This window comes from Rosa rugosa, chromosome 3 (assembly GCF_958449725.1).
Source record: "Rosa rugosa chromosome 3, drRosRugo1.1, whole genome shotgun sequence".
Taxonomy (NCBI): domain Eukaryota; kingdom Viridiplantae; phylum Streptophyta; class Magnoliopsida; order Rosales; family Rosaceae; genus Rosa; species Rosa rugosa.
Genome location: NC_084822.1, coordinates 29,569,690 through 29,640,805, shown reverse-complemented (window position 1 = coordinate 29,640,805; position 71,116 = coordinate 29,569,690). Strand labels below are relative to the sequence as shown.

At 38.7% G+C, this 71,116-nt stretch overlaps 4 protein-coding genes and 2 long non-coding RNA genes across 43 annotated transcripts; 4 read left to right on the top strand and 2 right to left on the bottom strand.

Annotated features, from left to right (window-relative positions):
• The first annotated feature begins 4,385 nt into the window (after positions 1 to 4,385).
• LOC133736385 (tubby-like F-box protein 8) lies at positions 4,386 to 8,537 on the top strand. Of its 7 annotated transcripts, none has more exons than XM_062163846.1 (6): positions 4,386 to 4,654; positions 5,007 to 5,108; positions 5,646 to 6,072; positions 6,291 to 6,378; positions 6,942 to 7,074; positions 7,630 to 8,537. In XM_062163846.1, the coding sequence occupies exons 3-6, from the start codon at positions 5,725 to 5,727 to the stop codon at positions 8,348 to 8,350; spliced, it is 1,290 nt and encodes a 429-aa protein (XP_062019830.1). In that variant the 5' UTR covers positions 4,386 to 4,654; positions 5,007 to 5,108; positions 5,646 to 5,724; the 3' UTR covers positions 8,351 to 8,537. The 7 variants fall into 7 exon arrangements, with proteins under 7 accessions (XP_062019830.1, XP_062019833.1, XP_062019829.1 ...); XM_062163849.1 differs by having other exon boundaries at positions 5,004 to 5,108; XM_062163845.1 differs by having other exon boundaries at positions 4,991 to 5,108.
• A 10,028-nt stretch (positions 8,538 to 18,565) lies between these two features.
• Positions 18,566 to 19,593, bottom strand: LOC133740175 (uncharacterized). Of its 2 annotated transcripts, XR_009861055.1 has the most exons (3): positions 19,379 to 19,557; positions 19,039 to 19,072; positions 18,566 to 18,791 (listed from the first exon to the last, which is right to left on the bottom strand). It is a non-coding gene; the product is annotated as an uncharacterized LOC133740175 (long non-coding RNA). The 2 variants fall into 2 exon arrangements; XR_009861056.1 differs by having other exon boundaries at positions 18,566 to 19,072; positions 19,379 to 19,593.
• A 3,848-nt stretch (positions 19,594 to 23,441) lies between these two features.
• LOC133741230 (uncharacterized) lies at positions 23,442 to 41,854 on the top strand. 31 transcript variants are annotated; one of them, XR_009861726.1, is made up of 22 exons: positions 23,442 to 23,666; positions 23,775 to 23,840; positions 24,286 to 24,351; positions 24,444 to 24,519; positions 25,171 to 25,248; positions 27,111 to 27,202; positions 30,589 to 30,662; positions 31,576 to 31,663; positions 31,755 to 31,912; positions 32,159 to 32,201; positions 33,859 to 33,924; positions 36,108 to 36,185; positions 36,676 to 36,810; positions 37,837 to 37,961; positions 38,132 to 38,226; positions 38,383 to 38,446; positions 39,089 to 39,217; positions 39,841 to 39,923; positions 40,545 to 40,594; positions 40,729 to 40,814; positions 40,906 to 40,990; positions 41,486 to 41,854. XR_009861726.1 is itself a non-coding variant. In XM_062169163.1 (13 exons), exons 1-13 carry the CDS (start codon positions 23,568 to 23,570, stop codon positions 36,769 to 36,771), a joined length of 1,086 nt encoding a protein of 361 aa, XP_062025147.1. In that variant the 5' UTR covers positions 23,442 to 23,567; the 3' UTR covers positions 36,772 to 36,903. The 31 variants fall into 31 exon arrangements, 2 of the variants coding, with proteins under 2 accessions (XP_062025147.1, XP_062025148.1); XR_009861706.1 differs by having other exon boundaries at positions 27,105 to 27,202; positions 38,132 to 38,184; XR_009861701.1 differs by having other exon boundaries at positions 27,105 to 27,202; positions 38,132 to 38,205.
• An 8,554-nt stretch (positions 41,855 to 50,408) lies between these two features.
• On the top strand, positions 50,409 to 51,998 carry LOC133736376 (protein BYPASS1-LIKE-like). The gene has a single exon (XM_062163833.1). The coding sequence runs from the start codon at positions 50,516 to 50,518 to the stop codon at positions 51,698 to 51,700; it is 1,185 nt and encodes a 394-aa protein (XP_062019817.1). The 5' UTR covers positions 50,409 to 50,515; the 3' UTR covers positions 51,701 to 51,998.
• Positions 51,999 to 57,825: 5,827 nt separating this feature from the next.
• LOC133737531 (uncharacterized) lies at positions 57,826 to 59,574 on the top strand. Its single transcript, XM_062165066.1, has one exon. It carries the CDS (start codon positions 57,826 to 57,828, stop codon positions 59,572 to 59,574), a length of 1,749 nt encoding a protein of 582 aa, XP_062021050.1.
• A 4,680-nt stretch (positions 59,575 to 64,254) lies between these two features.
• On the bottom strand, positions 64,255 to 65,746 carry LOC133735812 (uncharacterized). Its single transcript, XR_009859268.1, has 3 exons — positions 65,614 to 65,746; positions 65,326 to 65,470; positions 64,255 to 64,636 (listed from the first exon to the last, which is right to left on the bottom strand). It is a non-coding gene; the product is annotated as an uncharacterized LOC133735812 (long non-coding RNA).
• Between the last annotated feature and the right edge of the window lie 5,370 nt (positions 65,747 to 71,116).

Genomic DNA, 71,116 nt, shown 5'->3' with positions numbered 1-71,116 from the left:
TGACATTCTTTTATTGTCTATTTAATTCCTTTCAGAATAGGAGAGAAAGAAGGAAAAGACTAAACAAATTATTTACCAAGTAATCTAAAGTTGATATCACATTAGGTGTGGTTGATGATGACCTTTAACAAACATTAAGCCAATGCAGGAAGTAGAAGCGAAGCTAAGGCAAACCTTTTGTTTCATTTCTTATTGGGAATGGGGGAATTGTGATGCATGATTGAAGCTATAATTAGGACTTATCTTTTGTGCTATATGATCCCCTTTTTCTAACAACCGTGTTTTTAGTCGTGCTTCATGCGTTGCATGGATTTTTAATGCTTCCCACTTGTGATGTTTATAACCGGGAAGAAATTTGTTGTCCCTAATACCCTGTGCCAAACCTGTCCCCATGCATTCATTGGTCCATAAAGATTAAGAAAATATTTTCTTAATCTTTTGTTCCATATTTTATTCTTTGTGGACCAATGAATGCATGGGGACTGGTTTGACACAGTATTTTTGGGGACAGCAGATTTCATCCCGTTTATAACCTGCCTAGTTTAAGATAAATACAAAACAAATAACCAACGCATAAATATTTTTCCCCCTTCGAGGATCGGCAATGCCCATGCCACTCTTAGCTGGAGTCAATTATTATTATTGTGATTTTTTTCAAAAACTTTAAAGGAGATTAAACTCTTGACTTAACTTAATTTTAATTCTGAACAATTCTTTTTTTTTTTTTTTTTTTTTTTTTGCGGGTAAAGGTCATCCATTATGCAGCTCAGCAAGCAGTACAAAAACGATCCCCCCCTATGGGGGCGACAGAAAGAACCGTTCCGTAGAAACTACTACAAAGCCACCCCTAAACAGAGTAAAACTAAACCAGTAATCTCCTAGCACACCCACCTTCTAGGATTAAGCCCAAACAAAGAAAAGTAGAAGCCCGAGGAATAAAAATAACGCCTCCAATATAGGGGCTCAACGGGTATCTCTTTTCTTTGTGATCTTTCCCACTCAAAGCAAGAAACAAAAAGACCCATTATCTTTTAGAACAAAAAGATAAAGGATCAAAATTAAAATAACAAATAAAACTAGAGTAACTACCAGGGCCCAAATTGGCACCCTAACAGTCAAATGCCAGGCCCAACCCAACCACCTAGGACAAACCCTAAGTGAGCAAGCAGCTCTACCGCCGCCACCAAACACCCGCCGAAGGACACCGACTGCGCAACCACCACTTTGGAAAGCCTTCACCACTGTTCTCCAGATTCCGTCACCGGAGATGAGGACATCCCAATACCAGTCCCTGTCAACCCACCTAGGACAAACACCAAGTGAGAAGACAGCCTTGCCACCGCCACCATGCACCACTCGCCGGAGACCCACGCCCGTGCATCCACCACCACTGGTAGCACGCGGACCCGATTCTTGGCGAAACAGCTCCGACGGCGAACAGATCCCCATAAGTCCGAGATCACCCCAATTCTGCCAATGTTCTTCGCCGCAATCTGAGCATACACCGATGCCAGACCTTGCCTCCAGCATCCCCAGAGCACTCTGATCTGGATCTGTCATCCAAGCAGCAACCCAATCACTAGCGGTGGCCTTTGCAAAACCCATCCATTGAGACCCGTCAGGATGACGCCAGATCGCCTCCTTATCAGCCACGCCACCATTGCCGCGAAAGCAAATCACGAACGCAACAAAGAAAATAAGGCCGAAGCCTACAGAAGACAGGCATCGTCGAGCACGCCCGCCGTTACCAAGGAACAACCGAGAAGGAGGTGAAGAGACCCCCTTCTTGGGTGAGAGTACAGAGCCGCCACCAGGAAAACCTAGCCGCCGCCAAGCCACCTCTCTTGCGAGAGTCAGAGAGAGAATCATGACTTATTTCCTGAACAATTCTTAGGTTCACCCCTAGGGTGAATGAGCAAATTCACAATCTCTTGCGATTAATGCATAATAACTTTATAATTTTCTAATCCAACCATTCATGTTGTATAACGAAATATAAAGATTAGCTCTGTAAAAAATAATTCAAATTGAAGACCTTTTAGTTATTCATTACTATGAAATACATGGACGGTTCATTATAGTAGTAGTAAGTGTTGTTAGAACCATCCATTTGTTTGATTCAATTAGATAATTAAACGATTTCCGATTCTATTGATTTTTTACAGAGATGATCTTTAAAGGATAATTTAAGATATAGACCGTTGGATTATAAATTTATTAAGTAAAAATATGTTAATCGACAACGGGGGTGAATATGCTCATTCACCCTAAGGGTGAACCTAAGAATTGTTCTTTTAATTCAATTTTATACACTTCCCACCACTTAGAGTAGGGCTGTTAATTCCGACACGATCTGATAACACGACTCGAAATTCGCACGAAATAAAACGGGTTGAACCTGCATTATTAAAAAGCGGTCAGTCGAGGGTCAACCCGTCATGACCCATTTAATAAACGGGTCGGCCGCGGGTCAACCCGTCAACACGAAGTGAACCCATATAACCCGATTATGCTATATTTCTTCTTGAAATTTTGGATGATGGGAGTATTTGATCCTATGATTGAACGATATGAAATATTTTCCTTCATCATTATTGGATTTAATTATTTACGAATTATATATAATTATTTATATTCTTTGTCCACAACAAATGATTTTATAAATTGAATAACGAACTAATGATGAGGACACAACAAAAAGATTAAAAAGAAAATTGTAATAAATTAAAATTTGGATGGAGAAGATGAAGATTAATGTTATCAGAAGAGAAATTAAGTAGTTTTGTATTTAATTAGTTATGTATTTGGTTTTCCTTACAAATTTGAATTTTAGAAAATTAGTGAACTTATTAGTCATTTTGCATTTGGGTAATATAGTCTTTCAATAATTCAAATATCAAGAATACTTATTAGTTTTCAATATAGAATAATAAATAATTAAATAATAAATCATTCTTTTCCTTTGTTTGGTAGGCACAAACTTGGGAACTATTTTTTTGACAGATCGGAAAATAGGGTGGAAGGTGGTTCCTTTCATAATCCATGCGATTGATTTTGACAGATCGCACCCATTATTTTGCAATAGCCGCACCCATTATTTATTATTCTATATTGAAAACTAATAAGTATTCTTGATATTTTATAATTTGAAAAATAATATATTCTTTTTTGAGTAGAAAATGTCATCCATTCATTATAATTTAGCAAGCAGTACACAAACGACGTACCCCTAGAGGGTCATCATAAAACGTCGTTTACAGAGTACTTTAAAATCCTATTCTAGAAACCAAAACAAGAAGCCAAATACCCAAGTTATATGTTATTCTAGAAAAATAATATATTATTGATAAAATAATATTTAATTATTATAAAAACAGACCGAGTCATTAATAGATCGGATTAACTTAAATCCGTATTTGGTCCGTTAAATAAACGAATTAACGGATCCTGACCATTAACGGATTAACGGATCAAATTTTCGATTCAAGTTCATTCAATAACCACGGATTGAGAGCGGATACTGATCAAACTTTGGTCAATTTATAGATCTAAATATGAAATTCAGGCATTATTTATCTCAGCTTGTGTTCATCAGTTTTATTTATTGAGACATGAAGACAACCGTGTTGTCATGACTCATGAGGCATAGTGGTGGAGTTTTATCTGATTTCAAGTTCAAACAATTATTTATCTTGTCGCTAAACTCAAATGTACACAACCTTCCCAATTTTTCAATTATTTTGTCTGTCCTCGTTGAGTCTTAGCGTCCAAATTAAACACAATTTGGCTTGATATTTAACATTTAAAAATTCATTTAATTAGAATTTAGGTCGTGAGAGAGAGAGGTATTCTCTGGGGTCTAGATTACGCAATCATTATTTTTGTTTCTCTGGTCTCGCATTTATATTCCCTGCTGCCGGAAACACCAAAACACGTGAGTCCCCATGCACAACAACCCCCACGTGGCAGCACACGATCGAAGCATCCTCGTAGAGTCCCCCAACTACAAGGGACACACAAGTCCACACCCCAACCCACCATGTCTAAAATTGTCATTTCCATTTCCAACAAGCTTCCATCATAACAGCGTGCCTCTATGTCATAATCTCCCCCACACCGTCCCGCATCCCCACCTTCCACCAATTCAACGGCCCCGATCAGCGCCACGCCTGCACCCGCACCATAACGCGGTGCAACCGCAGCGCAGCGTATCCGACTTCCCGCGGCTTTGCGTTGGAATCTCGCGATAATAAACGCGGTTGGTCGGGTAACGGAAGGAGAGAGGGAGTTGAGCGGAAACGGTGAAAGTCAACCGTCAGGGGCGTAATCGTCATTTCGGTCCGGCTCAAGTGGGTGTTTAAAAGGAAATTAGACGAGGAGTAGATGCATTAAATAATGTGGGATTAAGTTAAGTTAATAAAGCGATTAGTTCGTGAAGTGGATTGAATAAAGAGTTCAAGTCCGGGTCTTCTCTCACAGTGCTAGGAAAGGAGAGAGAAAAAGAGAAGAAGAAGAAGAAGAAGAAGAAGAGGGAGAGCTGGGTCTGGTCTTAATCTTAAGGCCGTGTTTGGATCGCGGCTTTTCTACTCTGGTAGTCTCAAGTTTTGTGAAGTTCTGGGCTTTTTTCTTCTTCTGGGATTGGCTTATCTGATTGGTGAGTTTTCTGGGGTACGTTGTTACTTTGCTGCTGTAAAGGGTCTTAGAAGGTGTGGTTCTTGAAGGGTTTAATGGGTTGTGTTTAGTTTCTGGATTTGAATTGTTGATGGGTGATATATGAGTTTTTGCAAAGAATGTTTTCCATTTTTTTTTTAAGAAGATAAGGAGATCTAAATTGTTTTCATTTCGTTTTGTTATGCCACTTTGTTTCATGTATTTTTGATAGTTGTGATTGGGGGACGGAAAAGTATTGAACTTTTCTGGTGGGTTTTCTACTTAGTTTTCAGGATTTGGGGACTGAATATATTAACTTGTTAACATTTCTAACATTCAGGTAAATATATTAGCAGGATTTTCATCAGAAGGCTGTCCATCCTTGCTATTGGTCACCGATCTCTGTAGGCCTCAGTGGTGAAGCTATGTTTCATGGACTCTAATCTCTTGTTTTCAGGGTTCGCTCTCTCTCTCTCTCAGATTATTGATTGATTGGAGGATAGAAGAGCCAACGTAAATTTTTACAACTTACTTTTATTGAGGTTGCATTCATAGTTCAAAAAGAAAGAAAAAGAAAGAAAGAAAGTAATTTTGGCTTTTATTGACAATCCTTTTGTCTCTAGAAGGCTTTTGAATAACAAATTTTAGAGTAACAACTTATAGACATTCTAAAATCAATTGCGTGAGGATTACATTTCTATTAGGGTATCTTTTTTTGAAGGGTCCTCATTATAATTATTCTACAGAATTAAGAATTTTAGTTTGAACTAATTGTAGTCGGGCTGGTTCTTCAGCTGTAAAATCCAGCAAAAGATGTATCTGGATAAAGTCTGATACTTTAGGCTGCTTTAGGTCCTTGTGTGAGAGTGAGGCTGTCTTTAACAAGAATCTCTTTTCTTGTCTTGTTCTTTTTCTTAATCAGTCTTCTTCCTTTTTTCTTTCTTGGTTATTAAGCATTGTAACATGAATTTGAATCCAGTTTCGTTGATTTGCAGCTACACCCAGTGGATTATAACTTATGCCCCTGTATTGAAGACATATTTAACATCTGGGGATATTTGCATGCCAGAGTAAATGTCGTTTCGCAGTATAGTTCGGGATGTAAGAGATGGGTTTGGAAGTTTATCGAGACGAAGTTTTGAAGTGAGACTGCCTGGCCATCACAGGGGAAAATCACATGGTTCAGTCCATGAGCTGCATGACCAACCTCTTGTAATCCAGAATAGCCGCTGGGCTAGCCTCCCACCTGAACTACTTCGGGATGTAATAAAAAGGTTGGAGGCTAGTGAGGGTACGTGGCCTGCTCGCAAGCATGTTGTTGCTTGTGCTTCTGTATGCAGGTCATGGAGGGAAATGTGCAAAGAAATTGTCAAAAGTCCTGAATTTTCTGGGAAGATTACTTTCCCAGTCTCCCTGAAGCAGGTGAGAGTATGGTCTTGTTTATGATGCACTTGAGAGAGAGAGAAAAAAGAAGAAGAAAGAAACCAAAATGAACCTTAATTTGTCTTTTAATGTCATAACTTGCTTCTACCATTGCGTTATATGTATAATTCTGTATGCACTTAATTGTTTCTTTTTAAATGAGAGATAGCTTTGATTTATGGGTAGCTGACAAATTGTTGTATTACTGTCTTTTACAGCCAGGATCTCGGGATGGAACAATCCAGTGCTTTATCAAAAGGGACAAGTCTAATTTAACCTACCACCTTTACCTGTGCCTTAGCCCTGGTAAATCTCGAAGACAATTGTGTTGGCACTCGAATTTTTAAGTTCAATGAGATATATCGATTGGTAGGATTTTGAAGTATAATAATGATCTGGCAGGTTATTATGAACACTGTTGAGTTGTGTTTAATTTCTCACTTTCTATTAAGACCAATTTTATTGGTCAGATGTACCCTCTATAGAGTCCATCTGGGTAGATTTGATATCCAGCTCACGTATTCCATGGTTGCCAACTATGCTAACTTGCCAATACCATTCCTGCTATGTATTTGTACTTGTGTCTGTTCTTGCAAACTTTTTTTTTTTTGTGCCTAGTGCTCCCGGCTCAGCTGGTGACTAGTGTACCTGGCTCAGCTGGTGACTAGTGCACCCAGCTCATCAGCTGGATAGGCCTAGTTGGATTGGGAATTGCTAGTTTAACCGTCAAGTGCCAACCATACCAGCCCAGTATTGGACCTGTAGTTAATTTCTGCCGTCTTTGCATGAATCCAGTTGTATGACAAAAACTGTACTGCATACAAATTTTATTTTAGGATCTCCTGTTGATCACTGGCATACTCTTGCAGCTTTGCTTGTGGAAAATGGAAAATTTCTTCTGTCTGCTAAGCGAACACGAAGAACTACTTGCACAGAGTATGTGATCTCGATGGATGCAGATAACATATCAAGATCAAGTAACACTTACATTGGGAAACTGAGGTGGGTTCTGTCAATTTTCTTTTATATGTGATTATATTCTATGTTGAAATTCATATATTAGTGACGCCAGAAAAGGCGACAATAACTGTAATGAAATATTGAAACATGTGCCATTCTGCAATCATTAATTGCAATCTACATGAACCTGTAATGAAACTATATGGGGGACTTAGACTATGAAATTACTTCTTTTCTTTGTCACCCTTTATCCAAGGTGACTTACCAGTCAATAGTGTTACTAGGCTTGGTTTTAGAAGTAGTCCTGTAAAATATAATAAATAGGATGCTCATCAGTTTGATCTTTGTACTTGTCGGTTTATGTTTTGTTTTTGTTGAAGGATCTGAAGGATATGCTTGGTTTTTGCTATTAATATTAATTGCTGGAACCTGTGTCTGCTAGTGATTTTGATACTTAATGCTATTGGAAACTCAGCTAAACAAGTTTAATTTATAGATATGCAGTATTTCACCATACTCGAGTTGGTTTCATTCAGAGTTTATATAGTTTCCATCTGGTTTATACTAACCTGTATAAATCATTCCTCTTTGTTTCAGATCCAATTTTCTCGGCACCAAGTTCATTATTTATGATACCCAGCCTCCCTATAACAGTTCTCAGCTTTCCCCACCTGGCCGAAGTCGTCGGTTTAACTCAAAAAAGGTTTCTCCTAAGGTCCCTACTGGCAGCTACAACATTGCTCAAGTGACATATGAGTTAAATGTGCTCGGCACTAGGGGGCCACGCAGGATGCACTGCAGCATGCACTCAATCCCTGTCTCATCCCTTGAGCCTGGTGGCTCTGTCCCTGGCCAGCCCGAGCTTCTCCAGCGCTCCCTTGAGGACTCATTCCGGAGCATTTCCTTCTCAAAATCAATTGATAATTCAACTGAGTTTAGCAGTGCTCGATTCTCTGATATTGTTGGGGGGTCATCCCGTTATGAAGAAGAGGGAAAAGAGAGGCCTTTGGTTCTTCGGAACAAGGCACCGAGATGGCATGAGCAGTTGCAGTGTTGGTGCCTTAACTTCCGGGGGCGGGTGACTGTTGCCTCAGTTAAAAACTTTCAGTTGATAGCTGCTACGACGCAATCTACTGCTGGTGCACCAACGCCTTCACAGCCTCCACAGCCAGCCCCATCAGACCATGACAAGATCATACTACAGTTTGGTAAAGTTGGCAAGGATATGTTTACTATGGATTACCGGTATCCTTTGTCTGCATTTCAGGCCTTTGCTATCTGCCTGAGTAGCTTTGACACCAAATTAGCATGTGAATAGAAGAGATTATGGCAAGAAGTAGAAAGTGTAGTCCATCGGTTTCTTTTTCATCTTTTCTAGGACCAGCATATAGGTTGTGTTTGTTGTATCAAGTCACTGCAGAACAAAATCAGTGCACACTAGTGGAGGGGCCTGTGTCTCTCCCTCTATTTTTATTTTTTTTAATTTCTTATTTTTATTTTTTTAATTCCTCGCTTCTGTTAAGACGTTATTGTTCTGTTATTTGTGCTTTGAAAGCAATAATCTAAAACTTTGTAGACCCTAGGATTAGCTGATTAGGGAAACTGTTGGGACTCTTTTCTTTCCCTTCTTTATTTTTTTGTTTGAATTTGTGGAGGGAATTTTTTTTTTTATGAGACGAGAAATTAAATTTTCTTTAAATAACTTTTCATTATAATGTTTGATAATATAAGAAAAGTTTTGCAAAGAATAAACAAGTCTCTCTCTCTCTCTCTCTCTCTCTCTCTCTCTCGGAGAAACCCTGAAGGTTGGCGGTGACATACTGACATTAATTAAAGGGATTTTGCCCGTATGCCGAAAAACACTGTATTTTTTCCAAACATGTTTAGAGAATTGTAATTGTGTGTTTATTATTGATAATAGGAGCCTTTATATAGGGAGTTACAAGGTACATAAAAGGTAAGAATCCGAATACAATTGAATACCTAGAACATTTTTCTATTACAACTCTAAACCCTAGTTTGTAGAGGCACATATTATGTCGACATCCTTCAACACTCCCCCTTGTGCCGCTCAAACTCGGTGATGACGCTTTGATCGTTGCCTCACTAAAAACCTTGCCAGGTAACAAAAATCCTGTGGGACAAAAATAACCCTGGTCGAAGGGCAAAAAGAGCACAACACGTCATTCACTCTTCGAGATAGAACATGTAGACATCATACCTCCCCCTGATGTCAATATCTCCCCCTGATTGCTACAATCATGGGAGTTCGGATAACTTTCTTAATCCGATGCTCTTCACATGTTTCTCGAAGGTGGATTTAGGTAACGACTTAGTAAATAAGTCCGCTATATTATCCTCAGATCGGATTTGGTTCACTTCAATATTTAGAAGTGTCTGTTGTTGCTGATTGTAAAAGAACTTAAGCGATATATGCTTGGTGTTGTCGCCCTTGATGAAACCTAATTTCATTTGCTTAATACAAGCTCCATTATCTTCATAAATGCATGTAGGTTCATCTGTGGTAGACTTCAAACCACAAGTTTCTCGAATGTGTCTAACTACAGACCTTAGCCATATGCATTCTCGCACTGCTTCATGTAGAGCGATAATCTCTGCATGATTTGAGGAAGTAGCAACAAGGGTCTGCTTTGTAGACCTCCAAGATATCGCAGTGTTTGCCATGGTAAAGACATAACCCGTTTGGGAGCGACCTTTGTGAGGGTCAGAGAGATACCCTGCATCAACAAAACTTATCAAGACATCGTTGTCATTTTGATGGAGGGGAGGAGGAGCACGGAAGGTGGCGTTTTGCCTTGTGGAGTCCGATCCCACACTTCCGTTATTTCTTCTCTCTCTGTAGGGATAAAGCAAGCCCATATCAATCGTACCTCTCAAGTATCGAAAGATTGTCTTTACACCAATCCAATGGCGGCGTGTTGGCGCAGAACTGTGTCGAGCTAATAAGTTCACTGCAAATGAGATGTCCGGTCTTGTGCATTGAGCTAAGTACAATAATGCGCCTATTGCACTTAGATAGGGCACTTCAGCCTCTAATAAGTCTTCGTCCTCATCCCTTGGACGAAATGGATCTTTTTCGGGCTCAAGACTACGGCCGATCATGGGAGTACTCACAGGCTTTGCTTTATCTTCATTAAAGCGCTTAGTAATTTTTGAGTATATGCTGACTGATGGATCATAATCCCATCACTACGGTGCTCGAGCTCTAGTCCGAGACAAAATCGTGTTTTCCCAACATCTTTCATCTCAAATTCGGATTTCAAGTATTTAGCAATTTCCTTTAACTCATCTAGAGTTCCAATTAGGTTCATGTCATCGACATAAACTGCTACAATTGTAAATCCGGAACTTGTCCTTTTTATAAACACGCATGGGCATATTTCATTGTTGACATATCCCTTCCCAATCAAGTAGTTACTTAGACGGTTATACCACATCCGTCCGGATTGTTTCAATCCATATAGTGAGCGTCTCAATCTTATTGAAAACGCGCTCCGTGGTTTAGAGCCACTTGACTTGGGTAATTGAAGTCCATCTGGAACCTTCATATATATCTCTGAATCTAGATCCCCATAGAGATATGCTGTAACCACATCCATAAGCTGCATGTCAAGTTTTTCGAAAACTACCAAACTGACAAGGTAGCGGAACGTTATAACGTCCATTACGGGAGAATATGTCTCCTCGTAGTCGATTCCAGGGCGTTGTGAGAAACCTTGTGCCACAAGGCGAGCTTTATATCTAACAACCTCATTTTTCTCATTACGCTTTCTAACAAAGACCCATTTATGGCCAACATGCTTTATATTTGGGGGTGTCAGCGTTATAGGCCCAAATACCTGTCTCTTTGTTAGTGAATCCAATTCAACCTGGATCACATTTTTCCATTTAGACCAATCTGCTCTTCGTTGACATTCTTCAACGGAGCGAGGTTCGATATCATCGTGTTCTATAATTCCTTGAGCAATAGAATATGCGAACACATCATCAAGGATAATAGAATCTCGATTCAACATCTCATGTACACTAGTGTAATTCATGGAGATCTCCCTATTCCCTGGAATTGGTTCTAACATTGGAGCGTCCCCCAATGATGTCTCTTGGACATAACCATAATCCGGAATATCTTCATGAGACGGGTTATTTATGTCGATGATTAATGGATCTCTTTGTGCCAAACTCGCTTTCTTTCTTGGGCGAGAATCCATCGAACCTTTGGGCCTCCCATGTTTCCTTGCTGGGAGCCCGGCCTGAGCCACATTGCCATCACCATTAGTGGTGGCGGCGCCATGCCCAATACCTCTAGGGGTGGCGCCATGTCCATGATTTTTAGGGACATCAATCCTTGCAGGCACGTTTGCAGCAGGTATATGTGATCTTGTCACTTTAGCGATATCATAAAACGCGTCAGGCATAGAGTCTGTTACGTTCTGAAGATCGAGAATTCTCCGCACTTCAATTTCGGACTGTGCGGTTCGGGGATCAAGATGAGACAAAGTGGGGACAGACCACGACAATTCATGTCGTTCCTGTTGAACATTATTGTTCTTATCTCCCCCTAACGACGGGAAGTCTGTCTCATCAAAGTGACAATCCGCAAATCTAGCTGTAAATACTAAATAGATCGCCTGTCAAGGGTTCTAAGTAGTGGATAATAGTTGGAGAGTCATATCCAACATAAATGCCTAATCATCTTTGAGGACCCATTTTGGTGCGCTGTGGCGGCGCAATAGGCACATAAACTGCACACCCAAATATGCGTAAGTGTGAGACGTCAGGCTCTTATCCAGTAACCAACTGGGACGCAGAAAATGGTTGAGTGACAGTAGGCCTCAGACGAATAAGCACAGCTGCATGCAATATTGCATAGCCCCAAGCAGAAACAGGGAGATTGGTGCGTAGCCCCAAGCAGAAACAGGAAGATTGGTGCGCATAACCAATGCTCTAGCAACCATTTGAAGTCTTTTAATGATAGCTTCTGCTAGACCATTTTGGGTGTGAACGTGAGGAGCAGGGTGTTCAACCTCAATCCCAATGGACATGCAATAGTCATCAAAAGTTTTTGATGTAAACTCTCCAGCATTGTCAAGACGAATTGACTTAATGGGATGATCAGGGTGGTGAGCCCTTAACTTAATGATTTGTGCTAGGAGTTTAGCAAATGCAGCATTTCGTGTGGACAAAAGCATGACATGTGACCAACGTGTCGATGCATCAACCAACACCATAAAATATCTAAATGGTCCGCAAGTTGGTTGGATAGGTCCACAAATATCACCTTGGATTCTTTGTAAGAATGGTATGTTTTCTTTAGTGTCCTTTGCATAGGATGGTTTAGATCCTAACTTTGCTAAAGAGCAGGCTTTGCAAAACGAATGATGAGCTTTGGAAGCAACCAAGGAAGGATTTGGTTGTACCACGAAGTCACAATTGACTTTAGAAGTAGAAAAAGGAACCAAGGAGGCATTAGTGGTGTCAATACCACTTTTGGGCCGCAGGGGGTAGGCGGCTTTTGCCCTACCTTGGACCAAATTTTGGTTCTGACTTCTTTTAGTTTTGAAAAATGGATGTCCGTGTGAAGTCTTTAGTATACATCATCATATCACGACCTGGGTGTCCCAGACAATCGTGCCAAAGCCTATATGTGTCAGAATCCCATAAGTCATCTCTCATGACATGGTTAGATTCAACGACTCGAATAGTGGTTGCATACAACCCACTAGAGCGACACATAAGTTTCTCTAATACTCGTTTATGTCCGTAGTCATTAGAGGTGATGCAAAGGAACTCTTGTCCATTCTCACAATGTGTTTCCACATGAAAACCATTGGCTCTTATATCTTTAAAACTCAATAAGGTCCTTCCAGCCCTAGGAGCATATAGAGCTTCGGTGACATCAATACTTGTGCCATTTGGCAACATAAATTGAGCTGGTCCTCGACCATGAATCAATTGTGATGGTTCAGCCATCGTAGTCACAGAAGATCGACTAGGCGTCATCCATAGAAATAGTTGCCTATGTCGCAATATAGTATGTGTGGTGCCACTATCAACAAGGCATTCCAACTCTCCAGGAAACATACTGAAAAATAATAAAATTTGGAATTAAAACATGTCCATGACATCGAATAATAATACGATACTTTATTAATAAAAATAGCCAATGATTACATCAAAGGTCCCAAAAAGTCTAATCCAAAATAAAGAAAATCAAACTTGGACAAATTGTAGTCATTCAGTCCGTTTGGTAACTCCAATCAAATATGACCAGGAAAGTAGAGAGAGATGTTGGTGGAGCGAGGCTCTCTTAAGTACCAATGATCTCAATGACTTTCCTAGAGATCATATTTTATTGGGTGTGCCACATGAGAAAGAGTTAACTACAATTGTCATTTATTGACCAAGGCATATTGCCATTACAAAAGTTCTTGAAAAATAAAAGGACTAATCTAATCAAAGTCTGCTGCATCCTTGTGCACTTCATCTTCAGCTTTGAAGTCCTCTATGGTGAGATTAACGTCTCCACCATTTTCTTCTCCTTCTTCTGCAAGGTACACTTCTTGCTCTATCAGGTCCCTATATGCCCTGTATCTTGCAGCTAATTGCTCGCTTGCCTTGCATTGCTTGAACCAGTGCTCACTTGATCCACATCGATGACACATATCATTGTGGTTGCCTCCCTTCAATTGAGGTGCACGTTGTGGACGTTCCCTAGGAGGGTTGGCGCCACCACCACGGCTAGGGTTGCCACCACGGCTAGGGTTGCCACGACCCCCTCTCCCACGTGTGGCATTGCCAACACATGTATCCGCACCAAACTTGCGGTTTCCTTCCTGGTTAGGGCGGTTATATGGACCCATACGTCCCTCATATCCCTTATTCTTAGGGTTCCGCTCCTTGCGCCCTCCTTTGGGTGCATTATAGTTCGCCTCATGAATGTTCTTAGTTCCAATGGGCCTTGAATTATAATTCCTCACGAGTATGTTATCATGTTTCTCAGCTACAAATATGATATTGATAAGCTGATGAAACCTCGTGATCCGTCCAGCATTGACTTCAGTACGGTATTGCTTTGATATCACAATGGCTGAAACGGGGAAGGTGGAGAGAGTTTTCTCAATTAGCTCTTGCTATGTGACAGGTTGTCCACAAAACCTCAACATGGACTGTAGGTGAAGAGCTTCTGAATTATATTCAGCAACAGACTTGAAATCAGCAAAGAGCAGATTGTTCCATTGAACCTTCAAGTCAGGGAGGAGGGAATCTTGGACATTGTCAAAGCGCTCTTCTAGCGCTACCCATAGCTCTCTTGCATTCTTGATCGACATATACTCCAATCTGAGTGCCTTGTCCATATGGCGTCGCATCAAGATAACTGATTGAGCATGCTTTGTAGGTGTTCGCACGAACACAAGATCCGGATTAGGTGTCTGGATTATGGGTAATATTCCCTTTCAAGTGAGGTGGTTCTCAACATCGGTTACCCAACTGTGGTAATCCGAGCCTGTTGAGTCAAGCATAGGAAAGTCAAGCCTTGGTTCATTCGACATCCTGAAAATAAGAAGAGAAGATATATTAGTTTCGAAGCTAAACTTCCACGAAAACTAAAATAATAAGATTTCCGAGCTATGCTACCAAGAAATCAATTTCCAAGAATCTCTTTTGGATTAGACCAAACAATAATTAATATGGTCACAATTTGATGCTTACGGACGCTCTTAGTCCAAGCATTATGAACACTCTTAGTTCATACGAACGCTCTTAGTTCGTTTAATTATGAACACTCTTAGTTCATGTGAACACTCTTAGTTCGTTAAGCGTGAATCCCCACAATTCCGCTTTGTTAAATACTCAAAACCATTTGGCAACATATATTCCAATATTCTGCAGAAAATAAAAGGAATTTAAAATACAATAAAGCAGCAACCTTAATTATAAAAACTTACGTGATTGTTCTTGGCTTGAAGACACGCGCGTGTTGGAGCAGGCTTGTTTTAATAAACTGCAGCAACAAGAGCAGTGACCGAACGGTGAGCAGCAGCAGCGGCAGATTTGGCAGCAGCAGGCAACGGGCTCGGGCAGTTGTGCAGCACGAAGGTGCGGCAGGGAGGTGCGACTGGTTCGGTAGCAGCAGGCAGTGGGCTCGGCAGCAGCAAGCAGAAGGGTACAGGGACGCAGGGGCGCGCGCGGTTGTGCAGCAGGATGTGCTTCGCTGGAGGGTGCGGCAGGAAAGCAGGAAGCAGCGGGGGCTGCTGTGCAGGTCGGCAGGAAGGCAGGAAGTAGTGCAAGTAGCAGGCGGGTGCGGTAGGGACTTGCGGTTTGCGGCAGGAGGCTGGGGCAGAGCGTAGGGCTGCTGTGGGAGGCAGGCAGCAGCAGGGTGCTGCAGAAAACAACTCGGGCTGCAGGCGGGCTGGTGCAACAGGGGCTGCAGGAGGCTGCGGCAGGAGGTTGGGCTGTAGCTAGGGTTTTTTGTGGGCAAGGAGGGCTGCGGCAGATTTTTGTGAGAGAGAGTTTTTAGGGTTTTTTTCTTTGGGCTAGGGTTAGAACTCGTGCTGATAACGTGTTGTAGAGAATTGTAATTGTGTGTTTATTATTGATAATAGGAGCCCTTATATAGCGAGTTACAAGGTACACAAAAGGTAAGAATCCGAATACAATTGAATACCTAGAACCTTTTTCTATTACAACTCTAAACCCTAGTTTGTAGAGGCACACATTATGTCGACATCCTTCAACAAAACAGACCAACAAGTTGGTAATCTTATAGGAAAATACCTAAAAATGTATTCCTTTTTAGGATAGTGCCTAATATATCTTATGTTGACTTTTTAGTTAAAAATTTCATTTTTCTTGGAAAAACCTGTTTCTTTAGATTTTGCAAAAAACAAAACTAGTCTTCAACATGCCAAACTTTTCACCTAACGGCTCTCTGCCCAACGGTTACTCAAACAGGCGGAATTACTACTGCTTGTTTCTACACAGAGTTAAAGAAAAAGTTTCTTCTTTGAAACAAAAAATTTAAACTTCAAGGTTGTATAGGATAAAGGCATAAGATAGAATAATATGAACAATATGAACTAACATAAATTTGCAATTTTGACGAAGTAGATGAGCAATTTCAAATTATTTATTCAAACATAATTATAAGCTAAGAACTCAGAGCCTCATTCTCAGGTAAACAACTAAAAGCGGTTTAGCTATCCATGAGTATGATTACAGATACTTACTTGAAATAAAAGCACCTAAACCCTAAACTCCACACGATTTCTTACAAAACACATTGCTACTATGGCTGTCTTATTTCTTGAGAGAAAATTATTCTTCTCAATTTTCTGATGCCTTACAAATTGACTCTAAAGCTCCTTATATAGGGAGCGACTTCAAACCAGAATTCAAAACATAAAAATGTACAAGACAACTCCATTTTTTTATGCTTTTGTGAGTGCTCCGGATGACTGAGGTCGAATGACAAAAAGCAGATTCCCCTTTGGTGAAGTGTTTTTACCTTCTTCTTTTTTGAAAAGAAAACGTTACTTTATAAGAGCAAAAGTTGCTTTCGGTGCCCTTCACACCTGTTTCTTCACATGTTATCATCTGTTTCTGAATTGTGGCCAAGGACAAAGAGTTACTTTCCATCCTTGCTGTAGTTCTGTTTTCTTCTACATCTGTATCTTCATACATTTTGTAGTAGTTATCATTTTCAATCTTTTCGACCCACTGAAAACAGACTAAAGTGGAGTCGATTTCCTTTTTCTTGAGAGATAGAAAAAGGTCACTGCTAATGACTTCAGGATGATCTTAAGCAGTAATTATAATTTTCTCTCCTGCTGTCAGGAATGTATTTTAGGCAGATAGAGAGGTTGGATCGATTTGGTTTTAGGCAGAGAGAGACAAAGTGAAGCAAAGGAGAGAAAATACCGAGAAGAAATAATTTTTTTTTTGGTCTGTAAAGAAAAAAAAACTTTAGAAATTTGATTAAATTCTACTAAAAGAAAAAATAAATTAAATTAAATTTAAAATATCCATTTTTCCCTTGTTGGGGATTTAAAATCTGAAAAGTGGGCCCGAATGTCGGGTCCAACTCAGCATCTGACGTCACGTTTCGAGCCAATTTTGAATTTTGGACTTGCGTGTCGGAAAATGGAAGTGCAGGGACCATTATGATTAAAAAAAAGATCATGGACCAAACTGATGTTTGCCCCAAAGTTGGAGGGGCAAATTGATTTAGTCCATATTTTTTTCCTCAATTTTCTGGTAAATTTTTTTTTTGGATAGAAATGGAATTAATAACCCTCGATTTAATAAGAGCCGTTGATCATATCTTTTCCCACAAATCTGAGCCCTCAAATTCAAAATATATTCGTTTGAGTAAAAAAAAAAAAAAAGACCACATCAAAACCGTCCATATTCAAATTGGACTGATCACAGCCATTGATTTAACGACCGTTGTAACCCCCAATGATCATTAGGAGACAAGCAATCAGAGTGGGGCCCACCATAGCAGTTCCATTTTTATGAACTTTTCTCTCTCCAGTGCACGTCTTCCAGCATTTTGAAACCAGCACGTCTTCTTCAACTCTTCTCCCAAGCGTGTTTTGATCTTGCTCGGGCTAGGTTAGCCGAATCTGCGGCCTCAGGCCACTGTACATGGGACTTGGTTATGAAAAAGTCTCAAATATAAGACTTGGGATGAGCCCAAGACCTATAATTCTGAAACCATAACCCTCTAAAATGGGCTGTTGGAGATGCAAAGTTCTATATATGTCTCAATTCTGGTATGGCACCCTATTGTTGGCGTTGCCCTTAAATTAGAGCTTTTTCTCTTTGTGGTTCAAGACGATTAGATGATTGATCTCTTCGACTTCTATATTATTTTATAACATCATCTTTGTTTGCGTTTAAAACATATGCAGGCATTATGGAAGATTCGAAATACAGGAGCCTCCTCTGGCTCCTGATTCTTTGTCGATAGAGGCACAAGGTTTCATCCATCAATGCCTACAAGTTGATCCAAACAATTGCCCTAGTGCTGCTCAGCTCATAGATTATCCATTTGTGAATAGGTCCCATGGAAATTATTAGATGGTGTGTTTGAGTGAGGGAAAAATGATGGAATTTAATTGAAATGAAGGACTTTCTAATTTGTAGAAGCCAATTCCCCTCGTTGGCATTCTTGGGTTAAACATTTTAAACTTCCCTGTAAAAATAATAATAATAATAATAAATAAATAATAAAAAATAAAAAATAAATAAAAATATTATTTGCTGAATTCTTCACTTCAGTTCTCACTAAAATAGGTGTCATCTCAAAAACGTAGGAAGATTATGCTGAACTTTCAACAAATGGACAAAGGGAAATTGAAAATCCTATAACATAACTTGAGAATTGAAAATCCTATATGAAATAGAAGGGTATGCTGAACTTTAAGTAACAGCAAAAGGCCTTTAATAGAATAGTGGAAGATTTGATTATGAAAAAGAAATTGCAAATATACACGTCCACAGGTATATATAGCTCTTAAATATTGTTCTAATAATGTTCAATTCACCATACAAGTGTGGAAAATTTTATGGTACATTAATATATCGATACATCAAGTAGACTAGATTTGATACAGAAATACAAGAGTGTGGTATCTTGACAACTGTTGCTAATGGTATCAGTGAAGTTGAAGGAGTGAAAACTCAAGACCAGTTTGACGACGAAGACGATGAAGGTAGCTCTCAAATCTCAAATCCTGCAAAAGCATGGATCAAGTGCTAATATGTTATGAAGGCATAGGACATGAAAATCAGACAAGACACATCTCTACCACTGCAAAGACTTAATGCAGTCTTCAAGAATCTCATGCATCTGTTGCCCAGCCCCTTGATCGATCAACGCACCAAGTATGTGCTTCTTGGGGAGTGATAAAGGGGTCTGAGACCAGCACAAAGCTTTTGGGATCATGACAAGCTGAATGCCCTAGAGAAAAGAGGCGGTACCTGTATCAGTCTTTTTCATCTTATTAGAACAAACCTGCAGGGTAATGATGCATAGAAGTTAGGCATGATCTAAAATCATTCTAACCTAGCTATCTTTGTTCTCTGTAATACTGATTCTCTTTCATTTTTTTTGTTTCTAAAGATGTCATATATCTCTACTACTATAAAGCAAGCCCTCTTTTGGTGTCAAAGGCTTCACCAAAAGAGACATAAATCACCCATCCCGAAGGAAGAGACAAAATAAAAATAGGCAAACCAAGCAGTACAAAGAGCACATATGGTTGGAAAAATTCAACTCGGTTAAGACCTTAACCTTGATCAAATAAGAAATAGATTATACCTCTTAATTTGGTAAATCATTGATTCGATGATTAGCTTGATATTGTACATTTCTTCATCTGCATCATCTTTCTCTTCATCTTGCACTCCAGAGGTCTCAAAAATATTGATTCTCATCATTTTCACTATGATATGGGAAATGAAACTTAACTTGGTAATTAGCTAGAAATGAATAGCTTGTAAGCACAAATGGTCCCTTTTATAGACCGAGTTGGATGATTCTAGAGATGGTTTTGAAAACAAAAACAATGGTTTATGCCGTGGTTTTTGAAAACAATGGGCGTTCATGTGGTTTTAACAATAATGGGTTGTGCCGTGGTGTTGGAAAACAATGGGCGATCACGTGGTATTCTAGTCAAAATTAACATTTTCTTAAAGTTAAAAGAAAACATATCACGCTAGGATATAATGAATATATTTTCGCACAACTTTAGCTACAAATTATTTTTTCTTTTTATATGTTAATGTCCATTTACTGATGGATAGAGTAAAAAAAATTACTTTATTATATAATATGTCAATAACTTTTGCTTTACTATCGTATATGTTTCATTACATATATTGCCTATATAAAATTGGTATTAAGTTTAGGGATTTCAGTAAAAAAAAAAAAAGCTTAGGAAGTGAAATTTACACTTCTTATTTTACAACCCACAATACATCTTTTTTTTTTCTTTTTTTTTGAGTAACTTAAATTTTATTTTATTGATTATTGAAACAAATATTACAAACTAGTTATTTCATAGTCCAAAGTTTGATTTTTTTGGCTTCACGGATTTTATCATGCAGGATTGGCTTGGTTGGATTTTGCCCCATTAGGTTCAGAGTTGCTAGAATTTGGCCTCCTCAAATTGTTTGTTGAGGAGGTGGTCGACCATCGCTTTGCCATATGGGTTGAGAACTTGAGATGTTTAGTTTTTTTTTAAAGAATTTTTTTTTTTAGAGTAATAGTCAATCATTTTATTAAGAATAAAAATAAGAATAAGAACGATTATAACTTATAGATGTAGAGACTACATCAAAATAAAAAATAATAGAAACAAAACTAGATGCAACAAGGCATCGGAAGTAAAACCTAGCGAGGATATGAAGGGATGCTAAAAAGCATTTGATGAGGCACCGGGCAGACCTCGGGCTATGTAAACCGGTACCAATAGTATGGTCAACCATGCTTCCACATAAAAATATGTGTCGAGTAGAGGGTAACCTTCTATCAAGGTAACCAGCGGTAGTGTGACCGACCTTACCCACTCCACGCAAATTAATACGTCGAGTAGAGAGCAATCTTCTACCTAAGTAGCCGAAATTCCAATTCCAAAGTGTAGCAGAAAAAGAAATCCACAAAAAATCTCCTGGATCCCAAATGCGAATCCAACCAGAAAACAAGGCCTAAACACAAGCCCAGCTTGAGTAGCCCAAACAGAGAGGAGCCCAGGCCCACAGTTGGGCACCCAAAATTTCTCTGGGCACCCAGACCTGTTTTGCCGTCATCCTCAGGCGCTACGCCGTCAGTCCTCGCCGGAGACCCCCCTTCCCACACTTGTGCTCTCGAATCAAAGCGGCGCCGCTAGCCCCAGTGGTACTCGGATCCACCTACTGGAACCAAAGCCTGCCTGCCTCGATCGCCTTGCGATGATTGGAACTCCTCGGAAAAGGGGTTGATGGCTTTATATCAGACGGAGCAGATGGTGTTGACGAATCCGGTGTTGGAATCTCAGCACCTGTAATCATGGGCGAGCAGCGAATCGCACCTAGCTTCACTGCCCCCGGATCAGATCTATAGAACAAACCCAGTTTCAGACGTGCCCGGCACGGTCGGAGTCTGTTCACATCCGGTGCCGTGCCAACCCAGCAAGGCGGTACAACCCCATCTTCTCTCCACCAACCACGATCAGATAGAGGTTGGGAGCAAAAAGTATTTGCCGGGAAGCATGCTTGCCGCAGTTGATAAGTAGGCACGATAGAAGTCGTGCGCAAAGGTAACAACGCCGAGGACGGTGTCGGAAAGGTGATCCACCGATGATGGAGGAAGGTACAGAGAGGCCAAAAGCGGCGCTCTCCCAACCCTAGCAGAGCGCTAGGTATTTTCATTTTCCATTTTTTTTTTTTTTAAGAAATGGCTGAATTCATTTTGGTTTCTAATTTTTTTAAAGCCAAGAGAATCCACAAATGTTGAAAAATGAAACAACTCCTATCAAGGGGGCAAGGAGCTGGTCTCTTGGTGGGGTTCTTCTACTTGGGCATGAGGTTAGCGACGGCAGGATCGTGGTGAATCTTAACAAAAGTTGTGCTTACTGTGCCTTCAACTAGGGTTTGGTCGATCAGTTTGGGCCTTCTTGGCTATTGGCCTCATATTTTCTTGGGCTGGATTGGTTTGGGTTAATTAGGACCCTAGAGTTTCAGTTTTTCAGAAAGAAGGTGCTATGGGAGATGCAACCGAGATGGTGGGGGTGAAAATCATTCCTCTACCTCTACCTCTAGTACCATTTAATTTCAGTTTTGGTCGTATGAACTTAGGGCTTTGTTGAGTTTTTTAGTCTAGTTCAGAATGTTAGGTTTTGTGTTTCTAACCTTACTTTCAAAAGGTGGGTGTACTGGGGGGGGGGTGTGTGCTGAGTAGTTTGTTCTACTTTAGAATAGGTTAATTTTAGAATAGGTTAATTTGGTGTACTTTGTAAACATCTCTTTCTGACGACCCTTAGGGGTGTGTCGTTTCTTGTACTGCTTGTTGAACTTCATTAATGGATGACATCTTTTAATTAAACAAAGAAATTCAATTTACTATCGTGTACTTTATATCTAAAATTACTTTAATCCCTACTTTTTTTTTTTTTTTTGAAACAAGGTTTGGTGCAGCTGCCCTCAAACCTTCATTAATGAAACTGCTGAATGCAATGAGGAGGACGTAAAGTCTAAACCCCGAATTACATAAGTACCCAGAGTACATCCCAAATAATAATAGGAGCCTCCATTAATCTTATGTATTCAAACATGCACTAACTAGCAATGGTTGACATACTAGATATCTAGCCAATACCATTTGCTTCACAATGGTGACATATCAAAAAGATAAAACTCATATAAAGCCATAGAACCATTAAATCTGCTTTCCCACTATGCTGACCAAAACTATAACTGGCGACACTACAACATTTCATTTTGCCACTAGGATATTGCGTCCATTTGATAACAACTCAACTCCTCTCTAGGACAAACGAGGGACTTTGAGTGTAGACACAGACATTCAGCCCCACTCTTCCTATAGTAACTCTACAGGGACTTATTGTAAACAAAATACACATAAGCAATAAAAAAACTATTGAAAATAAATAAAATAGACCATAAGCCACTAGCAAAGGCCCAAGAATAGAGAACAGGCCCACATCCCAGTTTTCCCAACAGCTTGCATCTCGTGCTTTCCAACCTGTAGTGCACGCCGCCATCAGTGGCCCAAATTGGTGGTTGCAGACGTCTACTCCAAAAAACACTGCTCCACCATCGCTCCTCTCGGTCCCAACCGCAATTCTGACTCTGACCTTCATTAATGGACTAATAAAACATACACATCCGATGATGACGTCTCAAGGACGCACCGCCCGACGAGATATGCTTCACCACTCTCAAACTTTTCTTCTCCTCTCCTGAAAACTCAAAGGAAACGTGCAAAATCGCTTAAATTAGTTATAAATTTTTAATTTCATCAGAAATACTTTTACACTTCTCAATTTAATCAAATTGGTCAATTCACTAGCTAATCCAATAATTTGACTTAACTTGCTGACGTGACTTTAATAGGACCCACTTTTTTTTTCAAAGACATGGCACTAACATCAATTCCCCAATCATTTTAGGTGTTGACGTGGCAATAGCTTGCCGTCTTGGCATTTTAGCAGTCCTCAAATTAGATCCAACTCAAGATCAAGTTGGTCAAATGATATTTCTCTTCAAATCTAAATGAGATTTAAATTCTGATTCTTTAGGATATAAAAAATAAATAATTAAATTTAAAAAAAAAAAAAATTTAAATTTAAAAAAAAAAAAAAAAAAAAAAAACTCCGAAAACCTCACCACCTGCTGAAACTGCAAGTCCGAAAGCCTAAAACCCCGATTGTTGGTAGCCGTTATTCCAACAGTGACACATTCCCGCCACTCAAACCCTTCGCAATTTGCAGAAAACCAGAGATAAAGAGATGTTGAAGGCCAAGAGTTTGAGCAAAGTAGCGGTGCCGCCTTCACTCATACACAATCCTTCTCCCGCTAACATCCAATCCACTCGCCTCGCTCTCCATGTAAATCCCCCCAATTACTATATTCCTTACTCTCCTCCACCTCTTCCTAAACCCTAACCCTAACCCTAACGCTTCTGCTTTCTCCGATTCTCTTCAATTCTTCGCCAGGTTAGCGAGGATGGCTCTTCTTGTTGGCTCTACATCGCCTCCGGCTGCCAAATCTACAAGCTACAGGTACTTGCATCCCCGAATGTACGAAATTGATGCATGTCAGAGTTGAGCTCATGGTTAATTGATTAAGTGTTTAGTGTAGTCTTACTGGTGTATTACCAAATGAGTTTTAGTGTAAATCTGTTATGTAAATGAAGAACTACACCGATTACTGGCTCTATGTGATTTTGCTGGTTTCGATTCGCTGAGATATTAAGGGATGTCTAGATTAGGATTTTTTAAAAATCGAAGGAAAAAGGAATTGGATTAGCTATGTTCGAGTGCAAAACGTTTGCTTTATGCCAGTGGTTTGGAACTTTCCAATTTGTAGTTTAGAAAACAAGAATAAATATTGCTCGAGCATTTATCAAAATGTATTTGTGCTATACTCTGCTGATGTTAATGGTCAAAGTGTATGGCGGTGAAGCTAGGATCTTGTTTAATATTTTCTTTTTGTTTATAAATTAAGGTTGCGTTGGATGATTCTCTGGTCAGTGAAGGGAAAGATAGCCTTCTGATCCCTGTACACAGGCAGGTATGTGATCTAATGAAATGAAATCATGGCTGTTCACTAACCAGTACATTCTGTGTTAATTCTGTCGTCATCAATGCTCTGAGTTCTTGAAGGTTATGAACTCATTTATGGTTAATCGGTGCCCACATCGTTCAGAAATTCAGAGTATGGTGCTTGCTGAAACTGAGAGTGAGTGTATTCTGGACTCATTTATGGTTAACCTCTAGAGGATTAACTTATCACATGTTGTATTGTTTTTCATACTATCATTGTCAAATATTGGGTGCTAGGGCTTGTGTACATCTTACATACTATCATTGTCAAATATGTTTTCCATACCATGCATGGAGGGTGCATGGTACATTTCCAAAGTATGGTATGAAGGGAAAGAGGAAGGGTGGAAAATGGAAGTCGATTGTACCATGGCCCGAATATAGATCGGAAAATACGTTCAAATAGGAATGAGGCTGAGAGAAATTGCGTAAAGGAGAAAATGGCAAGAGAAAGATGCTAGGGAAACATGCATTTTGAAGGGGCATTCTGTACTTTCTTCTCATCTCAATTGAAGGAAGACTAGGAATAAATTTTCGTTGAGTAATGTTTTAGGAATGTATCATCAAATTCCAAATTGAATGATGGAGTCCTCAACATGTTTTATCATAATTCAGTAAAGTCTTTTAATGCAGGAGTTTTCATTTAGAGGCTGACTATCTCATTTCAGATAATGTAGAGAATTCTTAAGAAAATGCATGAAAATCATTTTGGATATGCATGTAATTTACTTGTAATTCAGTATCTGTCGTTTCAAAAAAAGCTTATCGGTTTGGATACACAATGCAGGCACTGGCAATTCAATGTTGGGAACTGTGGATTCTTATGGTCACCTTATTGTATCTAAACTGGACACTAATGGTGAAGGTAAGGTTTTCTTTTAGTTTTGCTATTTTGTGCTATCCTTGTTCTGGATAATGTGGTAAGATTTTGCAGAATTTATGTATATAAATAGAAAGGAAGATGACATTGGTGACCCTTCTTCATAGATGTTTCCAGGGAGTTGAATTATTCTGAGTCATACTCAACTAAATCTTTGCCTTTAAGTTTTGCATTTTTTGGATACAGGCTTTTCCTTACATGAAAACTGTAGAGGTTATTGCGTTTCTTCTAGTTTTCTTTCTTTCTTCATTTTCCTTTTATAGAGAAAAAGGACAATGCAGAAATAAGTTATCCACACACATCAATTCTTCATCTTTCTTGGAATCTCTGTTCAATTTTCTGGTTTGCCTTTAACAAGACAACCTTCTTAGTCTAAATTCTTCAACCCCTTCTTTTTTTTGTAAATATTTATTATAATTTTTTTTTTTCACAACAAATAATACAATTAAAGAGGACAACACATCCAGAACAAAGTGAAACAACAGCAAAATCCAGAAACTACACCAAATGCACTTATAAGCTGCAGACAAAACATTCTAAGACAACCTTAGACTACAACTGCCTTCCTGTCAAACAAAACATAAGAAAGACTGCAGTCTGAAATATACCAAGACAGAAGCCCATAGAGCTGAAAAAACTTTACTCTATTCCAAAGTATTCTTAGTCCAATCCCTTCAACCACATCCCACTAAGAAGGTTCTAGCAGACCGATTGTACTGAGGATGCTTCAGGTACTTGAAGCAGTAAGAAACATTATTCAGAATACTGCTACTATCAGCTTAAAGTCAAGTTGCTGGCTGAGTTTTTAGTATACAGTTCTGTTTATATTGAGGGTGTTGTGGGGTTCTGCGAATTGGTAGAAGACTGAAGTATAAATAGACCACTCTAATTCTCGGGCTGCGGTGTATTAGTTGTCATTTGGGGGATTTGTATTAAAAGAAATAGAAGGATTTTTAAGATTATACTGGTGCGGGGATTGAAGAGCTTTGGGTTAGAGTGAAGCTTTTGGCTGCTTTGTGGGCTTCTGTTTCAGCAGATCAGAAATTGTAGAATATATAATATATTGCTTGACTTGAGGGCAGTAATCTAAGCATATGGTCTTTAAGGTGCTTGTCTTTGGCTCACTAATTGTACTTGGTGGTAGAATTCGGGTCTATACTGTTTGTTTCTCTTTGATGTCCACTTGTCCACTGTTATTCACTGTGATCAATAAAATTTGTTTCTTTTCAAAAACAAAAAAGAAAAAGAAAACACTTTCTTTTGCCCTATTATCTCATATTGGAATTAGGAATCATGAAGACTCTTAACTACACTAAACTACTCTTGAAAAACTCTGCTTCATTTCCTATTATTCTAAAAATTAACTGTGAAACAACTGGCACTGAAAAACCATAAGTAACTATGGTGTAGTAACTACATATTTCAGGGGAAAAGATCTTTCCATCAAACATCTAATCTCCTTTCCCCACTCATGCATAAATACCTAACTTTTTAGCCAAATAAAAAACAAATGAATATCTACCAATTTATATGTTTTATCTTGAGATTGAGTGTCATGCAAACCTGGAGCATGTCAAGAGGCTTGTATGCATAATTTTCAATGGTCCATGGAGTGCTGTACACAGCTATTAGTAAGCTAGCATGCTTTGCCAAATGCATCAGATTTTCTACCCATGTATTCATTAGACAGATTTGATCCCCATCACCTTACCATCTGCAATAGGCATGATTGCCAATAATTTAAGGCAAAATGTTTGAAGTTTGGGTATATCACCTTCTTCCTTTCTGCTCTGTTTTGTATTGGCCATTTTAATTGTTGAGGTAACCTAATAAATTGTCAGATGTAGAGAGGCTTACTTATTCAGTATTACCTCGTGATTGCGGCATTGGAGAGAGTGGGTGGGCAGGTCTTTGCTTCAATCCAATACAATTGTCCACGGTATGATTTACTTTTCATTTTGACACTAATCTGGTTTTTGCATTCTGGTTCATCTGTGAGAAAATCAGCTGAAAATATGGAATCTGGACAAATTTGGGAAACTATAACATCAGGTGGTCTGTCTTCCATTCTTAATGAGTAAAAACATATTGCTTACACCCACATGTCATGGCTTCTTTAACTAAGCATTAGAGTGAGGCCACAAATTTACTTGTCAACTGTCAAGACTCAAGTAGCATTTTAAATCCTGCAATTACGTTTATAGATTACTTGGGACTTTTTGTACAACATGGGATAAGTGAAAATGTTGGGACACCTTGGCAATGTATCAGCAGTGCTGGGTTTAGGGTTCAGGACAGATGGGACATTTTGAAAGCAAATTTGATGTATGGGGAGTTTAACAGGAATTTATAACTAATAATGTTATCCATGAAGTATATGTTTGTTTAATCCCAAAATATTAAGAAGCTACAGAAGTGGGGGGTTTTGGCTTATCAGCTTAATTTGAAGCTTGCACAAAATGATTTCCAAAGTATTGTTTCAAGATTTAGGGAAGTGCTGGAAGGTACTATTTCACAAGATCAAGGGGCATTTGTAAAAGAGAGGCAAATTTTAGATATGATTTTAATTGAAAACGAGGTTGTAGGAAATTACAAAAAAGAAAGAAGAAGGATTAGCTTTCAGAATTGATTTTGAGAAGACCATGACCATGTAGATGGAGATTTCTTGGCTTTTTCTTTGGAACAGAAGTTCTTGGTGTTGTTCGGAAAATTAGGTAAGGGGATGTGTGAATTCAGCTAGCTTTTCAATTTTAAGTCAAGTTGTTCTACTTTTGCCTTTCTTCTTTGTTGTAGTGGTTTGGCTTGAGTTGTTGCTGGAAACAACCAATGAGATGCATATGCTAAAGAGTATGGTTCTTGGGAGGGATGAAGAGGAATCGCTCGCATGCAGTTTTCTGAGGACAGAAGTTTTCCTATCAGATGGAGATCCAAAATCTGAGAAGTTTGCTATTGATCTTAGAAGTTTTCACTACTGTCTCAGGATTGAAGATTAATAGTGGTAAACGCTCAATTGCAGGATAAATTCCCAAGGAACGGTTGAGGAGTTAGCGGTGTTTTGGGGGTAATCCAAGTGCAAGGAATTTCTGGGATCCCGTGTGGAAAATTCGGAGAAACTATTAGATGGTTGGAGAAAATGTTTTTATCTAGAGGGGTAGGACTAACTCTCATCCAATCAGTTCTATGAAGCATGCTTATCAACTATCTCCCGCCTATTGGGATTCTCAAAGATGATTGGAAGTTTGATGAGGACATTTATATGGGAAGGCATGTTGGAAGGTGACGGCAAAGGAGACCATTAGGTTAGATGGGAATTGTTGTTACAGGTGAAGGAAATAAATTATATGCTGGAATTTGGTAAAGAGAAACGCAAATCTACTAGCTATGGAGATTTCATCGGGAGAATGAGCCTCTTTGGATTGCTGTCATTAGAATTGTGGATTGCATGAAAATGGGTGGGATTCCAACATAGTGACTAGATGTCCAAAACCAATTTCCTTGGAAAGATATCTCTCAAGGAATTCCTTCTTTAGATTGTTATTGTCAGTTTGAAGTAGGAAATGGAGAGAGTGAAGGTTTGAGAAGAGTACTCGGTGGGTGAAACAAGGTTTGAAATATCTGCTGCTTTATCCTTTATTCCAGGGGTGTATATTTCATTATTTCCTCTTTCCCCAGCAATCAGCACACACGCACACATACACACACACACACCAGATATATCTGTCATTAAGACTCGGTAAATATCTGTCGTAGCTGGTATATTAAACCCTTTGGTGAAACAGCTATCTGTGGTGTTTTGCTGGCATATACAGAATATTTCATTTTCATGAGAGCCATATTGCAAACATGTGAGTAGATCCATCTTCTCCGTTGAGTTGGAAATTTGGATCTCTTTAAAATTTAAATGATCTGGAGGTGGGGAAGCTCACAGGATTATTGGCTGCTTTGGCAGTGTTATGTTGGTTCCTAATTAGCCAGTTAAAGCATTGTGGAAATTGGAGTTTTCATACAATTCTCTTTAAAATCTTATTCAATCAAATTTCTGGCTTTTCTTTCTCATTTTGGCCTCTCTCGTGCAATTTGGAATGCTGAAGTCCAAAGATACAAGTGTTAGCCAGGATTGTAGTTCATGGAAGGATGGATGCTTGTTATATGGTTCGATACTTCTTTCTTGGTGTCTCTCTCGCCAAGGTACATGATGTGTAAACAAGGTGCTAAAAGTTCAGATCACTTGCTGTATCTCTGTGGGACGATTGTTTAGGGAGACCCAAGTCCGACATTTGCCTTATTCAGTTAAATTAGTTCTTTGGTGGAGGAAAGAGGGATTATGGTTCTAAGGAGATGTGCTGTGTTTGCAATGGGTGGTGTGGATGCATAGGAGTATGGGATTTTTTTTTTTTTTTTTGTGAGCAAGAAATAGGAGGTTTTTAAGGAAACAGCGATGAAGAAGTGGGTTTTTATTGGATAAAGTCTGATTCTGGGGCTCCCTTTGGGCATTTATTCTTTTCTATTGCAGTGCTGTAGTGTTTAGTTTCTCTTTATTGTTTTAGGTAGCTGGTAGCTGTAGAGTTCTCTAATTTTTTCCCAGGACTTGCCCCCAGTATTGTATTGGTTCTCTTGTTCATTTTGATGAAAGTTCGTTTCCTACCGAAAAAGATAAATCTATGAAAAGCATTGCTTGGAGGGTGCAAAACGTAATTATCCCCAAGTGTATTTTTTTTTTGGTTGTTTGACATTTACTATCAATTTGATAATCAGATAATTAAGGTTTTCTTCGAATATTTTCTATTCAAATGAAACCTTGTATTTGAAAGTATACTATGTAATCAGTTAATCAGTAACATTTCATTTTCTTAATACCTTTTTGGTCAGGAGGGTTTTTTATTGTTCTTTCACGTCAATAAATTTTTATTTTTTCTCAGACTTCCCCTATCATTATGCTCTTTGAGGTACATGCCCAAATCAGTATAGAATTTAAAGTTACAATAATTAAAAAATAAAAAATAAAATAAAATAAAAAAACAGATGTGGAATTGTAGGCCCAAGTCCCCACTTTTATTCAGAGAAGCTGGGTATACAGGAGAACAAATGAAGAGCTGAATACTAGTAGAAAATTACATAGTACATAAAACATGAAAAGAGGCATGTTTATTAGTGCTGTGGAGATGTCGTTCTTGTACTAAGAACGAATGAGCAGAACAGATGTGCTTCCTTCTGCCCATCCTTTCTGAGCATTTAATTCAATGAGAGTTGGGAGACTATGATTTGTTCTCCGGTTAGTTTTCCTACCCTATATTTCGGTATCACACTTATGGTGTTTTATTGCAGGCAGCTGTTGCACGTAGCTTCTGCAAAACCATTGATGTTTATGACCAGGATATCCACGTTAGGACATTATGTACGTAAGTGTTACATGTTACATGTGGTGCCTGAATAGTTCATTTTTTATTTCTTGAGGAAATTACCATCAGTCTATAAAATTTAAATTTTATTTGCATTACTGTAATCTGTAATAGTCAAAACCTGGAAAATTTATACAAATCACTTAAAAATTGTAAATGTCATGTTCTGAGGGAGTTCAAAACTTTAGTGCAAGGCATATTTTTAAAAATTGTAATACCATCTCACAACAAAATGGTACCCTGATCCCTGCTTGTCGATCACATATTTTTATATGATTTTGTTCAGCATAATGCAATACGAACTAATCAACAAATAGCGATATCTATATGATCAGTACTGTTTTGGAATAATCTAAGACGAAATATTAATGGGTGTTTTTCTCACTGCATAATGTTTCCGTAGTGATAAAACATTTAAATTTTAAAATTAGCTACAGACTTCACTGTAATCACTGTGATGGTTTAATTTGCTTCCTTATGCATTTGGTATCTCGTTTGCTCTTATCCTCAATCTTTTCATTCTCTGGGATCTATTGAGACAATTATTCTCCAGAAACTACTAATTGGAGTAATTGCAGATATTGCTGTCAATGACATTCATCTTCTTAATTTTTCTTCTCCAATTGGTCTATCAGTCTTCCATGACCAGTAAATAAAGATGTTTCTTAGTTGATTGCATATGTGATTTTTTTTTTTTTTTTTTCTTTTGCACTTTCCCACAAATATCAATCTACGTTAAGGGTTGACTGGTGAAAGCTATATTCAACTTATGTTTTGCAGCTATTCAGAAAACCTATATGTGCCACTCAAGATTTTTATTGAGTTTTCAGTAAAGTTGTCTGGGACTACATATATGTGATACTGTGAAACTATCTTTCTGAAACCTTTTCTGTTGCTAACGTTGCAATCTTAGACTCTTGTATCCAACATCACTGAGCTTCATGCAAAGTTCGCGTTATGGAAATGAAAGTTCTATATTAGCTGTCACTGAAGGTTGCCAGGTTGAGCCTACTTTTATCGTATACTATTACAAAACTTTATTCTTCAGTTATTTGCTTAAATTCCTCAGCTTTGTCTGTGGAATAACTGTAGCTGAGTATATGGGACTTGAGAATGAAAGAAAATGGCGGCTGTCTACAACGAATATGTGGTTCCCTTGGTGATGTCTTCTACACTGTATGCAGTTCCTCAACTGGAAATATTGCAGTCGGTGGAGCTGATCGTACAGTGACAATCTATGATCCTCGCAGGTTGGTATCATTTGGTTCAATAATCATGTCCGGGTCATCATATGTACTTTTGTTAGTCTGTGATTCTCTTTCGTTATGTTAAAGATATGGAATGCAATTATACTCTGATCTTTAGGATTTGATGATTTTCTTTGGCTCCATTTGGTATTCAGAAGTTGAGGAAACTAGTTTTTTATTTATTTATTTTTGTTTTCAACTTGACTATGCAAATTGAGAACTAAACCTGGTATCTGATATTTGATGCAGATGGGCATCACTATCAAGATGGGTGAACTGCTCGAAATATGAGGTCAGTCAACTACTTCCTCCTCAGAAACTCTTATACTGCTTTAAAAAAAGTTTGAAGCATAATTAAAGTTATTTTCAGCATCATTTAAAAATGATTCGTCTGGCATTTTATGTTGTGAAACCACAGAACTCTGTTCATTCTTTCTCTTACTGTCTTTGAATGGCAATAGGTTGCACTATCATGTTAGTTTATGTGCATTGACATTTCAATATCTGGCTTGCAACTACAAAAATTAAGACTCAGATTTTTGTTTTCTACCAAGAAAAAGATCCCAGACCCCAGCCATTCACCTGCCGAATTGTTGCTACGTGGAAAGCCTCTACGTGCAGCCTGAATAAGTTGATTTTGCAGTAAAAAAGAATGTTGATTCTTGTAAGAGATTTAGGCCGCGTTTGTTTCAACAGATAAAGAGTTTGAATAGGAAAATTTAAATCCAATCTGGGAAGTACTCATGTTTGGAAGCCCAGATAGTTTTCAGCTGGATTTCTTAATTCTTGTCAGGTATGGATAACCAATCTTGTTAGAAAGGTAAGTTATAATTTATCTGACTAAAACGCCTGAAGTTCTACATCTTGGTTTCCAACCACGACGAGAACTGAACATTTGTCTCCAACTCATCCAGTTCTCATCGCAACCTCTCATCATGTTCCTCCTCTTCTTTTTCTTCAATTTACTTCTTTCTGGTAGTTCTCCACTGATTTCTCCAGTATCTGATGCATCTCCGCCGATATGCAGATGGTGAATTCGACCTCTGCTATTTTTGTTTCCAGCAAGAAGTCAAGAACTCGTCGGCTAAAATCCGGCAATATTCGGCCATCTCCGACCTCCATTACATCTGTATTCTTCCTCCCCTTGCATCTGTGTTCTTCATCTCCAGCCGTCAATGCGAAGCTCGCGCTCTGTTACTGTGGAATTCCATTAAGAATTTAAGATGCAGCCTCCCTCAACTGCAATTCAATTGATCTTTTCATTAATGGAATTGCAAACCCCAAACAATCCCAATTCTTCTGAGCTATCAATCTCTCACGCGTTTTCTCTTCTCACTGTTTTTTTTTTTTTTGCTTTGGTTTTCAGGAAAAGGAAGTATTCCATTCCTACTCAAAATCCACTCTAACAAACAAAGTGTAAGGTTACGGAGTCCTTATCCAATCTAATCTGATTTCAATCCAATCCTATTCTGTATCTCATTCCAATCCAATCTGTGTAGCCAAACGTGGCCTTAGGGTTTGTTTGAGCTATCATATGTCATTTTGCAATCAGTTTTGCCACAGCACCTGCTGCACAAAACAGACTGTTTATTTTGTATTTGAAGTTGATAATGATAATGATAATGACTGGACGTCTGGAACTTTTGAAACTACTTATTCTTCATCTGTAAATGTCATTAACGGTCTTGCCTATAGACCTTACTACAGGTCTCTGACTACCACCTCATGCTTTAGAGATCTCCCAGGTTCATTACCATGTTATCTGACAATCTCATTTATGAAACTGATGTAATCACTATTTCAGGGTGAAGTGTGTCATAAAAAGGTCAAAACAAAGTTAATAAGTGGAAGTTAATAGTTGGCAACATGCTTAGATAATGAATATAGTGAACTACCATTGTTTTTGTTCAACCTACCGAGTTTTCTTTGTTGTTTCATTCTTTGTGCAGATAACTGGACTTGCTTTCTCTTCAGTTGACTCCAACCATATCTATATACAAGGGGTTGATTACGAGGTGATTGCCTCTGTTTTTTTCTTTAACTTGTAAGGTCTTAATGATGATGTCCTTTTTTGCTTGATTACTTGTTTTAAATGGTAACTTCATTTTTTAGGCAATTTTCTTCTCATAATAACCCACTCGATACATGGAGGTTAAATTATTTTCAGAGGAAAACTTTCTTTCTTACTTTGTTCTGAACATGACTAACTTTCAAACTGCTGGTCCTATGGTTCTTATAGCCTCACAAGGGGAATCATATTTCATATCACAAAATTATAGGGTGGATCAACATAAGGCAGTGATTTTTTTCTGTTGTTGTCCGTACATCTATCCAAGTAATAGATGCTATATCGTTTATTCTTGGGGATTTGAGGATACCATCTGCTTGCTCTGCCTTCCTAAATTGACCTCAAAGAAGTTGCTTATTCTGCAGCATTGATTCTGGCTGTCTAGCTCAGTTTAGTATGTATTTATGTGATATCTCAATTGAACGATTGTCTAGAAAAGTAAGAGATCCTGTCAGTAACAGATAGAAAATCTGTCGATTTTAGTTTAGTACTTCACTTTTTAGATAAAATGATAACAGTAATTAAAATACTTATAGGATGCACTGAAAGTTTGATTTCCGAGGCTATTCCATTAACAAGATGGATCCGTGTTACTGAAGGGTGTTTTCTTTGCCAAGTGAAAGGCATAGAGCTTTTTAGGGAGGAAGATGGCTAAAGTGCTTCATAGGTGTGGTGCAGCTTTCTTGCTGTCATATGGGAACAAGAGAATCTTTGAATATTATTGTGAACGGGGTGAAGGAATTGCGGGTTAAAGTTTGATCTTGGTCAACTTTTTTGGGCTTCTATATCTCGGGAACGTGATGAGGTTTCTCTGACACCTAAATTATTAAACTGGAGAATAGTTGTTAGCTAGTTTTGTCATTCCAGGTGTTTAGTAGTGAGTTATCTTGTTGTTATCCTATATGTGACAATGTAGGCTTTAGATGGTCATATCTTGTCCACTGTCTTGTATGAAGAAAATCTTATTCTAGAAGAGAAAGGAAAGTTGGGAGACACAACCAACCTCAGCATTAAGTCCTCCTAGGTTTGGACTTTCTAAGGGTGCCAAGTGAATGACCCCAAGGGAGCCCTTAGATTTGCTTCAATAGTATGAATGTAGCTGACACGTTCAGTTTTCTTCTAATGACAAATACTTGTGGGTTTGGGAGAGGCCCAAATATTTCAAGTAGGTGGAATGAAAAAGTGTTGGATAATGGGAGAAAGGAAACCTAGGTTCTTATGCTTGGGGAAAAATTGGCAGCAAATATATGGGAATTCATCCTGGAGGACAACAGCATAGTTTACCATTCCTGCTGTCATAACTGAACCTTTTACATTTGTATTACCTAACCAACATGGTTGTACACCTATCAGAAGCACATATTAACCTTAAAAGTCAAGATTATGAGGTAACTCCGTGTGACACATCACTATAGTGTCACAGTGGCCTTTTTGGACAGTATTTGTGAAGGTTGCCTTATAAGATCCATCAGATTATGATTAAGGAAGTCAATATCAAGCTATTACAGATTAGTTAGTATTAGTAATTGCAATGGAAATAGGGTTGAAGAAACTGAAGAGTGGAACATTTTAGAGCTTTGTTATAGCATAAGATTGATAACAAGGTAATGGTTCTAAAATGCTCCCACTCGGTAGTTAATTTACTGTTCAAGAGGCTGCCTAGAGGAAATAGTGTAATCTTGTCTAACAATTTCCCTCTTATTAATAAGCCTGCTGTAATATTGGTCGTGTCAAAATTACCTCATGCAATTGCTCATCCATGCTCAGCAGTGTCATGACTCATAGCAGGTTCTGCAATTATAAAAAGTATATAATGATAATAACAGGTATGGTAGGAAATCAACACCTGGCCCCAGTTGCCTATGAAACTCAATTTGTTCTGTGCAGTTTGATTGCTACAAGCTATAAGTTCATGTAACATTGGCAACAATACATTTTTATGATAAGCGTTGCTCTTCAAAGTTTTATTAGCTTTTTAGCAAATGCTTTTAAACTTAATAGAAGCATGACTGATGTTACTCTGGCTCTCTTGTTGTACTGATTTACCATTATCCTCATAGAACACCCTTTTTTTGTTTTTGACTTGTTACTCTCGATTCTCATTGCTTCACCTTAAGGCCATGTTTGCAGGTCTTCTGTGGAGACTGGAAAAGAAACAGCAAGTTATTTTCCTTTAGAGGAGATTCAAATTGGCTTGGTTTTAGCAAGGTAATACTTACTTCTATAATATTCAAGATATTTATAGGCTGCTCTATCTTAGTCTAATTTTATTGTCCTTTCAACCAAATGCCAAAATTGGCTCAATTAATTATGTTTTATCTCTGGTTGAACATCTCATGTGGTCTAATGAAACAAATCAATTTCGATGGAATTGGTTTCTACTTCCGATTAATGGTCAGCCTTGTTATTTTGATTTCTGTTATTTGAATTTAGACACTACTAACAGTTGGATATGAGATTTGAGTTTCTGTTTACAAAGAGAGAGAATCTACATAGTATTTGAAGTCTGTATAAGCATGGAGCAAAGTGCAGATTATTAAAATTTAAGTTTTTGGACCTTAGCAAACCAAGATGTTTCTTTTAACTTAGCTAGGTCTACATCAAATTAGGTGCTCTTCTATTCTATACAGTGACAGCTTGACAAATTGAAAATACATAATTGCCAGAGCAAATCACTAACTTCTTCATGTTATTGCAGTGCCAGAACAGTGATGTTGTCGGTGGATGGTGTGACTCGGGTAGCATCTTTGTGGCTAATGTTGTAGCTGAAGAGGGTGAAACAATGTTTCGCTGATGAATTTCCCTAGTGCTTGTTCAAGCATCTCTCATCTATGTAAGATAAATTTTACTACTATGCAGTATTACACTTCAAAACTCTTTGTATAATACTTTGACATGATAATAACAGATTGGATATTTTGAGTCTTATGGGAGTACTACTTTGTTCTTGACCCAGGGAGGCATCATATAATCATTATATGGGTCTTCCTGTGGTCTCATCTTGATTTTCTTTTGGAGTAAAATGGTGATTGCTAGATTCTTAACTTTTGTATTGGTGGGGACTAAAGCCCCATATCTACAAGCTTGGAGCTACTTATGCATTAAGATTTGGGTTTTTGTTTGTTTGGCAAGTTAAGAGCTGCTGGCTACTGGCAAAGGAACGTGTGGTGTTATCCCTACTTTGATGTCTTAAGAACTTGATCTAGAAGTCAAGGGTCAAGATATCTGGCAAGGACGCAAGGTTAATTGTTATAGTATGGCTAGTTGACCCTGCTGTTGTCTGGTTGGGGAGCTTCTGGGTATGGTTGGTGTGGCCATTTGGGTTAGTTAGGAGAGAGACCTGCCTAAAAGCCAATTCCAAATTGAACGATTTTAAATGGGATCTGCTATTTTGTTTTCTCGAGGTTGTGGATAAGTTTAAGATGCCTATCTTTGTATTGTTTTCGATTACAAAATAAAAAATAAGGCTATAAACAGTCTCTGCTATAACAACCTACACCCTAAACTATCCAAAGATGAGCTTGAAATGCTTGTATTGCCTCCATGCAACCAACTTGAAATATTCAAAGAATGACAAATATTAAGTAGAGCATCCGCCAAAAAATGACTATTGTATCAAAAATGAACATCTTTGGAAAAGTCTAAAGAAAATGAACATTTTTGGATAGAGTGTGATTTGGTCTATGCACTTTTACACACATTTTAACACGCAAGTATTTGATGTGCCATATTTACTATAAACCAAAGATGAGTTAGTGTTCACTCAAGCCCGAAATGAAGTGACGCTTTTGCCCTTGCATTTTCCTTCAATTACAATTTGCCATTCTTCTATAACGTTCTTATCTCCTGCCACCTGTAGGTTCTACACTATCAACACAGACAGAGGGCCTCATCTTTTGGGTTTTGGTTATTTGCTCGACCCAGAGAGAGATGGAGTGAAGTAAATAGGAAGAAAGGAGAGAAGACGAGGCCATCCCTTCAAAAGTAAGCGAAACCCTCACTCCCCAAAGCTTAATTTCACTGCAAATCACTCATCTTTTTTTTTTTTTTTTCTGGATTGATTGATTGATTGGGAATTGGGTTCCTTAATTTCTTTGCGAAGAATTCTTCTTTTTTTTTTGGATGGATTGATTGATTGGGAATTGGGTTTTCAGTGTCCATCGCTAGGGTGGAGTTTGCCAGTGGAGGCTTAATCGTGGACACCAAGGTGTTCTATTGGCCAAGAAAGGTCTTTTGCTATGGATTTCCGGTATTTGTGTAGATTTGGATCCTTCTCAGCTTTGCTGATTAAAATTTTTCGGTGAAGGATTGGATTTAGGTTTATGTTTTGGTGAATAGATATTTGGTTCTTTGGCCTTTTCTTTCTCTAAATTTTCCTAAACGATATGTATTGATATTTTTGCAGTGTGCTTAGCTTTGCTGATTGAAGAAGATGAATGGGAAAATGAGCTCTTCTTCAACTTCAGAAGGTATTCTAATTGGGAAGTTTGTTGCTTCCTTCGGTTTCAAGCTTTTACTGATATCTTAGAATTTATTGGGTGTGAATGCTTTAGTAATTGCATTATTATTGCTTTTTAACTTTGATTTTATGCTTCTTTTGGTTTTACTGTTTTTGCTTAAGTTTGTTCCTTTCTTTTATCACTTTGCTTATGATTTACCAAATGATAATTCACACTTTTCATATTACATTGTTGGTATCAAAATGACAGAAGGGATTGCTTCTATTTAATTGACTATTTTATTTTTCGAGTCTAACATGGAAGTAATACACAAACTCAAAGGAATGAACACAGGGATTTTTTATTTTTATCCCGTACTGAAGGAATAAAGGTTAAATAAGAAAACATGGTATAATTGAAACTTACTATGAATTCAGTTGAAGGACCTTATATGTTTCCAAAGAGTTATACACAAGATGCAACAATGACCAAGTTTCCTTAGTTCATAACAAGTGAAATTTGAGAAAAAAGTTTAGATTGTTAAATCAAAATAACCAGAGGAGCAGAAGTACCAGTGCACAGAGAGTATCAATGTTGACATACAAAATTGAACATGATGGGTTCATAGGGAAACTAAGATTGACTGGGTCAAATTTCAAAATATTGAATCAGAAAGTGAAAGATAAGATTGAAAAGAAGAGGGGGGCTTACCAAAATTAGGGGTTTAAGACAAAGCAAGCAAGCAAGCACCCTGATCACACTGACTGGGGATCTCACTCATTGATATGGCCATTACCTAAGGTATCTACCTGTTATTAAGTTTTTTTTTTTTGTGCATTTCTTTGTTTCACAGTAATTGCAAGTTACTTTAGATTGAACTGCATTGTTATCTTTGAGTAACAATTCATGCAATTATGGGAACTAAGTTCTCAATCTTGCTACTTTTCATTTCGAATTTTAAGATCACTACTCAAATTCCTCAATTTTTTTATTTATCTTGCTTGCTTCCTGGGTTCATAAAGTAATTGCTCCTGTTTTTGGTTTTGGTTTTGGTTTGTGGGATCTGTGATATTTTGCTATTGCATACAAGTCATCAATGAATGAATCAAAAGTTAGAAAGAAAAGAGAGATGGAATCAGTTTTGGTGGTGCATTATTCTGTGGCTTATATTCTATCTTTTTCTCACTTTGTTTCTCAATTGCATGAATATGTTTTTCAATGCAAAAACCTTTTTTTTTTCCCCAATAATGATTCATGGCCTTTTGAATGGGAGATATTGATTTTAATTGAATAGTGTGTGAAACTTAGTTGGGGTTGAAATGAAGGAATAAATGAATCCAATCTTAAGCTAGCTTTTGTTCCTTTTTTTTTTTTTTTTCCCAACCCTGGTTGAATATCGTTTCTGAGGATTCTGTTTCTTTTAGGTCTCCATTGTTTTCACCTGTCATGAGTCAGTAGCTGACCCTGCAGCACTCAAATCAAATTGCCTAATTGTACAGCTGATTCTGTGAGTTAATTTCTCTTTAACTTCTTTATTTATTTTTTTTATTTTTTTTTTCAGATCTGTGATTGGTTTTCTTGCATGGTTGAATTTGAAAGGTTGGAAATTCGTTAGTAAGGGGAATTTTTGGGTGTGTAGTTGAATAATTGTATAGTTGAAGTTTAGGATATAGAGGTAGATATGACTGTCACTATTTCGAGCAAATCTGTGTTGCTTTCTTCAGTTCACGATAGTATTGGCATCATGCGGGTCATAGTCCTTTTCAGGCCCCAAATAAAAATTTAGATGGGTTTCATTTTTGACGTGATTGTTATCATGTTGAATAAGATTGTTAACTCAATATTATATTAGAATAGCCTAAATGTGCTTATTCAAAACTAAGCATTAACGAGCAAGACAAGGCCGTTACTGTAGATAGGTGAATCATGTAGCTATTGGAATGCATATAGAAACAAGAATTATTTGAAGTTTAAAAAAATGCACACCAATAGATCAAATCAATTCCTATGCATGGTATTTTTGTTCTTCCCTTCTGTTTTCAAATGGTTGGTTTTAACTGTTGTGTATGGTTGTGTTTCTGACAAGGCCATGTCTCTGGTTTCAGTTCTAATCTTTCTTATGTTTCAGCCTGCAAAGATGCATTCTTATGCTTAAAACGGTTGCTACCTTGAGGAGAGGTAATTGATTTTTGATATAGTAAGGGAATCAACCATTTGAATTATGAAGGTTGTAAATAGTCAGAGTCTAACTGAACTTTTGACATGAATGCTTTACCACATGTTTGACAAGCTATTTTTTACGATGATCTTAGATGCAGCTGCTCAGGAGCTGATGTGTGCCTGGAATGCTGGCCGCTTATGACAATTGCTATTAAAGTGATTGACACTGCCTTTTGAGGTAGGAATATTTTTTCCATTGGCATCTGATCTATATGTTGTTAGAACTTAAAACCCTTGAATTTTCACTTTTGTGAACTTCTTTTCTGCAGATGACTTTGGTTTCAATGACATTCTTTGGGTATACAGTGGCCGACATGGTGTTCACTATTGGGTTTGTGATGAGAAAGCTGGAAGGTAAATCACTCGGTAGTACTTTTGGTCTCTAAGATATGTCATGACACTTAAGAGCAGCTATTACTGACATTTTCGTGTCTAAAAGGTGGTATTGTACTTCAAACTCTTTTGGGTTAAAAGACATCTGATATGTTATCCGATTTTGTAAAAGTCGTTAACGATTAGCCCTGCTCTTTATCAATTCCTTTAGAGTTGTGAGAATCTGTATTCAATATTTGCAATATGACTTGCTTATGATTCAGCTTGCATTAGCTTAGATTTTTGGGGTAGACCAAGATGTTGCATTGAAACTACTGGGATATGAAAGATCATTCGAACCTCTCGAAGATAAGGCTCTTACACAGTCATTAATTCCTACATCGAAAAAATTGATGCTGATGTTGTGAAATTAAGTAAAAGAAAGAAGTACTACACATAAAACGACTACATGCTCTGATTGAGAAATTGAATATGTAGAGGAAGCCAAGACTGTAACTTTCTTTCTATTTATTGCAGGAACACAGTGTAGAGAGTTAGAGAATTAGTTCAGTGGGGGATTTTTAGATTGTGAGCACATGCAGAGGACGTTAGCCAAGGAATTTCAACACATGAAATCTAAGTATGCAAAGGTTTAGAGAATTGATTACTATAGCTTTGGTGATTGTTATCTCCCTGTCTTATGAATGTTGGTTCTCTACTAATTTTTATTTTTAGATCGGAGGTTTTTGTACTTGACATCTTTTTATTGCAACTGGATATTAGGTGGTATTGTTTTCTGACCATAATTCCGTCTTTGGATTTGTTTTAGATTGGTTTCTAGGTATAGGTACTTCCATGTACTTTTTTGAACAATCAGTTACATTATTTTTGTAATCTTGGCTTCTACATCATCTTTTTTCCTTTTATTTTTCTTTTTGGGGTTCCTATTTCATTATACACTTGAATTCAGAAATATGTACAAGAAAATTCAGACAAAACATAATAATGTTGGATTAGAAACACCGCGACAAGCAAACAAACCCGCAGCATCGCGCGGGCTATCTTGCTAGTCAATACAAGATTCTAGACACATTTACAAGAAACTCACTGAATAGAGAACTCTCCCCGTTAAGTAGATGTCATCTTCTGCAGTTCAACCAAGTCCTTCCGGATCTATCATTATAGAATAGAAGCAGTCAAACTCACAAAATAAACGTTTGGTTTAGTAGCATTAGTATCTCTTCTGTAAGTAAGAGATCGCGAATCGAACTCTCAAATTTCTAAATCACTAGCTGTAGTTGTAGATGGTCATTTTCAACCTTTATTACAAATGGACACTACCTACTTGTCTTGACAAACTTTACATCCAACTTTCTAAATTCATTAGTCATGAATGATATAATCAAGAAATAATTCAAGTGAATGGCATCATCAAGAATTTTTAATCAAAATAAGATGAAGAAGTGTACATTGTCAGACTAAGAGAGACTCATTCTTCCTTTAGCAAGCCAATAGCAACAGGAAGAGTTGAAGAAGACTGCTTCAATCATATATATAATTTTGACTTGGTTCGTCCTTAAGCGACAGTAGCACCACATACGTCCCCATCTCTCTCTCTCTCTCCCCCACGCATCCAGTGAATTAAATCCATAATTATCCGAAGACCACTTCTATAATTTCTAATGGAATCAATCTTAGAGTCTGGAACGTCTTGACGTGACCCTAACTAAGCAGTATGAATTATAGAAGATGAAAGTTGCAAGTTATCTTTTTTTGACTTTGTCAAGGGGAACCCAAAGGCTTCCTAGGCCCAAGATAAACTCATTCGGCGCATGTGAAATGCTCCAACTGTGCATTGCAGCACAGTGCCTGACCACTTTGACAGCTTCGGAGTTCGAACCTAGGTTGGGGAGCACACCCAACTAGGCAAGAACCACTAGGTCACTTGCAGTGGTTAGTGGTTAGTTGCAAGTTATCTTTGTGTTTCTTTTTTTGCTTTAACATGTGTGTAAATTCCTCCATCAAACCATTTATTAAATGAGAATACATGGTGGCCTTCTTTTTTATGCGAGGTGGCTGATGGCTTTTGGTCCTCAATTTTGACGCATTTCTTCCTGTGGTTTGTTTGGTGTCTGGTTCATTTGGTGGGGGGGATAACCTTGAATTTCTTGCCTAGAGTCGAAGCTATTGAAAAGGAATTTCGCAAGAACAAGAATTGCACTCACTTGCCTAAGCTATCACTCGTGTAGATGTCGTCCTAGAAGTGCTCATTTTTTATAATCAATTTTCGCCCTATGAATTTCAGGTAATATGTGTAACCACTGTTTTAAATATTAAATATTTAAGTTTTGTTCAGGACCGTTATTTGTGCAAGAAATGTTCATCTAGTGCACTCTCGCCTTTTGCATTTGGCTTCTCGTTTCACACCTCATCCATTTTTAGTTTTTTGTTCTAGTCAACAAGCGTTTACGGGGGTTTGTCCTGAATGATTTGTTGGTTGTTGTACTTTGATCGTATGTTGATAAATAATCAATCGGCTTTCACAAAAAAAAAAAAAAAAAAAATTAAAAAAAAAATCACACAAAAGTAACAGACTTTGAAAGCCGTACTTTTGTAAATCTAGCGAAGGAGATTATGCAATCCACTATTAGATTGCATAATCGAGCATGACATGCTGAAAAAACTAACGTCGTGTTGAGGAGACTTCGTCACAAACCTCAAGATCGATGCTGCGTACATGACACTAGTATAAAATCTCGTCACCAGGATGATGTTGTGGACGAAACCTAAAAAGAGCTTGTCGTCTACGGTTGAGAGAGATCTCTCATCTTTTATGTGTACAATTCTCGTCTTGTTCGGCGTGAATAATCATCTATCGATGGAAAGAACAATTCTCCTGTTCTCTTTCTTCTACATCATCGATTTGATTCAAACCCTTTTTCTTAGTACAAAAGGATGGTTCATTGGTTCTAAGGAAAGAGACACATCCCAGATTTATTATGAAAGGCAGATGTGTCATGTATGAGAGGAGCCAAGTATGTAGATATCACATCAGTCCCCACGTAGTACTACGGTAGTAGTATAATAAACCTATCGATCTATAATGGTGGCCCAGCCGCGTTCCCCTGGTCAGTTACTGATCAGGGATGATTTGGTCACTCACCGTCTGATTGAAGTCACTCACCGTCCAATTTCAATCAGACAGTGAGTGACTAAATCATCCATGATCAGCTACGTACTGACTAGAGAAACGGGACTGAATGGTGGCCTCTAAATATTGCAGTCTCTTTGCAAATTGCGATTTCAAGAATAACACGTTGGCATGGGATCGAGATGAGCAATTTAATAAAATGGTCCACAACTTGTGGCTGCGTCAGATGTATCGATCATTAGGTCCACACTAGCATGTCATATTGTCATCTCATATCATGGAATCAATCCTCCTCTACGTTTACACGTTAATTTCCATAATTAAGAGGATAATTGTGTCATCAAAGAACGAACCATCAAGTATACCAAATTACCAATTTTAAATTCAGGGTAAATTGTAGTTTAGTACTAGTCAAGTGTACGTTTAAAATAAAATGTGAGAGATTAACTTAGAAGGAAGAATTTAATACCTAAATTATATCATCATTAAGATAGTTCGATAAAGTGTTCTTCTTCAATTACGAATCTTCAAGTGTTCTAAAAAAAAGTCTTACAAAGGGTTTCTATGAGTAGCATGGAAACATTAATAGTTTGACCTTGCAACTAGAAATAATAAGGTAATATACCTCGCTTCTCTCTTATCCTATAATTTTGCTCCTTAATTATGAAAACAAAATTGATGTATTTTTCATTAAAAAAGGTTTAGACATCTTAAATAATGATATTCATTTATGTCGTTCCTGAACCCCTCATATAAAGGATGTAAATAATCCAATTTGAAGCACAAAAATCAAATAGCACAAAAAACCATCTAGGGATGTAGCTTCCCATCAGCTCTTCATTTCCTTTTTAGCATTAGTCGCTAAATATCTCGCTTGGCTAGCTACCTAGTGTCGTTGATGTCTTAAGGGTATGAAGTTAAGATGATTGTTGATCACGTTTGGTCCATGGGCGGTGTCATTTCCAACTCTTAGGTTATCAATGAACTGTTTGATTACACGACCACTTAATGTCTTTCAATTAAATTCATGTTTTCTCGCTTATTGCTAACTCATACTACTAAATTAAATAACCGTGAATAATAAAAGAATTACTAACTTATCAATTCTAACGGACTTCATCTGCTTGCGCACACACACAAAATTATTGGGCAAAAATTTGATGTGCATGTCAAATTGCTTTGTAAATTAATTAACAACAATATGATGATGTGCAAGTCATTTAGAATCATATTTGTTGCAGGGTTTGACTCGAACTGTCACTATCCAACAGAAAATGGAGGGAGAAACAAAACACTTTGAAATATCCAAAAAGCCTGCCAAGTGCCAAGAGCCAGACTAGCTTCAGCCAAAAATAATCAGTTTCCCAAAGAAAAAAAAAAAAATTCACAATTAATGTCTAAGATATAATTAAAATGGGATAATTGTCGCTGATAAGAAATAAATGTTTGCTTAGAGATTCCATGTCTCTGGACAATTGATAATTGAATAATAAATAGGATTTTGCGGTGTCCCCCCCCTCCTTCCCTCAATTTTGGAAAATTATTACATTCTCTTCTTCCTCTTCTTCTGACCATCGGATGATTCACCCAGGATACCCGGTCAGATTCATCAACAGCTCCTACTCCCTCTCCCCAAGGAATGGGGAGCAACACCACACGTGATCCTTTTTTTCTAACCAATGGAGGGATAACAATTTACTGTGTTTGTCCAATCCTTTCTTCCAAAGAATTTATCAAGAGTGTAGGTCCCTAAGCGTTATAGTACTATTTATTTTATCCAAAAAATTGAATAAATAATCGTGGAACAGAACCGGACTCTTGTCCAATTTGCGACCAATCTCGAGGTAACAATGATTCAGCAACAGCTCCTACTCTCTTGAGTTGCTGTTCACTACTGCTAAAGAGCTAACAACGATCTGTTGTGCTCGATTCAAACAACAAGGGACCTTAGTTGAGTTGCTGTTCTCTATTGCTAAAGACCAAATAATGATCTATTGTGCTCTACTCAGCAACCAAAAACTTAGTTGAGTCACTACTCCCTGCTGCTAAAGAGCTAACAATGATCGTTGTAGTATACTCGACAAAACATTACTAAGTTACATTTGTGCATAAATAGAAAATTTTCTTTACTCCTCAAAATAAATCTGATCAACTTGGATTGTTTCGTCTTTTTTTTTTTTTTTTTTTCTCTTTAATATCAACTTCAAAAGAAAAAAAAAATTATGTCACTACTATCAGTTTAATACTTGAGTTTTTATCACCACTAGGGTCAAAACTTTCTTACATCGGACAAAATAATACACACATTTCAAAAATGATCAAAATGATATCTAAATTTTTTAAAACAAATCAACTTGATATCCAACTTTCATAAGTGATCAAAATGATACCTAAAGTTTTAAAAACAAATCAACTTGATATCTCGGTTTATTTTTTTTTTGACGACGAAAATAGGTCAGCCCTTTCATTAAATTCAGCAAGCAGTACAAGAACGAAACACCCCTATGGGGTCGACAGAAAGCAATCGTCCCTTAGAACCATAAGAAACCCTATTCTAAACAAATAGCACCCCATATAATCTCTAGTACACCCACCTTTTAGGAAGTCCACATACCATTATTCTAACAAAAACCAGAAACCTTGAAGCAGAGGATGACATACCATCCTCCAGGCATAAATGGTAACAACTAAGGCACTGATTTTTGCGACCCAAAAAGAAATTAAATTAAAAGAGCCGTAGAAGGTGTCAGACCACCTTCCACATTATCCTTTGCATCAGGAGACGACCCAAATAACCCTGTCGAAATTAACCACATCGAAGGCCCAATTTGGGTAAACCCTAGAGCCCAGCAAGCCACTTTAGGAGAATCCCTAGCCTCCCCAACAACTTTACCGTCGCCGTCATCCTCTTGGAAACCGCCGCCGTCTCTATAGAAACTGCCACCCCCATAGAGATCACCACTACCACCGTAGAGACCACCACTACCATCATAACCACCATCAAGGACAAATTGCATAATCAAATTTGATGCCCAGTAACTCAAGTCCCCCGATAAGCAAGACAGATCCACCATCACCACCATCAGATCGATGCAATCCCAGACAAACCAACCTGACCAAACATTGCCGCAAGCTACATGGCCTCCAACTCCAGGCGTGACAGAGCCTGGCAATGGAGGATTCCCGATCCGGCCTGCACCCAAGAAGACGAGAAGGAGAAGCACACCCACACTGCCGCACGTCCTGAGTCCGCGAGCACCAAAACTCGCCAGAGTCACAATTCCAGATCCCAAGATCCCTAAAACCAAAAACCTTCCACCGCAGAAAACAACCGCTAGCCATGGAGAAAAATTGCTTTCGAGCAACGCAGGAAACCCAAAAGCAAACAAGAAGAAGGCACGATGAAGAAGACCATCACCGGCACTCAAAGAGCGACAAAAAAAGATGGAAGACCCATCCTTTCCGATCGTAGGTATAACGCCGCCTCTAGGGTTAACCAGCCGCGAACGAAAATCCTCTCGTGAGAGAGTCAGAGAGAAAGGCATATTCAGAAAATAATATCTCGGTTTATTTTTTGTAACTTTTTGTTAAAATTGATCACGCGTGGTGTGGTGTTTTGTGGGGTTATAATAATATTTTACACAAAAACTGTTTTTCAATTATTTTTTATTTTACTTAGAATCTTCTCTCTCTCTCTCTCTCTCTCTTCACAAATCTTTAGAAGTTGGGAAACATCCGAATTTTATTTGTTTCTACGATGGATAGTAGAAACTGAAATTGAATGGAAGATTTTTTTTAATTCTATAGAAAAAGAAGATTGGATTATAGATGGTTGATGACCCTCTGACGACAAATCACTTTAATTTTTGGAGTTGATTTTGCATTTAATTTAACAAAGATGTTAGAAAAAAATAAACTGAGGTATCAAGTTAATTTGTTTTTAAAACTTTAGGTATCATTTTGATCACTTATGAAAGTTGGGTATCAAGTTGATTTGTTTTTAAAGATTTATGTATCATTTTGATCACTTTTAAAAGTTGGGTATCATTTTATACGATGTGAAAAACCTAATGCTGCCTACTGCCGCACTCCAAAACCAAAACCCTAGTCGCTTGCACATGGCGTCTTCCTCCGCCCCATCCGGCACAAAAACCACCATTGATGATGTTACGGCTACGTTCGCTGCCTCCCTTGCTCTGGCTGGGGGAGATGTTGTGGACTTCTCCCACCTGGCGAATGGAACCACCAAGGGAGGGTCTCAAGCTTTCTTACTGGCTTGTCCATTGACGAGGAAACCATGCAGTAGCATGGATCTGCAGCGTCACTTTCGACGCATCTGGGTTCTAGATGGATCGTTCAAGGTTCAGGATCGGACTCCAAACCGATATGTCTTCTCTTTTGATCGTCGTAAGGATCGGAACAAGGTACTCAGAGGGGGGCCTCGGTATTTCAACAAAGCTCCAGTGGTCATCCAAGCTTATGATGGTTTTCTTGCTCCTCAATCGGTACCACTGGAAACCCTATTCTTCTGGGTGAGAATCAGTAATATTCCACCAGCACTGGAAGAATTACCAATGATTATGAATGTCGCCTCTATCGCTGGGACGTATCAGGGGATCGACCAAAAGCTGTTTGCCACTTCTGGCAAAATTAGGGTTCATGTTACACATGACATCTCCAAACCATTCTTTCAGAAAAAAACCCTAAAGCTTGCTCCTGGCGTGGTGGCTGAGATCGAGTTTTTCTTTGAAAACTTGATTGGTAAATGCAAAAGATGCAATCTCATATATCATGACAAAGGAGTTTGTCAGATGGTTTCACCGGACAAGGCTGCTGGGGAGAAGGAGCAACACCGCCTCCCATTACCAAACCCTTTCCTGGGCTTTGCGAATAACAGGTTCGTTAATGGTGCTTTTAAATTTCAGGGTATACAAACCCCAATACTACCGCCTGTTGTGCGTAATCTGTTTGGATCTTTTGATGGCCTTAAGCCTCGCAAGCCAGTTGTTATTCGGCAAACAGGTTTGAAGATTCGAACTGCTGAGGCTTGTACTGAAGGTACTAGCAAAGAAGCCCTAGCGCTAGTTCCATTTGAAGGGATGCAATCAGAATTGAAACGCAGCAGGCCAGCTTCCCCTTTCTCTTCCCCTAAGAAGATTAAGTTTCTACTTGGTGAGGCATCAGAGAGCAAATCTGTACTCCCCAAGAAGCTGAAAATCCCTGAGTTTCATACTAAATTCACTGCTAAATCACTTGGCTTGGTCGAAGCTCCAGGAGGCATCCTAATTTCTAAGGATAGTTCAACTCCACAAGTGAACACACCGCCAACCAAAAAGAAGCGGGGAAGGCCTTTGGGATCAAAGAACAAGATCCCCTCCAAGACCAAGAAGGTGACTGCTGAAGATGGGCTCAGTGTTCTGTGTCCTGGGAAACCTCCGAGCCCTAGTGTTAAGGGCAAGGAGACTATTTAGTTTTTATGTTTTTTGAACTAGCCTATTTACTTGTCATTGTTACATAGTTCATAGGCTTTCTTGAATAAGTGAGCATGGGTACCGTTAAGTGATCGGATCTAATTTATGTATCAATGTGGTATACCACAAACTCTTTATCTACCCAATGATGGTAGAGGGAGGATATGTAATGGTCATTTCTGGCCTGAGTTAATATATATCGACATGATATTCTTCAAAAAAAATAAAAAAATAAATAAATAAATACGATGTAAGAAAATTTTGATCCTAATGTTGATAAAAACTCTTAATATTCTTACTACAGTTGGAGTCTGTACGGTAAAATAGAACTTGAACCCAAGGGGAACCCAAAAGGGCAAATTCAAGCCCCCGCAGCAGTGGGTCCCACGACTGTTTAAAGCTGCGGATGCACGCAGGAATGGACAGTTTCTTCTTTCTTCTTCTTCTTCTTCTTCTCTTCAGGGGCAATTCCGTACATTCACTCAAGCAGCTGAATAAACGCTCGGGGCCTCCCCTTTCTAGAAGCCCACTCAGCGACTGGACTCCAATTCTACGCGCCAACGAAGACCCAGCTGTACCGTGCACGTGTACTCTCTCCCAGCACCCAAGACTCCGTCTCTCCCCCTCCACGTGTCCTCACCTCACCCTCCTCCGCGCACCCTCACCCTAACAAAACCCACAAACCTGAAACCGAAGCTCGCCCTGACTTCCCAGCCGTGTTCTGTCCGTGTTCGGGGCGCGTAGTAAAACTTAAATCCACCGCGGTTAACTTTCTCTAAACCCGGTAACTTTCCTTTTCATCCTCGTTTCTTTCCCAAAACCTCCATATAACCCAAGCCCACCTTCTCTCTCCCACCACTAGTCCCTCTCTGCTTCTCTCTCTAAACTCCAACCCTCTCCCACTCCCTCTTCCTATTCCTATTCGGGTGGCTTGATGTGAAGAGAATGCCCGCGACGGAATTCCAAAGGTCGTCGGCAGCTGGGTTCAACCAATTCGGGCGCTCCTCCGTCTTCAGCCTCAGACGCCGCCCCCACCACCACAACCTCGTCAATCCAGTCATGGACGGCGCCACAGCTCTCGACCTCGACACCTTCCAGACCCACGTCGCCGATTGCTTCCAACACCTCTCCTCCCCCTCCCAAGACCTCCTCTCCCTCTCCTGGCTCCGCGACCTCCTCGACGGCTTCCTCCGCATTCACCACCAGTTCAAGCTCCTCCTCCTCTCCACCCCAAAATCCAACGTCAGCAGGCCCGCCGTCGACCGCCTCCTCTCCGATTACTTCGAGCGCAGCGTCAAGGCCCTCGACGTCTGCAATGCGATTCGCGACGGGATTGAGCAGATGAGGCAGTGGCAGAAGCTCTTGGAGATTGTGCTCTGCGCTCTCGACCGGGACCGGACTCTCGGCGAAGGCCAGTTCCGGCGAGCCAAGAAGGCCCTCATAGATTTGGCTATTGCAATGCTAGACGACAAGGACAGCTCCAACAACACCACCCTCGCCCACCGCAACCGGTCCTTTGGCCGGAGCAACAACGCCCCGGCCAAAGACTACCGGTCGATGGGCCACTTCCGATCTCTGTCGTGGAGCGTCTCGCGGTCGTGGTCGGCCGCGAGGCAGCTACAGGCGATTGGGAACAACCTCTACGCGCCGAGGCCCAATGAAGTCGTGGCGACCAATGGGCTGGCGTCGGCTGTGTTCACCGTCAATTCTGTTCTACTGTTCGTAATGTGGGCCCTGGTGGCGGCGATTCCGTGCCAGGACCGCGGCCTCCAGGTCCACTTCACGATTCCGAGGACCTTCGGGTGGGCGGCGCCGCTGCTTTCGCTGCACGAGAGGATAATGGAGGAGTCGAAGCGGCGGGACCGGAGGAACGCCTGTGCGCTTTTGAAGGAGATTCATCAGATCGAGAAATGTTCCCGGGTCATAAGCGAATTGGCTGATTCGGTTCAGTTTCCGTTGAGTGAGGAGAAAGAAGGGGAGGTCAGGCAGAGAGTTCAGGAGCTTTCGCAGCTCTGCGAGGGGATAAAGGAGGGGTTGGACCCTCTGGAAAGACAGGTCAGGGAGGTCTTCCACGGAATTGTGCGGAGCAGAACAGAAGGGATGGACTCCTTGGGAAAGTCCAATGAATAACCCCAAAAACCCAGATGATCAATTTTATTCGTGAATTATTGCCCAGCAAGACTCAAGTGCTTGTTGATGAAGATGATCAATTTTGAAGGGCGTCTGCAAAATTGGGTAAGGGAGGAGATATGACCCTTTCTTGTATTTAATCAGTCAATCACCATATATGTGTAAAGAAGAAATTAGGATGTGCAAAGCATGGACCTTCCTGGTCTATCTTGCTCTTTTTTTTTCGCTTTTGCCTTTTTGTTGGGTATCTATTTTGTATAATGGAAGTTCTCAGCAAGCTTCTGGCTGCTGCTTTTGATCTTGTGTTTCAACATTTCATAGTTTTCTTGTCTGTCATCACTGACCATGCCACAAACTTACCATATAGAAGTTAGAAATTAGAAGGGTTTGTAATTGTGTTTGAATCCCAATACCAATATATACTGATCGAAGTCATCCAGATGATTGATTGAAAAAGCTGTGATTTTTCTTGAGTTCTTGGGGTTCATCCTTGACTATAGTGTATGATAATGACTCACTGTCTTTTCATCCAGAATTCCCAGATAAACATATAATGGGATTGGGAAAATTTTCTATACTTAGAAACTAAGATCCATAATTGAGGGAAAAGCCATTCCATCTGCCGTCTCCAAGGAGAGCAACCCTTTTCTTTCTCATCATTGTATTACAATTGCTTATAGTCTAAGTCATCATCAATCATGCAAAGTGAAAAGACAAAAGAAAGTGATGCTAGATTGCTAATTGTTCTTGGCATTTTCTGCTTGCTTGTATACTACAATTGCTATCTTCAACCGTATTGTCAAGCTTCAACTTACTCTAAATGGAGTGCTTTGTAACAGTTACAAACAAATCAAAACTGATGGTAATTGTTCTTGGAATTTTCTGCCTGCAATATTACAAATTTACAATATCTAGCTCACAGCAAAGAGTCAAGCTTCGACTTATCAAGACTGCTTGCTTCCTGATTTTAGGCTTCATGTATTCTGACCCAAAAATGATGCAGTTTCCAGTACAGCTACTTAAGATTCATGAGTTTGTATTATTTTTGCTAGGGCTCCCATGCTTTTATTGCAGGAAAACTATGATTTGCCCCAAAAAGGTGAGAAATTTAAAAAGTTCAAACCTCTCTCAGCCTTCAAATGATACAAGAATCATTAGTTTATAATGTTTCTTTCAGTCTTAGCAGTCTTCTGATATGTGAAGGTTTGCCTTCCTGTCTTTGCTTTATTGTTCTTCCATTGCCTTTTTCCTCTGTATTTCATTTATCTCTTTTTCCTTTTTTGAAAATTGACTGTTCCTACTGATGTTACTTGGTGTAGATGGTTCTATCTGATTTCTGCCTACAGATATTGTGCAGACTGTGGTCCAGGGCAGGAGTAGGAGGTAAAGAACTTCCTAAACCATAATTCAACCCACCACAATTTTAATACTTTGAAGCAGTCATTCTAAAGCAGCTGTAAACATATCTGGTGTCTCTAATAACTGGTATGCCACTTACTCTGAATTCAATAGATATCAATGACTAGTCTTGTGCATGTTCTGAGCCTTTTGGAATTGGTCAATGAAGATTTGCTCTAGCTTTGTTTAACATGTCTGTTAGATATACAATGGGATTTTCGGTTCATCCATCGCTTTCTTATCCTCAGTTTGGTGAATAATACAGTTGGTAGCTTATAACATCAGTAATACTGCTTAGCCTTCGCCCTACTACCTACCTCGTAGAACTGTGAGGCTGCCATGGAAGTTGACCCCGTCCCCCAATTGTAAAACTCATTGTTAGCTGTTGATAAATGTGGACTATAAATCCCAAAAGCTGTTTTTGTCCTTTTCCAGATGGATTTAATGTGCAACGTGATTGTATTGAACAATATTTGTGCAAGGGAAGGTTGATATTTATGAATATGTGGTACAGATCAAGTCGAATGTAAATCTACCCTACAAATAGTACACTACTGGCTACCAGAGGCCCAGAGCTAGTTGCTTCCTTCATTACTACTCCTTTATTAGCTGTTTTGCTGTTAATACTGATAGCTCTATGCAGCCTCAAGGCCCTCAACAGTGGACTCATTCAGTCATTCCATCAAGGCCTCTGTTTTCCATTTATCAGGTTTGGTGGAAGGGTTTTGATCTGTTATAGCTAGGTTTACTTCCCAGCAAAAGCAGAAAAATTGTAATAGCTCTACTTTTGCCTTTCATTGGTTGGACCCAGAATAATAAGTGTGTATATTTATGCTTGGAACGGTGACAGACCTCAGCTATGCATAAATAATAAGCTGACAATCTAATAATTCTGGGTTTACAGGAACTCTTTCAGATGGATGCATTAGAGTGCTGTTGATCAGGTAGCATCAAACTGATGACGTGTTCAAGTTCTAAGCCATTTTCCCATTTTCCTCGCCACTTGAACTAACTCTAGGCAAAGTGTTGCATCTTGAGAATAGAATAGAGCTTGAAGCTCAGGGGTTCTGTGCTCACTCACAGAGTCACAGATGAAGTTATTGAGACACATCTTGCAATTTGGTCCCTAGTTTAATTTTCTGGCAATTTCAGTCCTTTTTGTGAATTGGACGTGAGAAGGAGAGATTAGAGAGGTTACTACTACTAGTATTCACTGGGAGAGAGAAGGGTGCTACATGACGAAATCAAGGGTCGTAAGGAAGGGACTGAGGGTTTACTGCTAATAAAATACCCTCCTTTCAGAAATGTAAAATATTAGTATCATAGAAATTAACTAGCAACGTCCCCTCAAGGGTTCAACATGAGAGACAACTGAGCAAACCATGTATGTGTACTGTATGTCATGGATGATCCCTTTGACTATAGTACCTCCTTGCACATTGCCTCCTTCACGTATCATCCTCTGCCATGAAACTAGACCTCTTTTGATTTATAATGGACCTTATTTTCGATTTATCATCGTCTTTTACACTTCATTTACCAAAATGAATTGTTACTTAATTTCTAAGTCATGAGTCAGTAGTAAATAGTTTTGTGGGGTTAAGTGTCAGAAATTTATTGAGGAGGAAAAACTGCAAAACCGGTCATACTTGGCATTCCTTTACTAGTATACCATTTTGTCCTCTAAACTGAGAAGTCAAGAACCCCTACATGCTTCTACACGAAGTTAGCTTTGGTACGGAGGGAACCTCAAGTCCATGCCACACTATGACTTTAACATGCATTTCCCCTTCTAGAAGCAAACTCGGTCTTCAAGTCAATCATGTGCCACGCAAGAGATACAGTAATTAAGGGTTTGAATTTGAGTGAAATTGAGCGGAGATGCAGTTTCATTCGCATCTGTCCTAAAGTTAGACCTCATGAAAAATAAACGAGGTGTTCGATGAAATGTCTCAAAAAAACATATACATAATGAGCTAAAAGCACCCCTACAACCACAATTGCAGGAGGGAAATCTACTTGCATTGCTTTCAGACCATCTCGAAAGATGTTGCACATGGACACTTACCCTTAGAAAATGGTACGCCGATCTCTGCCTGTCTCTTGTTGTGGACTGCAACTATAGGCAAAAAGTTGTTTCTGACCAAATACAAGACTTCATAAATTAGAGTTTTAGAGATGAATCGGACCGGAGATTGGAGACGTTCCAGAGCTGGAAAAGATTCGTCTCTCATCTCTAAATTCCAACTCTCTCTCTCTCTCTCTCTCTCTCTCTCTCTCTTGTGTGTCAAGTAACGATTTGTTATTGGTTTATTCAGGGTGATTATTGCATATGGCGAAACTGTTACATCTCCAAAAGAGTTTGGTTGAGATTCACCCATCTATTGCGGTTGGCTTAGAATTTAGGAACTCATTGATTGCAAAACCATTAATAAGAGGTCTCCCAAGTGAGTTAGCGATTGAATCCCTTGAATTTTTAAGCCTTTCTGGCTTCTCAATAGTGAATAGGATACAGATGACAAAGTTTTCAAAGCACGTGCTCTTATTATGCGGGACTTCTATGGAGAAAATCAAATATCTCCATGAATTGAACGTTTTGTGGGCCTTATCTAGCCTGAAACTAAGAGACGTACTGAAAGTCTTTAGAATGTAACTGCATGCAATCATGGCACCGGTTGTCCCTTTCTTCACTTATTCTAAAGAAATTAAGAGTCCTGACCCTTTGGGTTTGCTGTTGTACGTCTTCTCTAACTTTGTGAAGGAGTGATCCCTGGTGATATTGGTTGCTTGTCCTCTATATAGATCATAGTGGAAATGATTTTACTAGGCTTCCTGCAAGCATTAATTGGCTGTCTAAGCTTGAATCTTTTAACTTGGAGAGGTGCAATAGACTGCAAGAATTGCCGGAGATTCCCTCATATAGGAGATTACATGTATAATATATACAGATTACAGACAATTATATGTTCTTAAAAGATTATTCAATTCGTATAGTCAAAACCATCAAAGGAGCAAATTCACCATATTGTATGATTATACTCCGAGTTCTTTCAACTGCATTGGACTGGTTGACGATGGAAGGCCGGAACAATGCAATATTCTCAATGACAAGGCGATTGCATGGGACTGTGTTGAACACAGCAGTTCCTCATTTTGCAAAGGAAATCTCTCAGGATTTCGACCATTTCAATATTGCAAGTCCCAGAAGTAAGATTCCAGAGTGGTTCAATAATCAAAGTGCGGGAGATTCACTAATTGTGGAGAGGATCGGAGGTTCTTTTTCTCAAATGGGTGTTGACCCTATTGGTATATGAGTGGTGGTAGTGCTGGCGCCGGCGGAAATATTTCCCCTCGTTAGCTGTGATAAATCATAAATGAATGGTGGTGGCCACAGGGATGAAATCTGCTGTCCCCAAAAATACTGTGCCAAACCAGTCCCCATGCATTCATTGGTCCACAAAGAATAAAATATGGAACAAAATATTAAGAAAATATTTTCTTAATCTTTATGGACCAATGAATGCATGGGGACAGGTTTGACACAGGGTATTAAGGACAGCAGATTTCTTCCCGGTGGGCACATGCTTATTTTGACGAAACTCGTCACCCCAGCTGAACGGATTCAAATTTGCTCAACACAATTAGTTTCATGGTGATATCATCATCTAATCAAAATTTGACAAGTCAGATAGGAGTTAACCATGGTCATCATTACGTTTTTAAAAAATAAAACCATGGTTATCATTAATTGCTCATTGCTGGTTCTTCATTACTATTCATTCACCATTATCACATCTTTTCTGGGTTTTTTTCTGGTTCACTCTAAGAATTATCAAAGTTCAAACCATATCTAGGAGATCATCGAAGATCACGCCTAGATCCTTCACCAACCTGCAAACCTAACCCGTTGGTTCACCCATTATCAGCCATGCATCGACCAACCGTTACCGGCGGCTATAGCTTTTTCTTAACGATCCCGATCCGGTGACTTCTCAATTCATTTCAGAAAGTTTATGTTGGTATAATTTATTTGAATTCAATCTATAAGAGGAATGGGGATCTCGTTGGGTTCATCTAGTTTCAATTTTCAATTTATGAACCAGGCCATTGTAGACTCCTTGGAGAAATTCAACATTCCAACCAAATTTCTATGTTATCTATCTGATATGTGAATTTGCCAACAAAAATTAACATAGATGGAAGGCCAATTTTATCATTTTATGTGAAGAACATAGAAGAGAGAAGTGGAAGAACCAGAAAGAGTGTTCTTGTTTGTGCTTCAGGCCTCTTCTGGCCCTCGCCTTCTAGGGAGTTTTCACTCTCAACATGATTGCAGAAAGTTGAAACCTTCAGACCTTGCTTTCTGGGTTTTACTCTCAACGTGTTCGATCGGCTACAACAATAAAACCTCAGCAGTATTTTGGAGGGGTAAGCTTGAGGGAAAAGTAGAATACTGGGATAAAGTAGAAACAGAATAATTTTTCCAAAAAAACCATCAGCTTTGGAGAACGCGCTTCACGCGCCTCTCCTGATTTTCTCTATTCTTGAGTTCCTCATCTCAATCACCTCCGACCCACTCCGACCCACTCCGATTTCCTGATCGCTGCTCCACCATCTTGTTGGAGACGGCGACATCCATCTTTCGTTTCTCCGCTGCTCCCGATGGGAGTAGCGGGGGAGCTCTGGCTTCACCAACCCAATATAAACGGACCCGATATGATGACTCGATGTGCGATGAGATCGGAAAGGTTCAATTCGAATCTAAGGAGACTGCACCTATGGATTCACCGGAATCCGTCACTTTGAAACCTCCTCTAAGCTATGCGGCTTCTGTTCTCAGTCCGATCAGTCGTTTCTCTACGGCTATGATGGAGGATTTCGTGCTGGGAGAAGATGACTACACCATTACAGACGGTAAGCTTGGCCCTAATATTCGTTTTTCGCAGCGAGTAGAAGACAAACTTGATTTAGATTGGAATTGTGCTGTGATTGTAAAGTTGATGGGTAGACCTAATACTGAGAATGCATATGACTTCATGAAGAGGGCTCTAACTAGAAAATGGACTATGAAGGGACCGTGGCAACTAATTGATTTACCGAATTCTTTTTTCATTGTGAAATTTCAATTGGTTGAAGATATGAACTATGCTCTTTGCAATGGTCCCTGGATCATTGCTGGGCAGACTCTTGTGGTGCAAAAATGGAGACCGGAGTTTGATCCATATGCAGATAAGATTACTCATATGGCTGTCTGGGTGCGAATTAATGGGTTACCTGTGAAGTATTTTAAGCAATTCACCATGGAAAGGATTGGGAGCATGATAGGCAAGGTAGTTAAGGTTGATCAACACACTTTAGCTCAAGCCAGGGGTAAATTTTGCAGGGTTTGTGTTGAAATCAATCTAGCTGAGCCTTTGAAACCTTTTGTTGAAATGGATTCCAGACCTTTCAGTGTTGTTTATGAAGGTATCTCAACCATCTGTTTCAATTGTGGAGTTTATGGTCATGTTAAGGAGCATTGTCCTTATGTGGGAGAGGTAGCAAATGCTGAGGAAGTTTCGGAAGCAGTGAACAATAAGGGAAGCAGTCCCCTTTTTGGTGTTAATTCTGTAACGAAGACCGACACTAGTATACCGATTCCTGAGAACGTTCCACAGGCTAGTCCTCATATTTCTCCATCTACTACAAAGTGCGCAGTCAAGAGTAACATGGGACCATGGATGATCATGAACTATCGGAAGAAAAAGTCGATGAGTAATGCTCAAAGTGAAGATGTTAAGGAGAAGAACTCATCTGGGTCTAGATTTGCTCCTTTGCAGGCAGAGAATGGTATTGAGGGAGAAAAATTGGAATGTAATGCTCACGATGTTGCTCCCAAAACCCACACTGATAAGCTTAGTGCTTCTGAACCGAAAATTGTGAAGATATGGAAGCAGGTGCAAGAGAAAACTGAGAAATCCTTACCTAAGGAAGGGAAAATGAAGGAGAAGGCTGTTGTCAAAAACCCAGAGCATTCTGATGCAATGCCTAATCCTATGAGAGGGAGAACTCCTTTACAGGAGATTTCCAATGCCAAGCCTGCTCCTAGCAAAACTAGACTTGGTTCAAAAACTAGAAGTGCATTTGGAAAGGGTACAAAGGATAATTTTCCCAGTAGTTCCAAGAGTTTAGCCTCTTCATCTGTCATGCAGGGGGTGTTTAAGACTGGGTTCACTGAATTTAGTAATATGTTGAAAGCTGGTCAATATAGAAACCAAAGTCTTTCCTCTACTGATGCTGAGTTTGGACACACACCACCTGAGGAAGATTTAAACCAAGAAGATGTTGATGGTGACTGTGTGTTGGTTAATATCGGTGACGAGGATCACCAGAGTCCTAATGACTCATCTACTTCTTTGCAGGCTTCTGCTATTGACGATGCTGGTATGCAGTCCAATCTATCCTCTCAGAAGGGAGAGGATATGATTGTTTCCTGAATCTTAGGGTTATGCCCTACCCTTTCCACACTCTAAATGGATAATCTATTATTTTGGAATGCTAGAGGTGCTGGGGGTGATGACTTTCGTTCTGCTATTTCAGATTTGGTCAAAATGAATAATGTCGATTTTCTTATTATATGTGAGCCAAGAGTTCAGTTTATAAAAGCGAAGAAGCACCTTCTTGGATTGGGTTTCAATGAATTTGAGATCAAGGAGGCTAATGGTTTTTCTGGTGGGATTTGGATGGTCTGGAATAACTCCAAGTTCAAAGTTGAGGTTATTGATTCTAACTCTCAATCCATAACTGTTAAAATTTCTTGGTGTGGGTTGAGGAGTTGGATGTTAACTGGAATTTATGCTAGTCCCTGTATTACTACGAGACAAGGTCTATGGCATTATTTAGCTCATATTCATACTGCATATCAGTTACCTTGGGTTGTAGTTGGCGATTGCAATGAACTTTTATCCTTCTCTGACAAAAATGGTGGGTCTTATATTGGAAAGTTTGGAGGCATGAAGACTTGGGTTCAGCAGGATGGTATGATTGATTTAGGCTACCATGGGGCAGATTATACTTGGTCAGGTGGCACAGTTAAAGAGAGATTGGATAGGGGCTTTTGTAACAGTGATTGGAGATTATTATTCCCTGAAGCTAAAGTGCAACATCTTGCTAAAATGAAGTCTGACCACTGCCCATTACTATTGAGGCTTCAAAATCAGTTTAGAAGCTGTAGAGTTGATCCTCCCTTTCGATTTTATGCTATGTGGATGCAACACAGTCATTATAGTGAGTTTATTGCTAATACTTGGAATGAGACTACAGGTGAGTTCATGAGTAAAATTAAACATTTAGCAATGAATTTGGGAAAGTGGAACAGAGAAGTGTTTGGCAATATTTTCCATCAGAAAAAAAGATTGTTGGCTAGAATTTGTGGTATTCAGAAGCAAAGATGTACTAATGATAATCCCTTCTTGATTGACCTGGAGAAAAAGCTTATTCTGGAATATGAAGATATCAGAGATCGTGAGGCTCTTTTATGGAGACAAAAATCTAGAGAGAAGTGGGTGCAAGGTGGGGATAGGAATACAAAGTTTTTCCACATTACCACAATGGTTAGAAGAAGAAAAAATAGAATTGATGGCTTATATGATCAGAATGGGTCCTGGTGTGAAGATCATGCTGCAATGAAACTGATTGCACAAAATTTCTTTCAAAAGCTCTTCACTTACGAGGAGGGTCCTGATCTTAGATTTCATATTCCTAATCTGTTTCCTGGCATCTCTTCTACTCTCTTGCTTGATCTGGGAAGCCCTATTACACCTGCTGAGATTAAAAATGCTTTATTTGCCATTGGTAGTCTTAAGGCCCCTGGGTTTGATGGATTCCCTTCTCTATTTTACCAGAAGCATTGGCATTTGTGTGGTGAGGAGATTATTCAACTTATTTCAAGAGCTTTTGCTGAGGGACATGTACCTCAGGGACTTAATCATACTTTAAGCACTTTGGTACCCAAAATTCAGGGTCCGAAATACATGCACCTCTTTAGACCTATCAGCCTCTGCAGCACAATTTATAAAATCATCACAAAAATGATTGTCTCTAGAATTCGACCTTTTTTGCGACAATGGATTAGTCCTTGTCAAGTTAGTTTTGTGCCTGGCAGGCATATCTCGGATAACATTCTTATAACTCAAGAAATTCTTCATAAGTGCAGGTCTACGAGTGGAAAGAAGGGCATTATGGTGTGGAAAATTGATCTCTCTAAAGCTTATGATAAGCTGAACTGGAACTTTATTCAGCAGGTTTTGTATGAGCTTCAACTTCCTGATTCTTTAATCAATTTAATTATGCATTGCATCACTTCTGCTACTTTTCAAGTAATTGTTAATGGTGATCTATCTGATAAATTTGGTGCTGGTAGAGGTGTGAGACAAGGGGATCCCCTATCGCCTTATATCTTTGTTCTTTGCATGGAAAAATTGTCTCATTTAATTCAAGCTGCAATTGATGTTGGACAATGGAAACCAGTTAAGTCCTCAAAGTCTGGCCCTTGTGTTTCACACTTATTCTTTGCCGATGACATCATCCTATTTGCTGAAGCTTCTACATCTCAAGCTACTGTTCTTAAGAAGTGCATGGATATTTTTTGTGGTTTATCGGGTCAATCAGTAAATTTTGATAAATCCAAGCTATATGTGTCTCCAAATGTCTGCAGAAGAATTGCTACTTCCATCAGTAGTATATGTGGCTCTCCTCTTACAAGTGACTTGGGCAAGTACTTGGGTATGCCTTTACTGCATTCTAGAATAACTAAAAGCACTTACTCTGAAATTGTTGACAAAGTTTCAAGCAGACTTGCAGGTTGGAAGTGTAAGACTTTAAGCATGGCTGGTAGATTAACCATGATTCAAGCGGTAACTGCCTCAATCCCCATTTATTCTATGCAGACAACTAAACTCCCTGTCTCAATATGTTCTAGCTTGGATAAACTTAATAGAGATTTCTTTTGGGGTGATTGTGAAAATAAAAGGAAAATTCATATGGTGAATTGGGACAAGATTTGCATGCCAAAGTTCTATGGGGGACTGGGCATCAAGAAGACTAGTGAGATGAACCAAGCTATGCTTGCTAAGGCCAGTTGGCGAATTGTGCAGAATGATGATGGCCTCTGGTGTAATATTTTTAAACAAAAGTATTTGAAAAAGGATGACTTGCTGAACCCCGCCTACAAGAAACCAAAGAATTGTTCAAGCACATGGAGCAGTGTGTGTTTTGGTGCTTCTCTCTTGCGACAGGGTGCTATATGGAGAATTGGGAATGGCGAATCTGTTCATTTCTGGACTGATAAATGGTTAGATATTGGTCCCCTTTGTCATCAGGCTCTTGATCCTACTATGGTTGATGATCACTTGTTGGTACAGGATTTTTGGATGGATAATTGTTGGGACACTATTCTTCTCTATGCTTGTCTGCCTCCTGAGATTGTGGAAAAAATCTTATGTATCCCTATTTCCAATCCAGCTTCTGTGAGGGATAAAGTCATCTGGCAGCATACCTCAAATGGAAAATTTTCAGTCAAAAGTGCCTATAACTGCCTTGTTACCATTCAGCAAACACCTTCTAGAAAATGGAGGCATATTTGGAATCTTTCTATCCCTCCGAAACTAAAGATCTTCACTTGGCTATTTATTCAAAGTAGATTGCTTACTAATGAGAATAGATTCAGAAGGCACATGACAGATAACCCCAATTGTAGTCATTGTATTGATCTGTATGAATTTATGCTTCATCTTTTCAGGGATTGCAGAAAGGCCAAGGAAGTTTGGAAAGATGTTGGTGTTCCTGTTACTATGCAAAGAACTTTCAACCTTGATTGGGAAGGGTGGATCACTGCTAATCTTTACCAGAATAACTGTAAGCATTTTGGCTTTAATTGGTCTCAATTGTTTGTGTTTATATGCTGGTTCATTTGGAAATGGAGGAACAAGTTTATTTTTGATAATGATTTTAAAGGTCCTCATAATGCCATATCTAGGAGATCATCGAAGATCACGCCTAGATCCTTCACCAACCTGCAAACCTAACCCGTTGGTTCACCCATTATCAGCCATGCATCGACCAACCGTTACCGGCGGCTATAGCTTTTTCTTAACGATCCCGATCCGGTGACTTCTCAATTCATTTCAGAAAGTTTATGTTGGTATAATTTATTTGAATTCAATCTATAAGAGGAATGGGGATCTCGTTGGGTTCATCTAGTTTCAATTTTCAATTTATGAACCAGGCCATTGTAGACTCCTTGGAGAAATTCAACATTCCAACCAAATTTCTATGTTATCTATCTGATATGTGAATTTGCCAACAAAAATTAACATAGATGGAAGGCCAATTTTATCATTTTATGTGAAGAACATAGAAGAGAGAAGTGGAAGAACCAGAAAGAGTGTTCTTGTTTGTGCTTCAGGCCTCTTCTGGCCCTCGCCTTCTAGGGAGTTTTCACTCTCAACATGATTGCAGAAAGTTGAAACCTTCAGACCTTGCTTTCTGGGTTTTACTCTCAACGTGTTCGATCGGCTACAACAATAAAACCTCAGCAGTATTTTGGAGGGGTAAGCTTGAGGGAAAAGTAGAATACTGGGATGTGGAGAACGTAAAATAGAAAACATAAGGGTTTAATTCAAAATATTAAAATATAAGAGTTTTAATATTTATTAAATTACTTTTCCCTTTCTTGATTATTAAATTCACCATGATTAACCATGATTATAGTGTATTACACATGGCCGAACTCTATTGAGTGGTGGAATCACCACCTAAGTGCTTGTGGTGAGCAAATTCAATTCCCAGCTGAACACACGGGCGGTGGTGTCAAGGGTTTCTAAGAGCATCTCCAATGAGTTTGTTATTTGGCTTTGGTCAAATTTGAATTTGACATATGACATGGCAAATTTGATGTAGCAACATTTTGACTATTTTTAGCTCCAATGGAGATGTCAAATTTGAATATTACTTTAATATATAAAATTCTATTTATGTTGTTTTTCCTTCTTTTTTTTTCTTTCTTGTAATCAAAGATCATACAATGAATGGTTCCATTTAAAGAGATGCAATTGAGATTATGAGAATTTGCTCACCTGAAACAGAAACAGAAACTGCTTGAAAACTAGCAGTCAAGATAGCAGGAAACAGAATCAGCTTGAATTTGATAGCAGTCAAATACAACATCACTGGAAACCAACAAACTGATACAAACTGAAATGGATTGAAAACAGAAACAGAAACTGCACAGTTCTAGCAGTCAAATAGCAGGAAACATAGTCATTCTTAAAGGGTTTGCAAGCAGTCAAATACATGATCACTGGACAAAACCTCAAACTGATACAAACTAAAATGGAAACCAACAAACCAACAACCTCACACTTCATATATCACCTTGGAGAATTTTCATCTGAAGTTTGGAATAATATGCCCTCTGCTCAGGATTCATAGTAGATGTATCCATAGAATGGCATGGCTGTTACAATGTGGAACATATGTAATGGTATGGCTGTTACAGGCCTGTAAAAACAAAAACAAAAAACACAAGCATAAGGCTATAAAGTTGCAATCTTTCTAATAAGATTCAGTCCCCAAAATCATATTCAGTTGTTCAATACTTCAAACAGTAACAAAAACTGGCTCTCAACAGTCAACATAGCATTTCTTCATTCTAGTGTCTTGCAATATATGCACATATATCAGTTCTGCAATATATGCACATATATGCAATATATTCTAGTGTCTTCACTACCATTATTATACATGAATGGGCTAGTCTTCCTAATTTATCGGCACATAACACTCAACTTGAGCATTCAATTTATCAAGACAACATTATGTTTAGCAACCTTAGACAAATAAACCAACCATCCAAATTGCTCATTTTTGAAAATGCCTACGGACCCAATAGACAGGCAATGAAAGCAACCCTATACACAAATAAACCAAGCAAAATGGCCAATTTTCTTCAACCAACAATATCTGATTCAAAATCTCAAACAGCCATTTCAACAAATCAGGCTCAAAAGCAACCAATCAAGCCCGATCCAACCTAAACAACACCCAAAATCTCATTTTTCCCCACAAATTTACGAACCCTAAATCACCAAACTCGTATTTTCAATCCCAAAATGATCCAACTCTCCAAGCATTCCACTGATCTGAAACAAAAATTCAGAAACAAAACAAAAGCGAGCAGAATCACACACCGCTGTCACCGATCAAAAGAAGCTTTATGAGGTAATCGTAAATTCGTAATCGGCTCTAGCCCTTGCTGGTGGAGCAGCCATTTCTGGGTTTCACCTAATCAATGGAGACTAACACGTTTGTAAACTCAAAATCGAACCTTTCTCTCTGCACATAACCAAATCAAAGGCGAAAAAAGCCATATCAAAACCGGAATATAGAAGAATGAGATTGCAGGAAAAATCAAACAGCGGGAAATACCAGATCAAGGAAAGAGAGAATTTGGGTGGCCAAAATTTGCTTCTATTTACCTTGAATGAGCGGTTCTCACACACAGACCTAGCAAAGCTCCCTTCTCCGACTATGGTGGGTTGGGGACTTACTTGGGCTTGGCTAATAATGCGCACTGTCTCTCTTACCTTTTTCACCCATGAGGAAGAAAGACGAGGGAAAGAGATCGAGAGAGAGCGAGAGCGAGAGAGAGAAACAATAAAAAAATAAAAGACCGAAAGGGGAGAATCTGTCAAATTTGACAGAGGATGCTCTTATGTCAAATACACGTGTAATAGACAGATGGGTTGAAACATAATTTGGTTGGTCAAAAATAAACGTTAACTGTCCATCTGGCAAAAGACCCATCTGTTGGAGATGGTCTAAGGATCCTAAGTTAGGCTACTGATCATTCTTTTTGATAGGTGAAATAATTTGAAAAGCTTTAGACACTAAGTAGCTGAAGTTACTTAAGTGATGTCTCTTATTGTTGTGTCAAATAAGTGGTAACATGATATGTAAATTTTTGTTGTATTTCTATAAAAATTAAAAACATTCATTCTCTCCTCCCTCGATAAAAAAAACCGAAAAATCCTTAGTTTCCGTTATTAACAAAAAGAAGGCGACCTCCTCCTCTCTCTTTTTTATTTTGTCTAAAATTTTATAATTTTTCTTGTTTTAGCCACTTGTGCTGATTTGTAAGCCACAAGGGCGATATCACATTCTTTTAAAGTTTATTTTATCAATATTATGTTATTATTATTGGCATGGTAACAATGACTATTATTCTCTTTTTCTGAAAAAGTAAAAATAAAAAAAATCACATTATCGACGACTTTGACTACTGCATGAGCCAATTCAAGTTGTTGAATACTACATGAGCCAATTCGAGTTGTTGAAGTTCAAAAAAAAAGAAAAAAGATTAATTACAAATTACCCCCTAAATTATAGGAGCATTTTCAATTTCACATCCAAGTTTTAAATTGGGTAAAATCTTTATATGGTACCTGAACTATCACGAAATGCACTTTTTGGTACATACAAATTTTTAGGGAGTCTAGTGGTACCTGTATTATCCCTCCGTTAGTCATTTTAGTACTTCCGTCAATTATTCCGTTAAAGTATGGGTAAAATTGTAAAACACCTATTTTTCATATTTCTTTTACAAATTTTTGATTAAACTAAATTAAAATAAATTAGAATATGTTAAAAGAAAGACCTAGAATTGAATTTAGTGAATATCTAGATTTACATACCATCTCTATTGATTAATCTTATTAATTGTTCGAGAAAAAAGTTATCTCCAAATTAGTATATATTAAATTTTCATAAAATAAAAAAAAAACTAAACAAAAATAAAAGTACTTAAATTAATTGACCCAAGTATCCAGATAACAGTGAAGAATAAATTGGGTATTATTTATCTTTTTTTTATGCGTCAAAATGTTTTTTAATTATAGATATTCAATATATTAAATTCTATAATTCTAATTATGAATGAAAAGACTATTTTACCCTTACTATTTTACTCACATGAGTGTCACATGACCGCCACGTAGGCATTTTTAACGGAATAACGGACGGAGGTACTATAAGGGCTAACGGAGGGATAGTACAGGTACCACTGGACTCCCTGAAAATTTGTAGGTACCAAAAAGTGCATTTCGTGATAGTTCGGGTACTATATGAGGATTTTACCCTTTTAAATTTCATCATTTTCGTACCCAAGAGTTAACTCCTCATACCCTAACCGTTAACACTGTTGACAAAATTGTTATATGCTAATGTGGACGGTTATCTGCTGACATGTCACTATTTGGTCCCACAAAATTGAAATATATTTGGTCCAACGTGAATCGATCAAAACTAACACCATGGATCGCTTGAGGAGACTCCTATGAACTCAAAACAGAAAGCTTGAAGCCACGACATCGCCGGAGCTAGGAATTCCGATCAGGTCCGACTGCACCAAGTTTTGTCGTCTTCCAGCACCGCACACGGTGAGAATCGTCGATAGAGGACGTCACAGGGAGGAGCGCACAGTGGAGGCGAGTCGGTCTGGGCTTGCTTCACAGGTAGAGGTCGCCGAAGATCGGAGAAAAAGCCGGGTCGGGTCGGGTCGCGCGCTGAAGAGAGAGAACGGAGAGTTTGAAAGCTTTCCGGTTTTGGAAACTTCCAAAAATAAAAATGGAAATTTCTGAAAACAGAAACCCCTATATATATAGACTTTTCCAAATTTTCAATCGTTCACAACTTTCTCATACGAACTCCGATTTTCGCGTTCCGCATGTCCACGAATTCATATCAACGTGCTCTATGACTTTCGTGAAGGAAGTTTTGGGAGAATCACAACGTATAAAAAGTTCCCCTAAATCCACACTTTTCGAATAATAAATTGTCCGAAACAATTCCACTTCATATACGACATACGAATAAAGCATAATAAAAATAATTCGTACAACTGGTCCATTATTAATTACTAAAATTAAATAACGAAAAATCCAGGTCATCACACATGGTGCTCAAGAGAAGACCTGATATGGGAGGAGGACTAGAGGTGTAACTGATGATCAAAGTACCCCAACTGATGTTTCTTCAATTGCCTTAAGTTTTGACTCTATCAGTTTAGGCACAGAGCGTAGTGGGATCTCAAATGAATCTCATGAAGGCAACAATCAATTTGGTTATGATGCTTATGGATATAATCAATATAGAGAAGTATATGATCAGTCATCCAGTTGGGTTCATCCTTATTATCCCCTTATAGGGGAAACAGTCGGCAGCTCTAAAGAGATCTATAACTATCATGTTCATCACTACAATTTGCACTATATGGGTCATATGTCTTGGTTTGATTATTGCATTTTCGTAGACTAGCGAGCGTCTTTTCAACCGCCTAGAGACTCTTTTTGGATGTAGATGAAGTTGGCATTTATATGTAATTCTAAATTTTTAATAAATTGACTTTTTTCAAAAACGATATATTTTCTCCTCTATCCCCGATATTTCCGATATCTCCCTTTTTCAAAGTACCGATAGATATGAAGATACCGATATTTAAAACCTTGGTTGTTTCTTGTTCTTTTCTCTTGGTATGTGTTTTGTTTGACTCGTGTCTCTTTTCTTTATTGATGGAGTTACAAAGATTTGTCAATATCTTGGCCCGCAGGTTATCGATGGCCTCTGCATTATCATCGGTTCCTTCTTCTGATGGAAGCACGACGTGTTTTTGAGTTTCAGGAGTGAAGATACTCGCAAGAGTTTCATATCCCATTTATACCACAATGCGTGCAAAGGATTAAAACATTCAAGGATGATCACACAATTGAAAGAGGGAGAACTATTTCAGAGCTCTTCAGGGAAAATTGAAAAATCAAGGTTTGCTATCGTTGTTCTTCTGCAGAACTATGTTTCTTGACTTTCTTCTATATGGTCCTTGAAGGCACTTGCAATGATTGTTCAAGTCAAAACCTATGGTAGTCCCAATATTTTATCATGTGGATCCTGCTGATACACTAAATCTAAGAGGGAGTATTGCAGAAGGCTTTACTAAGCATAGCAAAGAGAGTTGGAAAGATTTGCTGGAATATATGGAGAGATGCTTTGACAAGAGTGGGCAATCTCTGGTTGGGATTTGAAGAATTATGAGTAAGCATGAAATGATGAAATAGCTCCGTCTTTGATCACAACATCTTAGTATCATGACCTTTATTTCATTTGCCTCAAGAGTCAACATTGTATAGTTATATAATTTTTCTTCTTCCCTGTAGGTCCGAAACAGAACTTATATATTGAACAGAAATATATGTGCGTAGTGAACGTATTGATCAAATTATTCGATCCCAGAGAGAAGTTTGTTGGGACAGCTTATTCATCGAGTTCGGAGGTTCCCTCAGAAAGCAGTTGCCAGGAAAAGTGGAAAACCAATATAAAATCGAGTATGAAGGGAATAGTAGCTCAGTGGAGAGCATCAATCAAGCTGATGTTCTGGAAAAACTTCCTCTTGGATTTCATTCTATTGCCACCAAATTTTTAGGAATTCATAGCCTAATGGAGAGAAGCAGTACGTAATGCTGTATGGTATGCTGTCAAGGAGATCCCACATTTGGATATCCTGGCAGTGGTTGAGTTACTTAATACTAAATCAAGAATAAATATGTTCTTAACTTGTCACCTGAAGAAAGCTTGGAATGGATAATCTACATCAGATGCCCATCTTCTTATGTATCACTACCACCTTCTCCATGGAAGCATGATGTGTTTTTGAATTTTATGGGTGAAGACACACGCTAGGGTTTTATATCTCATTTATACCACGAATTGTAACATGTGCAACAGATTAAAACATTCATTTATGATCAAAGGCGTGAAAGAGGGACACAAATATTGCTCCAGAGCTCTCCAGGGCAATCCAAGAGTCAAGGTTTGCATGTTGTTCTCTCGCCAAACTATGCTTATCGGCAGGGTGCGTGGATGAACTTCTATTGATTTTAGAATGCTCTCGAAGATTGAACACCACAGTTATACCCATTTTTTACCATATAGATCCCTTGGATATACCAAGGCAAAGTGGGTATTTTGATTGGTGCTCGGAAAACTTAGAGACGATGCTAAGATGGAAAGAAGCTTTAACAATAGTGTCCGATATATCTGGGTGGGAGTTGGACAAATATGAGTAAGCACAAATGAACAGAGAAACCATTTCTTAACAAGAACTATACTTTGATGTTATGCTTCACCTTGTTTGGTGCCTTTGATTACACTATCTTGTTATATTGGAGTTTAATTGCTTGACTGATCGATGACTATTTGACCTCTCTTCCTCATAGGTGTGAACGAGAACTTATCGAACACATTGTTTCTGAGGTTTTCTCAGAGATCGCCAGCCAAAGAACGAAAACTAGGTATGAATAAGGGAATAGTCACTCATTTGAGACCATCACTCAAACAGGTACTCTGGAAAGATTTGCTCTTAGCATTAATTCTATTGCTAATGACGTTCGGGGAATCCTTGATCAGTAGTTGATCTAATGGAGAAAAGGGAGAGAGAGAGAGAGAGAGAGAGAGAGAGAGAGAGAGAGAGAGAGAGAGAGAGAGAGAGAGAGTAATGGGATGCAATCATGGGGACGCCAAACTTGGATAGCCTTGTTTGTTATAAGGCGATTGAGTCCCTTGATACCAAATAAGAAAGGTAAGTGTTTAAGAACATGTTACCGGAAGAGCACTCAAACTGGGTTGGATTGAGCATGGTTATTTTGACGTGATACATTTCCGTTGGACTAATGATGATGCTCATCTCAGGATTCTTGCGAGTGAGTCACCATCTCTCTCCCAGTAGCACCCTATATAACATTATTTTTTCTCTTTTTTTTCTTTTCCTTTTGTTTCTTCTTTCTGTTGAGCTTTACAATCTTTGAGTGGAATAAGGATGTCCGTGCTTTCAGTTTCCATGGATACAAAAAGAGGACAGATTTGTCTGTGGCAATCCGATATCAGCAGTGGAGGCAACATTATCTATGGCATTGGTGATCTGGAGTTCCATTA

What these genes read in the sequence shown, in the direction of transcription:
- LOC133736385 (XM_062163851.1), top strand. Translation starts at nt 5,725, where the DNA reads ATGTCGTTTCGCAGTATAGTTCGGGATGTAAGAGATGGGTTTGGAAGT. An exon ending in TCCCAGTCTCCCTGAAGCAG is followed by an intron (nt 6,073 to 6,290) that starts GTGAGAGTATGG and finishes TGTCTTTTACAG; the next exon opens with CCAGGATCTCGGGATGGAAC. An exon ending in TTACCTGTGCCTTAGCCCTG is followed by an intron (nt 6,379 to 6,941) that starts GTAAATCTCGAA and finishes ATACTCTTGCAG; the next exon opens with CTTTGCTTGTGGAAAATGGA.
- LOC133741230 (XM_062169163.1), top strand. Translation starts at nt 23,568, where the DNA reads ATGTTGAAGGCCAAGAGTTTGAGCAAAGTAGCGGTGCCGCCTTCACTC. An exon ending in CCACTCGCCTCGCTCTCCAT is followed by an intron (nt 23,667 to 23,774) that starts GTAAATCCCCCC and finishes ATTCTTCGCCAG; the next exon opens with GTTAGCGAGGATGGCTCTTC. An exon ending in ATCCAATACAATTGTCCACG is followed by an intron (nt 27,203 to 30,588) that starts GTATGATTTACT and finishes GTTTTATTGCAG; the next exon opens with GCAGCTGTTGCACGTAGCTT.
- LOC133736376 (XM_062163833.1), top strand. Translation starts at nt 50,516, where the DNA reads ATGCCCGCGACGGAATTCCAAAGGTCGTCGGCAGCTGGGTTCAACCAA.
- LOC133737531 (XM_062165066.1), top strand. Translation starts at nt 57,826, where the DNA reads ATGTGCGATGAGATCGGAAAGGTTCAATTCGAATCTAAGGAGACTGCA.